This window comes from Phascolarctos cinereus, unplaced genomic scaffold (assembly GCF_003287225.1).
Source record: "Phascolarctos cinereus isolate Bilbo 61053 unplaced genomic scaffold, phaCin_HiC Scaffold_5;HRSCAF=322, whole genome shotgun sequence".
Lineage (NCBI taxonomy): Eukaryota > Metazoa > Chordata > Mammalia > Diprotodontia > Phascolarctidae > Phascolarctos > Phascolarctos cinereus.
In genome coordinates this window covers 416,617,492-416,686,175 of record NW_027555958.1, presented here as the reverse complement: position 1 = coordinate 416,686,175, position 68,684 = coordinate 416,617,492, and the positions used below count along the sequence as shown (strand labels likewise).

The 68,684-nt window shown below is 41.3% G+C and overlaps 2 protein-coding genes across 3 annotated transcripts; one reads left to right on the top strand and one right to left on the bottom strand.

Moving 5' to 3' along the window:
* Nucleotides 1–8,218: 8,218 nt before the first annotated feature.
* On the bottom strand, nt 8,219–9,250 carry LOC110196986 (heterogeneous nuclear ribonucleoprotein H-like). The gene has a single exon (XM_020970504.1). The coding sequence runs from the start codon at nt 9,248–9,250 to the stop codon at nt 8,219–8,221; it is 1,032 nt and encodes a 343-aa protein (XP_020826163.1).
* Nucleotides 9,251–24,412: 15,162 nt separating this feature from the next.
* On the top strand, nt 24,413–44,072 carry METTL13 (methyltransferase 13, eEF1A N-terminus and K55). 2 transcript variants are annotated; one of them, XM_020970499.2, is made up of 8 exons: nt 24,413–24,847; nt 25,826–26,585; nt 31,120–31,319; nt 35,531–35,726; nt 37,951–38,118; nt 40,418–40,630; nt 43,261–43,392; nt 43,713–44,072. In XM_020970499.2, the coding sequence occupies exons 1-8, from the start codon at nt 24,695–24,697 to the stop codon at nt 43,985–43,987; spliced, it is 2,097 nt and encodes a 698-aa protein (XP_020826158.1). In that variant the 5' UTR covers nt 24,413–24,694; the 3' UTR covers nt 43,988–44,072. The 2 variants fall into 2 exon arrangements, with proteins under 2 accessions (XP_020826158.1, XP_020826159.1); XM_020970500.2 differs by lacking the exons at nt 31,120–31,319; nt 35,531–35,726.
* Nucleotides 44,073–68,684: the final 24,612 nt, after the last annotated feature.

Sequence of the window (68,684 nt, the reverse complement as noted above, 5' to 3'; positions counted from 1 at the left end):
TAGGGAAGTAGGTTTCATGTTGGGCTTTGTAGCCATCCAGTCCACCAGCAAGTCCTTGAAGAATAACCTGACAGACACAGCCCAGAGATAGTTGAGATGAGAACTCATTCAGCAGCTGTGCTACATTTGGAAGTGAACTTGGCGTCACCAATCCTACGTAGACATTGCTTTAAATCTGAGCCCACTCTCCCCCAGGGACCATGATGACATAGAGGAGAGTATCTGTCATTCCCCCCTTTCAGGTCCTAGGGAATGGAATATTTGTAACTTCTGTTCTTGCTATGTCTTCTCAGTAAATATACTCTTGTAAAAGCTTCAGAAAGTCTTTGATTGTAATAATATTAACATAGGTTTGCCTTTGGTAATAATGTCAAAGACCAGAGATATTAGTGCTGGAAAGTTTGCATAATCAAGGCATGAATTTAGGGTAAAGATTATGTCTTATGTTGAGTGGAATGACAACAGGGAGCGTGGTTGATGATCAGCATCTACAAACTACCTTGGCCCAGCCCCACACATGATTTTTTTTGCGTAGAATCCCCATAATGGTTTGAGGGCATGTGGGCAGAGAATCAGAGTTTTGACTAGAATTAAAAAGAATTTTCTAACCCCAAATCAGAGAGTTGACTGGTGCAGACACCTTGGGGCTGGGGGTAGCAGGAGGAGGTCTGGAACAATCAGTCCTAGCCTGAGGACCTCTTCTGGCTTCTGCTGATTGCATGACTTGGTTTAGCCATCTTACCTACACAGACTAAAAGAAATTAACTCTACCTTGCAAGAGTAAGGCTTCCTAGCTGCTAGATTCCAAGTAGATTAGCTGAGAAAATACAGAAGCTAGTGACCAACAGAGACACAAAGCAGAGACAATATAATGCCCAGTGGTTAGTGTAGATGTAATGACCAACAGAAATATTATTCAGAGGAGAGCAGAGATACAATGCCTAGTCAGGAGGAGTAGGAAGCACTGTGATGAAAATGTGCCAGATGTGCCTGAGAATATGGGCAGCTATTCAGCATCAAAGATGTGAATTTCCCTAACCATGTATATTTCCTGGTACCACAGATTACTTATACATATATATATGCACACATATATATATCTGCTGTGGACATGTTTCCTCAGAGGTTCCCAAACTTATTTGGCCTACTGTTCCCTTTAAAAAAAAATTACTTAGTGCCACCCCCCCACTCCCAGAAATCTATTTTCTTTAACCCTTTAATGTTTTTTTTAAAATTTGCATTATTTAAAAAATATAATTTTTAAATGATGCATCTTAAATTTAATAATTTATCATAAATTTGTAGGGTTTTTTCTGCATTGAAATTTTGATGACACAATATTGAATCATGTAACATATAGTAGCGTATTGTCATTAAACGCACATATTCCTGCCTGTGCATGCTGGACTTCCCAACAATGCACAACATCCTTGCCTGCCAGCACTTATGTGTTAAGACCTATCAGCAGACTTGACCACTGATCAACTGTAACTTGTATTTTGTGTGTTTATTTGGAAAATAATGTAATAAGTATGATTTTAACTCTATTACACAAAGATGAGGTTTTTCAAAATTTTCTTATCTGTTCGTCTTTCCTTGTGCTTCCATCACCCCCTTATTTTTATTCAGTGCCCCCCAATTGCACCTGAGGTTTCTACTGCTCCCCACCTCCCGGGGGCATTATTGCCCACTTTGGGAACCTATGTGTTTCATGTATGTGTATCCCTGCATATGTGATTCCTATTAATTTGTATTCTCTGCCTGTGTGCACTGGACCCAAGTCTGGAGTAAGGAAGACCTGACTTTGAATCCTGCCTCAGACTCTTAATGTCTAAATCACTTAACTTCAGTTTGCCTCGATTTCCTCAGCTATAAAATGGGCATAATAATAGTACCTGCCTCAGCATTTTTGTAAGGATCAAATGAGATAATTTTTGTAAAGTGCTTAGCACAATGCCTAGCACATAGTAGGTGTTTAATAAAAGCTTGTTTAATTCCTTCCACTCACCCAACTGGTAGTGTTATAATAATCCATGGGAGAAAGTAACACTCTTAAGTACAGGGGTAAGGAATTCTTCAAGATATAGTAAAAGGAACATTGGCTCTGGAGTCAGAGAGAACATTGGTTCATATCTTGTCTTGGATACTTATTACCTGTGTAAACCTTAGGCAAGTTAGATAAGCTTCCCAGGCCTCAGTTTCCTTACATGTAAAATGAAGGGCTTGGATGAGATAGCTTCTGCAGTTCTGTCTAGCTATAGATTAGAGATCCTAAAAATTTAATCTGCTTTGATTTTTTGATAAATTTATTTTGCTTTGAACTAACGTGTATTTTCTGGTTAACTTAGTAAAAGTAAATACGTTGATGGGTGCCTGTGAGCTATGGTTTTGAGTGATGCTGACCTACAGAATATCTTGAACCTGAAGTAGCTTTTTGGGGAGCCCTTATGAGAGTGAAGGCTTAGGTACTATGTTGACATTTATTAGGAATCCTGACAAATTTCTCTAACTTTTTGTGACTTGGAGTTTCCAAGCTCTGTGGATGATATCCATCTTTAGAATAACTTTATAAATACCCACATGCCCATATGCTCCAGAAGATGTGGACAGGGTACATATGTAATCTAGTTCACTCTGATATGTAATATCCTTTTACACCGATTGAATGTTAAATTATTCCAGAGCTGCACCCAAAGATTAGGTGCTCAATAAATATATGTTGACTAGTGAATTCTAATTTGGGGGGGGGCAGGGAACAGCTAGGTGGTACACTGGATACAGTGCCAGGCCTGGAGTCAAGAAGACCTGAGTTTTAAATCTGGCCTCAGATACTCACTTACTAGCTGTGTGACCCTGGACAAGTCACTTACCCTTGTTTACCTCAGTTTCCTCATCTGTAAAATGAGCTAGAAAAAGAAATGACAAATCATTCCAATATCTTTGTCAAGAAAAGCTAAAATGGGATCACAAAGAATCAGACATGATTGAAACAATTGAATGATCAAACTTTTTTTTTAATTTTGTTTTTGAGAAGGGGGAACATTGATGAAAGAAATTTAAAATAAAGGAAATGGGGAGAGGAGATGAAGTGAGAAAGGGAAAACAGGAGAGGGAGAAAAAGAGGAGAGAAAATATATATAACATGAGCATGAGAGAAGGGCATATTCATTTGTTGTTGTTTTTTTTCTCCCCCCCCACCCTCCCCAAGACGGTGCACAATCTGACATAGGCTTTACATTTACATGCCCATTAAACATATTTTCACATTAGTGAAGGAGAAGGGCATAGTCATTCCTTGACTGGAGCTTAGCCTGAATTTTAGCCTTGTTCAATACTTGTTCCATTTCCGTGTCTGGGATATGTGAAAAATCATGAGAATGTGATATAAGGGATAGAGCCTTGGTCTGGGAGTCATGAGGTTGGGCTCTACCAGATGAGCATGTGACCTTGGACTAATTTTCACTTATTGAGAATTCAGAGTTTTCTCATCTGCATAAGAAGTGATTATACTAGATTACCTCCACTTTCCCCTTCATTTCTAAAATTCTGTGAATATAATTTCTGCCCATTATCTTCCAGAGTTACTATAGTGCTTAGTAAAAATGTTTGTTTTTGAAATGTCCCATTAACTCTCACATGAAAAGTTTTAGCTAAGTGTTTGAATGTCAATTTCATTTAAATAATAATTGATATTATTTTCTATATCACTGTTTTATTAGGTTAGAGGATAATTATAGGCTGTTACCATTGTTTTTCTTCTGACAAGACACAACTGAGTATCATTATTTTGGGAGGATGCAAAGGAATATTTGACCTTGCTAAAGGATAAAGGAGAGAGAGGTATTTTGACTTTTTTTTTTAAATCGTGAGCCTCATCAGATAACATAATGGGATAATTCCTAAATAAGATCCAATGCATTAATAATGTGCACTCATCTCACATACCCATTTATACCTTTGTAGTAGCATTTTAACTCAGGATTCTATATTTCTCAGAGGCTCTTGACTTCCCACATCCAAGAAAAGATGAAAGAGTCATTAATAACAATGAGCTCAAGTTCACCACTGAGAAACAAAGTGATGTTTATTGGAAAAGAGCTTTGTGCAACTCAGAAGTCCATTTCAAACAAAATAAATGTAGCTGAAATAAGAAGCTGACAATTGATTTAAAAAACTGCCTCATTTTATTTTTTATTTATTACAGATTTTCATTGGTGCTTCCAACGAGTGAATTCCTAATAAAGAAACTTCTTCAACCAATGTCACTGGCTGGTTTGCAAGTTATAATCTAAAGACGATTGCATCAAGAACTTGGATAAAAGTTTGATGTTCAAGATATATAGAGAATTGCCACAAAATATATAAGAACAAGAGCCATTCTCCAGGAGACAAATGACAGGAACAATTTTCATTTTTAGATAGATTTTTTGGCTATCTTTTATTTTTACATCGCCTACATTTCCTCTTATTTCTCTTCTCACTCCCAGAAAGCCATCTCTTATAATAATTCTTTAAAAAATAGATAATTTTAAGAGAAAAAATATAATCTCTCAACATATTTTTACACCTGCTCCAAATCATTAGTTACAAGAAAAATGAAAATTCCAGCTGAAGTTTTACCCCATACCCATCAAACAGACAGAGAAAATATTTGAACACCCAGTGTTGGAGAGATTCTGGAAATACCAGCACATTCACGTCCTGTTGGTGGGACTGAATGTATCTAACCCTTCTAGAAAATCATTAGAAATTATGTTTAAAAAAAAGTCATTAAAATCTTCATATTTTTTGACCCAGTTATCCCACTACAGGTGTGTCAAGGAGATCAAAAGCACAAATAAAGATATACATATATGTATACGTATATAATATGTATGTGTGTGTGTGTGTACACACACACACACACACACACACACGCCAGCATTTTGTGGTAGCAAAAAAACCCCTGGAAACAAAATGAGTCGATTGGGGAACGAAGGAATAAAATATGGCATGTGTGGATGAAATGGAATATTATTCTGTAAGAAATGAAAAATGTGAGCAATTCAGAGAAATGTGGGAAGACGTGTTTGACCTGATGCAAAGAGCCAGAAGAAAAACAGACACAATTACAATTACGTAAATGAACACAACATTAACAGGAAGCTGAACAGAGATTAATTGCAGTGACTCATCTTGGTACCAGAGAGCAGATGATGACACACCTTTTCCTCTTCTTGGTAGAGTGGTAGAGGGTTACAGGTACAAAATGTTGTATGGGCTATCAAATAGGGCTGCTTTATTAGTCACTTTTTCTTTGTTACAAGGATGGATTCAATGGGAAATAACTGTGAGATTAAAAAAAGTAAAAGCATAAATAATAGTAGTTCATTTCCATTCATTATTTTTATCTAGTAATATATTCAAACCTCCTCAGCTCTACTGTATTTCTTTTGAACCATTAGTAATTTTTTCCTTGCTGTGTCTTCAGTAAAGGTAGTTGGGCCATTTTTCTAGCCATTTTTGAAGGTTACTTCTAAGGCACTTTCCAAAAGGGACTTGATAACTTCCCAGTGTTTTTCCTAGGAAACAGAGAAGGCTTGTAGCTTACTGTTTTTGCAAGACCCTAGCTCAGATACTGGCATTATTAGAATGCCTTAAAGCATGTCATTTTGGCAGTGTCTATACTGTCTGATTTCCCCCATCAATAGTAGGATGATGATAAATTCGTCAACTTCATTGTACAGTGTGATGAGAATGATTTTTTTTAAGTTAGTGCTTTGAATTATTTTGAAAAATGACCCTTCAGAAGCACAAATGTTTTGAGCCTGTTTCCCCTACCATAGTGATGGTAAAAGTAGCCTCTTAAAAATCAATAGGAGGGGACATTTTCTGTCTGTGGGTTTACGATGAGGGTAGAAAAGCAGTCTTCCTACATACATGAAGTTCTGTGTGTGGTCACAGACCATGTGGTCTGTGGTTATGCATTATTTCAACGACAAAGCTGAAAATGGGAGTGTGATGGGGACAGGTCAGAAGGAAGCCAGCATTTTGTACCATAGTATGGTGGTTAGAGTGATGGAATTACAGTCAGAAAGATCTAATTTTGAATCCCACTAATGACATTTACTAGTTGTGTGGCCTTGAACAAGTCTCTTAAACTCTCTGATCTTCAGTTTCTCCATCTGTAAAATGGGCTAAATAATACCTGTAGTATCTATCACAGATCAGAGTTCTGTCTCAAAGGGTTAGGAGGATCACATGAGATCATAAGATGAGAAAAGTGAAGCATTTTGCAAACATGAATGTACCATATAAATTTCAGTTGTCATTATCTTTATTATTTTTAGCCTACATTATAGCTGCTGCTATAGAGCTTTATTTATTGTTTGTTTGTTCTGAACTTCACAGATATCAAGAAAAAAAATCAAACATTTCCTTACACCAAACAGAACAGAAAAAGAGTTATATGGGAAACTGAATTTCTCTTACGTACAGCTTCCTTTTTTAAAGTATACAATTTGACATTACTTTCAAAGCTGAGCCCTTGTCTCTGTTTCCTTCTGAACTTCTGTTCTCTTCTGCACGTTTTTACGTGCTTCAATGACTCTCATTTCTTTGGTTTCCTTTTCTTCTGTCAACACGATCTCAAGCTTTCCACTATCTCTTATGTAGAGTGGGGAAAAAAAAAAACAACAAAAGTCTATTGTTGTAACAAAGTTTAGCCAAGTGAAATAAATATATAGATATCTCATGTCCCAAAAGGTATGTCTCATTCTCCACCCTGAGTGCTCAGTAAGGCGGTGGGCAGTATGCTTCACCATTGGTCCTCTGCAATTAGGTTGTTTATTACGTTGATCAAGATTGTTTAATCTTTCGATGCTGTTTTTCTTTATAATGTTGCCGTCTCTGTATGTGTTTTTCTTGTGGTTCTGCTCACTTCACTTTGCTTCATTCATTTCATACAAGTGTTCCAGATTACTCTGAAATTACCTGGTTTTGTCATTTCTTACAGAACAGTAATGTTCCATTACATTTATACAATATGATTTGTTCAGTCAATTCACATGTGCTGGGTACCCCCTTAGTTTCCAGTTCTTTGCCACCAAGATAAGAAACTACATTTCCTCTTTCTCTGATCTCTTTGGGGTCTAGGCCTAGTAGTGGTTTCAGTGGGTCAAAGGGTATGCTCAATTTGGTGACTTTTTGTATGTGCATAATTCTGAAATGCTTTTCAGAATGAAAAAACATTCTGGTTTTCAAAATGAGTGGGCCAATTTATAGCTCCATCCATCCTGTTCCCCTGAAGCCTTTCCACAAATATTTTCGTTTTTTAAAAAAATCATTTTTGCCAATCTACAAAGTACAAGGGGGAACTTCAGAGCAGACCCTTATTTCTTCATTCTAAAGAAGAAAAAGGAAAAGAAAGAAGGAGGAGGAAGAGAAGGAGAAGAAGAGAGAAGGAAGGAAGAGGAGGAAGAAGAAGAAAAAGAAAAGAAAGGAAAGAAAAAGAAAGAGAAAGAAAGGAAAAAGAAAGAAAAAGGAAGGAAGGAAGACAGAAAGAAAAAGAAAGGAAGATAGAAGGAAAGAAAAAGGAAGACTCCCTTATAAAGCAACTAAATGCACTGCTGGAATTTGTGAAGAAAGAAAACAGGAATTATTCTGTTTATTCCCAAGAAAGTGATACCTAGGAATTTTTGTACCCAGAGTTAGTACCCCCCCCCAAAAAAGGCCTCACCTAAGAGAGTAAGACCAAGGATGGCAGAACTCACTGGAGTCACTTGAGGGAGGAAGATCTCCCACCCAGGAATGCCAGTTTGAGGTTGCAGCTGCGGAGACCTATATAAATGGCCATGGGGAGGAGGGACAGGACAAGGTGAGGGAAACAGCTCTCTAACTATAGCGTACTGTTGTTTCTACTATGCCAGAAGACTGCAAATGCTGTCAGCGCTCTCTAAACTTGGCACCATTAGGAAAGCCCTTCTCTGATTCCCTGGAAGGCATATTACAAACATCTTCCTAAATGTGAACCAGAGGACAGAGCCCATTATCATTTATATAATTCATGATAAGAAGTGAGCCAGAATGTCAACAGGGCCATAGTTTCTTTCAGTCAACTTTATTCACTGTGGTAATTTACTTCCTGGGTGATTTTCTTGAACCACAGGCTATGCTGCCAAAGAATGTTTAAATTTAATTTTGTCTACTTAATGAAAGGTGGAAAACAAAACCAATGCAGTCATCTCCATTTGTCACACATGTTGTCTATGCCCTCGACTTGCATACACATGTTTCCTTTGCTGGAACAATGACTATCCATCACTACTGGATTCACATATCCTCCTCCCAGGCTGTTTTTAAGACCACTGCATATGCTACAACCCATATACAGTTGTTGCCTCTCAAAGGGATCACCTCTGAGCTGGTTTCCCCTGGCTCTTATGACTTTACTGGTGAATGTATCCATTCTTTCCCTGGCAGTAGAATACAAGAAAAGTTCAATGTACCTCTGCTGCATGTAGGTTTTCTCCTTCACCATGGCGGCCACTGCATCCTCATGTGTCACAAAATCAACGTCGGCCTCTCCAGTTGCCTTTCCATCTTGCCCAATTTCAATGTATACTCTCAAGGGGCAGAGTGGTGAAAAGAAATGGTAAATATCATTCACTGTTGCTTTATAAGGCAATCCTCTCATGTGTACCCAGTGGTGGCAAGTTGCATTGTGAAAGATGAAATCTCCATATGTGTTATCAGGCATTCTCCTGGTACTGATGTTGAAATCAATGCCGTGATTATCATTGGATCTGTTCTTGCGATCATAGCTTCCATGTACCCTCTCATAGACTCTAGGTCTCATTGTCTTATCAGAACCTTCTCCCCTTATGGTTTTAAGCCTCAATCCAGGACCTTGCCTATCATAAGGGCCCAGTCTCTGCTTGACCATGAATGCCCGAAAGGGTCCCCAATGAGTGGGCATTTGCATTGAACCATCCTTGAGGTTTTCCACATAGCTAGGCTCTGGTCTTCCCTTGTGTTTCCTTATAGCTATTTCTGCTGCTTCCTGGGAAGCAAATTGCACCAAGGCAGTCCCTGTGCTCTTCCCCTGAAAGTCCACGGGAAGTATTATTCCACTGGGCACTGTTTCCAACCCTGAAAAGAAGTGCCTAATGCTTTCCTTATTACAACCAAAGGGGAGCCCTCGAATACAGAGAAGGCCACTATTAGCAATTAGGGAGCCATCGGGAGTGGCACGATTGAAAACTTGAATCATTTCAACATTATTCCAGGAAAATCCTTCATTGTACCCAGGTCCAATGCATTGACTCTGTTTCTTCATTTCCAGCTGAGGTTTATCATGTGATTTAAGATCTGCAAAGGCCTCACTTACTTAGTCTATATCCTTTTGGAGAGAAGTGAGTCTACACAAGTCTTCTTTGAACTTGGTCTTTGGAGAAGCTGCTTTCAATCCTGTTTGGATGGTCTCTGTATCTTCACCATGTTCCAGTTGCTGCTAAAATGGTCAGGAGCATTTAAACAAAAAGATTTGGGCTGGTGTGGTTAGACGATAAGAAAGTTCTCTTGATAATCTTCATTTACAAATACAGAGACCTACAAGATATCATTGGCATTTGTCATTGGAGTTTTGCTGTAGCAGAAGAATGAATTTTTATATCTTCATATTATTTTTAGATTTTTGTTTTATTCTGAATACTATTTTTTAAGGAAATGAAACACTACACCTTCTACTAACTCCTCAGTTTAAATGCCCAAACAAAACACAGGAAAGCCAAACCTTAGGTCTTGTTTCAATAAACCAAAAGCACTGTGTTTGGGTGCTATGGTTACAAGCAGGATAAGAAGAGTTAGGCTGGAATGATGTCACAAACATATTTTACTGGGTGGACTCATTTCACAACATCCTCCAGAGGAATAAAAGCAAAACATTAACTCCCTTGCTGCCTAACTATCAAGAAATTTGGTTGTTTGCCATGAGTGTTACATTTTATAACACATACTTTTCCCCTCCATCTCTTTCCAGGGCATGTGCCAGTTTGCTTAAGAGTTTCTTTTTTTTGTTTACTTTTTCTTTGTAGTATGATAAACATGGTTAACCATTGTATTGCTGGTATATGTACATCCCTGCTGAAATGCAGTAGAGAGGACCAAAGGAGAGTACCCATGATGGAAGAGGAAGGAAGGAAAGGACAGAAATAGAGATAGGGGGAAAGGGAGGGAGGAAGAAAGACAGAGAAGGAGGGAGGGAGATAATGAGACTTACTACTGTGGTATCTTTTTGTCATATAAGTTCTCTGGCTGGGGGCTCAGAACTGTAAGGAAAAAAAAATTGATTGATTTTAAAAAATAACTTCCAGGGCAGAGAGAGAAGACTTATACCAGGACTACTCAACATTTAGCACAGTGCCTGGCACATAGTAGATACTTTAAAAATGCATCGTTTGATGTATTGATAATTGACTGACCTCTGTAGGAAATGAATGAATCAGAAGTCTGATCAGAGTGAGTTGTGATTAGCTGGGGTAGTATTAGAGGTGGGATCTTCAGCATTTTTCTTCCCATTTTTTCCCTATGTCAGGCTTGAGAGGAAAATGACTCCTTGGGATAAACTGAAGGAATAGTTAGAAAGTCATGCACAAGGGAAGAAGCTAAAGGAGTGGCCGGCTAGGGAGGCATGTTGTTCAGTCATTTCAGACTCTTTGTGACCCTTTGTTGGGATTTTCTTGGCGACGATACTGGAGTAGTTTGCCATTTCCTTCTCCAGCTCATTTTACAGATGAGGAAACTGAAGCAAATGGGGTTAAGTGACTTGCCCAGGATCACACAGTTAGTATCTGAGGCTGAATTTGAACTCAAGCCTTCCTGACTCCCTGCCCAGCCACTGTACCATCTAACTGATCCACCCTAAGAGGAAGTGACAGACAGCTTTAACAGTGCAGCTCTCAAGCACAGTGGTACATTCCACGCCAGTGTAGCGGTTCTATGTTCCTTTCAATACGTCTCCTTCCTCTTACAACGTAGATCACAATCTATCCACGCCTCCCCAGCTGCATAGCTTTGGTTCATGTCATAAATTTGCCACATGAGGTCTTCCCAGCATTCTAGGGGCATTACCTCATTTTCTCTTGACATGATCATGATACCAATCGAGCAGGAGGCTCATGTGGTATCCTGACAGGAGTGAAGCATAACTCTCTTGTCATATGATCCACCTATCGCTTTCAGTCACACATTTCTTCGATGACATCTTTAGTATTGATTTCATCGTCATGTCTTTGTTAGTATGTCGTAGCCTACTATGAGCCTCTCCATCACCCTCGAAAAGCATCATAAAATATTTGGCCCATCAGGCTGCTCCCTTTCCACACATCCAGCCCTCTCACCTCAGAATCGGAAAGCTGGAGGAAGGCATGAACTTGGAGAAAAGTCAAAGATATGTGAAAGAGATATGCTTCATTCTTTAAATAAGAAACATTAGCAACCATGTGAAAAAATGTTCAAATACTTTAATAAAAAAAGAATTCAAATTAAAACGATTCTGACACCTTACAGGCATTCAATTAGCAAAGATGGTCAAAAACAATAAAACCTGGTGCTGAGGGTTGGGGGGCTCATGGAAAAATAGGCATAATATTAGATCGCTGGTAGAGCTGTGAACGGGTGCCAACTTTTTTTTTTTGGCTAGGAAGTGACTTGCCCAGGGTCACACAGCTAGTAAGTGTTATGTGCCTGAGACCGGATTCCTTTTCAGGAAAGCATTGTGGTGTACAAGATGAGCTAGAAAACCATTCATATCTTCACCCAGTGATCCCACTACTAAAACTAGACCCTAAGTAAGAATGTTATTGGCCAAGAGAAAGAAAAAATTAACTTCTTTACAAAAATATTCCTGGCAGCATTATTTGTAAAGAAAAAAAAACAGGAAATCAATCATGTGCCCGATACTTTGGGAATAGCTGAACAAATTTCAGTTTATGCGTGTCATATTAATTTCATGGTTTTTGAATTCAGAAATGTAGAGCTGGAAGGGAGCTTGGAGGTTATCTAGTTCAACTTGCTCATTTTACAGAAAAGGAAAATGAGGACTCAGAGAGAAGAAGTGGTAGATATGCTTTAGAACATATAGGAACAGAGCGACGATTTGATCTCAGATCCTCTGATTGCTGCTCTAGCACCCTTTCCCAGGTACCCATTGCCTCTGATATTGTGACATTAAGACATTACAAATGTGAAGCATGCACGTAAATCTGAAAAGACTTACATAAAATGAAGAAGAGTGAAGGTATACACAATATACATACACACTGATTGCAACAGTTTAACAAGATCTAGAAAATACAAAGGAAGGGGAAAAAACTTAGATTCAAACAGGACAATTGTGTCACTATGTTACTAAAGTTAATATAAACATTTGAAGATAAACCTTAAAGAATGCTCTTCTTCTTGCTTGAACATTTGGACATTGTTTTCATATTGTGTTTTTTGATCATTGCTTTATTTTCTAAAAAAGTTCTGATTCTTATCCGTAAGTTGGTATTGATTAAAAGAGGGGATCTGGTTCTGGTTACCGATGCCCCAGATGGGAAATGGTCTTTCCTTTTGGCAAAATTGCTGCATAGTTCACTAGAGTTAGTTAACTTAATGCTCATGGGTTATTCATTAATATGCAATTATTGAGTTTATGCATGTCATATTAATTTCATGGTTCGAGTTCAGAAATATGCCCAGGTTTAAATTCTGGGATGGCAAACCACATTTTACAAAGGATACTGTTTTCAGCCCATTCAGTTGCTCCAGAAATGCCCCAATCATGCACCTCAAGGGCTCCTTTCTTATGGGCACAGCAATCCTGCAGGGATTGTTCAAGGTTTGCAATGCCTCGGTGATAAATTGTCTCTTAATGATTGAGCATTAAGTACCATAGATAGTTCACAGATGAGGCAAAATAATCATAAAAATTTTGGATGCTATAACCTCTTAGGAAAATATCTAGTGCTACCCTGGCAAGAAAATAATTTTAGAGAAAGATTACATTTAACTTTCATTCATTTGTTGGACTAAAGGGAATTTAGTTCTCAGATTCCATTAACAAACTGACTTTGAAAAAATTTTTTTTAATGTCTTTAAAACCCTTTGGGGTTTTAAGCCAATCAAATGAGTGATTTCATTGTTTTTTATTTTATTTTTGAATCCTAGGCATGTGTGGTGGAAAAAGGATCTTATTTTAGTACTGAGACAAATCACATGTAATAAACTGGGATACCTGAGACGCTTGTAGTTGGACAGCAAGTAATGAGTTTTTCAAAGCAAGTCTGTTGGATGCCAGGATTTAGCGCAAAAACAACTGGGTTGTTTTTTTTTTATTCTCCCCCATCCCCCCAACTTTTTTCGGTAAAGAATATGTGGCTCAAAGGTTTAGAATGAAGTTATGGAGAAAACATTTCAACACCCTGTCTCTAATCCATTCCAATAAGAAGGCTGCAAAAACACATATGAGGTCCAGAGGAAGCATTGCCAACCTTGACATTTGGGGCTCAAGGAGACAGGCCTCTACCTTGGAACCGCTACTGAATCTGACTTTCCAGTTTTTAAAATGTCGCTTTCTGTTGATCTTAGGAGCAAAGCATTTATCATACATGATGGACTGGGACTGGTACCTGTGGTTTCATTGGTAGAAGGACTTCCTTCTAGCAATAGAGGTTGGTTGGTACCTGTTCTGTAACTCCGAGTCTCAGAAAATTGCCTTAGGCACTAAGAAGTTAAGTGATAATAAAAATAATAGCTAGGATTTATATAATGACATAAATTATCTCACTGAATTCTCACAATAATCCTGTGAAGTAGGTGTTATTGTTATTTCCATTTTACAGATGAGGAAACTGAGTCTCTGTCAGGTTAAGTGACTTGTCCAGGGTCACACAGCTAATAAATGTCTGAGGCAGGATTCAACTCGGGTCTTCCTTACTCCAAGTCCAGCATTTTCTCTGCTATTTCACTGAGCTGCCTTCAAGTGACTTGCCTAAGTGGGTAAGAGGCAGCACTTGATCCCAGATCTTCACTCTGTGATAGCTTGCTATCTACTACTCTACTCTGCCACTTAGCTTTATCTTTATGACCACATATGATGTATCCTTTCCTGCCTCCCTCCACCAGCTAAATAAATAGATCTCAACATTTCTGCATCTCATTCACCAATCATGTCAAGATTCTTGAAAACGGCAACAGTGACAGTTTTCAATAAACATTTATTAAGCTCTGTCAGGCACTATGCTAAAGTTCTGGGGATACAAAGAAAAACAAAAGATAGTTCCTACTCTCAAGGAGCTCCTAGTCCAACAGGAGAGAAACATGCAAACAATTACATACAATCTAGATACTGGATAAATTGGAGATAATCAACTGTGGGAAGATATTAGAATTAGGAAAGATTGGGAAAGGCTTCCTGTAGAAGGTGGGAATTGAGGGAAGCCAGGGAAGCCTGGAGATGGAGATCGTGGAATTTACACAAAGGACAGGAGATAGATCAAACTTCAGAATTATGCTAAAATATAATTACATAGATAAAAATGGTCAAATTTAGGTAGTTAATGAGTTGTAAAACAGTTCCCAGGATCATAGATGTAGAGCCAGAAAGGGCCTAAGAGGTGATCAAATTCAATCCCTTCATTTTACAGATGAGAAAACCTCAGCCCAGAGAGGGAAATGACTTGCCCAAAGTCTCACAAGTGGCAGAGTTGGGCTGCAAACCCATGTTCTTTGTCTCCAAATCCATTACATTTTTCACTGTGATATGTCATGCAGTCTCATTAGACTGACTTTAACACACTGCTTGCAGAGTAATTGGCTGTTTGATGGAATGTCCAACCTTAAAAACAACAATCCAACGTCTATGTACTCATAAACTTAGAGAACCATTGATGTACTAATCTTGCATAAAATACGAATGCTCATTCAATCAGACAGGTCAAGTGGGTGAGTAGCTATGAAGTTATGAAATTCCTCTATGGCCAGAAGTTTCCAAATTTTAGCTTGTAAATTGCTTTAACAAGCCACTTCTTAGGGCACTGAGGCATCTTGTCTCGGATGCCTCCCAGTTCTAGGGGTAAAATGGGAGTGTAATAATATTAAGAGCAGACATTAGGCTTCCTTCCCATCATTGTGAAGCACAGGAAAATACTCATTTCTTAACTTCCCAAATGTGAAAAACAAACACATTTGAAAAGCCAAGTTCCAACACTCAACAAACATTTCCAGCACTATGTGAGTCACTGAAATTGTAGCACTAGGAGAAAGTAAAGAATACATGTAATTTCAGAGTTCCTTTTTAACCATTTTCATGTGTCAGCCATGTAGTACTGCCTTATCATGGATAACTACCTCCAGTTATTTACCAAATGCAGGCTGTGACCAGTTTCAACTCAGTTTTGTTATTTCAAATAAAACTCAATTCCATAGAGACATTGGCTTTTAGATGGGGAAAAACTCCACACACAGACAGTTTACAGAAAAAGATACTGCTTATATTCATGATTTCTGTTAAAGGCAATACAATTCTCTTAGCCTCCGAAGTTTCAAACTTTGGAATCATTTTTTTACTCAACTCTCTCATTGATCCCCTATATTCCACCAGTCACTAAGACATGTTGGTTCTTCCTTTGAGAGAGTTTTCATATTTGTTCCTTTCTCTCTCTTATTATTACCCAGAGAGGTGCCTCCAACTTAGGTTAGAGTTCAGGGGTGGGAAACCTGTGGCCTCAAAGCCACATGTGGTCCTCTAGATCCTCAAGTGTGGCCTTTTGACTGAACCCAAACTTCACAGAACAAAGCACCTTAATAAAAGGATTTATTCTGCAAAACTGGACTCAGGCAAAAGGCTGCATCCAAGGACCTAGAAGGCCACATGTGGCTTTGAGGCTGCAGGTTCCCCACCGCTGGTTTAGACTTTCATCTGCTTGTACCTGGATGACTTTAGTAGGCTTTTAATCTCTCTGCTTCCAGTATGGGGAGGAATTCTCATCGTCCAGGAATGAATGAATAAAAAGGCACTTAGGATGTACAAGGCATAGTGCTAAGACCTGGGGATACCAATTAAAAAAACAGATTTCTTGGCCTCAAGGATCATGCATTCTATTATGGGAATATAACATATATAGGAGAGTATTGACCAAGTAAAGGAATTTTGATCTGGGGAGTGACAGGGATGGTGAATTGGCAGCCAGTGGACATGAAGCAATGGTACTATTTAATGGCTTGCTGTGCCCAGAGTAATAGGTGTAAAGTGGGAGTTGGGTTGGAAGAGAATGTGCATATGCCAGAAGACAAATAGAATGATAGCCTCAGTGGATAGCTTGATGTCGTGTGAAAGAGCGTAGGGCTAGGTAGATACAGCAGTACTAACTACAGCACTAACTACATCAGCTATTGTTGATTCAGTTGATTTATTTTTAGTTTGATTATAGGGGTAGGCTTCCTTCTTTAGAAAAAGCTAGTTCTAGCAGCTAAGCCAGACTAACATAAATAGTTTCTTAAGTCTAGGTTACCTACAGATTTAGTGAATAGATAGACTGAGAAGACTTTATGATTTAGTAGCAGAGAATTTAGAAGAATAAAATAACCATAAGATTATAGGGTTTTTGAAAGGGCTGAGTGCCCCTTTCTAGTAGAAAGAGGAGTTGACCAGAGGCTAAGTTCCCCTTTCTGGCAGCTGTAGAAAGGTTAGCCAGAGACTAAGTTAAGCATCCCCCCCCTTTTTTTCCCCTTAAAGCAGAGTTTAAATTAAGTAATATTCTAAAGAACATGGGGGGGAGGTGACTGCTAACCACTGACTGTAAGTTCCTCTTTCTCAGTATGCTTTCTTATTACAAAAGGTACCACCTGGAGGAAAGGATGTCTGGCATAGGATTAAAAAAGTCTGGGAGTAGCTAATAGTCTGGTGACCTGCCCAGGCTAACTGAATTATGTTCAAAACAAATTTCTGTCATTTTTGCAATTCTTTTTTGTTATAGAAACCATCTCTGTAAATCATCCCCTGTCTCTGACTTCTGAGGAGTCAGGTGACCTAGTTTAATATGCAAATGCTAGCCTTGCAAATCAAATCACAGATGGCTGGTAATTTTGTCCTCAGTTTCCTTTTTATTTCAGATAATCAATTTTTTTTTTAGGCAGTTTGGGTTAAGTGACTTGCCCAGGGTCACACAGCTAGTAAGTGTCAAGTGTTTGGTCTGAGACCAGATTTGAACTCAGGTCCTCCTGACATCAGGGCTGGTGCTCTATCCACTGAGCCATCTAGGTGCCCCTCAGATAATCAATTTTTAACATGCCTTGACTTGTGGGTGAATTGGATTTAAATCAGGTAAAGTTGCATGAAGTCGTCAGCTTCACTCTTTCTTCCTGAGACATTGAAGTCCAGTGGCAGGACATAAGTCAAGATAACTGGTGATGGCCCTAGATGCAGTGGATGACCTCGGCATCTTTAACTCCTGGCCAAGCTCTAAGCGCTCCACGGTGCCTGCTTCAGTCACCTTTGGTGGCTTTTGGAAAAAATTGTTCTCCTTTGTCCATTCTGCTAGGGGGGAAGTCTTCACGTGTTTGGGGTAGACATCCCCCTAACTCACCAACAGGTTTGAGGCCTGTAGGTGACCATTAACTTGGCCTATCCCATCTGCTGAGATAGTTTACCAAGGAGTGACTGCTGCTACAGCTCGTTAGAGCCACAGGTGAGAGTTGGGTGAATCAGATGGACACCAAAGGTGGATGAGCAGCCCTGAAAAGGGCTCGGCAGGTCCTCATACCAGAGGTGCTAGTCTTCCTGAGCACCCCATACACCCCTGTGGGAAGAATGGATGAGAACTTAGAGTACATTTACAGTGACGCATAAATGCAGGAATCATGTGTGCCCAAAGAAGTGCCGATCTCTGGTACTCCAGTGTGAGAGATGATCTCTCAGAAGTGAAGCCTCCTCAAAGGGTCAATAGTTCTTGTTAATAAGTCCTTGTATTGCTTTCAAAACCCTCCCTTGCTCAGACCCTGTTTCTAAGCAAGCAAAAATAATTGCCCTACCCCCAACCTGAACTGTTCGCTCTTGCAAAATTTCCCGCCTCTCCTTGTCTCCAGGCAAGTTTGTGAAACTGGTTTTTTGTTCTCTGTTGCTGGGTAGATTTCTAAGAATAGATTGTGCCCTCAAGGCTTGCAACAATGAGCTGAAAGGAAGGGGGTTGGGGAGGGGGAGTTGTGGTTCGGAGTCTATATAATATAATCTTTCTTGCTTGAGCACACCCTTGCACTCTTCCACCAGAGCCATTTTAGGTGGACGGAAAGTGCCTTTTCTTGAGAAAGCTAATAAAGAAATCTTTCTCTTTGCTACATCTGAGTCTCCAGAGTTTATTGGTAAGGGTCTTCACGTCCCACACACCAGGGTCCTGATGTCCTTTCTTTCCACCTGGAGTCCTTACACTGTTCTACTAGGCTCCATTTGCTGGAGTGGCAGGTGAAAGCATGCCACTTGTCCCTAGTATAGGCATAGCAAGCGTACTCCATAAAGCTGCTTCCGAACTGGACTCAGTGAAATTCTAAGATTATATTGATTTTTTAAAGGCTTAGCTATTAAAACCCCTCCAGAGGGTGGCCAAGCCCAGACTCCTGCTCTAATTCAGAGAATAATGTTCATGCTTCACAAAGAAAAGGTATTAACATCTCAACTTCCTTCTCATACTCATTATTTCCTGCCCCTTGTTAGGTGCATTCCAGCCCTTACCAAGGGCACATCACAACTCTATTTTAAGCCATGGTCCAGAAAGCCAAATTTCGATCCAAAACACCATTTTCTTAGCAAGCTGTTGACTTGTCAAATTTGTCTCCTTTTTCTGAAACCCTGATAGTCAATCCAACAACATGAGTGACAAAAAACACCAACCGTATCCTTAAGGTCTTCAGTTTCATTTCTTGGACATCACAATCATCAGTAATGCTCTTTAAGTTCCTTCTGGTGACATCATCCCTCTGTGAAGCAGAAAGTGTGGTTGTCAAGTTTGACACGTGTTGGGAGGCTTTCTGTAAGGTGCTAGATTATAAAGGCAATAAAAGTGATAGGAGTTTAGAAAATGGAGACACATCTTATACCCAGGGTGACCAGAGAGACTGGGGGGATGAAGAAATATTTGAGATGGGCCTTATGATTATAGATTTAGAGCTGATTAGTCTGACTACTGAATGTTTCAAATTGGATGTCCTATAGACATCTCATTCACAACTGATATTACTACAGCCCAGATTTGACCACATCACTCTCCTGATTAAAAAGCTTCAATGTTCTCTATTGCCTCCAGCATCAGATACAAATTCCTGTTTGGCCTTTAAGACGTTTATAATCTTACCCTATTTTACCTTTCTAAATCAATTTCATGTTACATCCCTCTGTGTATCCTCCATTCCAACCAAACTGGCTTACTTTTTGTTCCCTGATATGGTATTTTATCTCTTGCCTCTGGACTTTTTCATTGGCTGTCCATATGCTTAGAATATTAATCCTTCCTCCCCGTCTTTCTGCCTTTTAGAATTTCTAGCCACAGTCAAGGTTGACTTCAGAGATTTCCTACTATACAAGGGCTTTCTGATCCCCCCAGGTGTTAATCCTTCTGCTATCCCCAGCCAAAATCACTCTGTACTGATTTGTATTTATGTGGCATTTTCTTATCTCTGAACATTTTTATCCTCTCCCTTCTCCATAATTGTATTAATTTTTGTTTCTTTATTTCTAGGTCTAGCATAGAATAGTTGCTTAATGAATTCTAGTTGAATTGAACTGGTAGCATATAAACAAAGATTCTGGCAGGCCTCATCTCAATGCATGCATACTGACAAGTTTGGGTTCTAGAGTAAGGGTGGCTATGTCTCCCCGTAGTACTCAGAGAAGGGATAGTGTTTCTCTAAATACTTATGAGTCCCCATGAGTGTGTTTCCCACAATGGTTACAAGTTGGTATATCAATTAGTCACCCAGATTTAACTAGCTTTTGGAAAGGGGTGTTTTCTAAGGTGATGTAGTAAGACAGTTTGTATAAACATTCCCCAAAAGTCTGTGAAATATTCTTCCATTACACTGTGAGCTTCTTGAGAGCAGAAACTGCTTTTTATTTCTTTGTTTTTTGTTCATTTGTTTTGTTTTTGGTGTGTGTTTCTTTTATATACCCAACACTTAGCATATTATAGGTATTTAATAAAAGCTAGTGAGTTAGTTGACTGACTTCTCTGCAAAAGTGGAAAGCATTTGGGGCTGGAAAATATCTATTTTCATTGGCTCAAATGCTTCAAGTGGCTCATGACTCACTAGTAAAGCACTTTACCAACTTCCTCTCAGATATGAGCCACTCAAATCTCTTTCCTTTCTGGCTTTAATGAGTGGAGAGGGAAAACACACACAGATGACACAGGAAGACCAGTGGTACAAAGTGACCAGCTTCTTGAAGATAATGAGATTGTTGGTGATCACTTTATTCCTAGTTCTGAGAAAACAAAACAAAAACAAAAACCTTCAAAATGCAAATTGGATTCCTAAATTGCTTCTTCAAGCTCCCACCCCAAGCAATCTATCATTGTCTTTCAGAGATGGCGATCTCCCAGCCAGTTGAATTTAGCACACAGTTTTCCTTCCCTGTCTCACACTTTGGCAAAACACAAACTAAGGACTGCGCTAAAATTATCTTATTTTTATTGAACCTTGGTTGGAAAAAGTAAATTAGGAGGCAAAACATTTAAATTATCAGCGCAACCTTTAGAAATTGTTACCTTTTGCTTTGGGCAATAACAGAAGTGGAGAAACAGAAACACCATTCTTCCAATAGTTTCTCAGAGAAACTAGAACCCAGTCACACTCTGCTGGAGTCTTTTAGTAAGGAAAGCTCCTAGCCAAGGAAAGGAAAACACTCTAGACTAGGTTAAGGATTGTAAGTTACAGTCATACATCTTCTTATGCCTCACCCCCTTTTCTCCCTTCCCTCTCATCTTCCCTCTTTTCTCCTCACTTTTCCCCTCCAGCTTCTCCCTCTATTCCTGATCCTGAGATAAGAGTGCTTGCTGCTCAGCTGTAGGAAATATGCCACCACGGGGCATTTACATACTTCTGCCTGCTAGGAAGCAATTAGTCCAACCTTGCCAGAAGGGCTTGTTATCTATGCAAGCCACAAGATTTACTGTTGTCCTGAAATCAAATCTAAACGGATAGGATACATTTAAAGCAATTATCATCCATATCAGTCTGAATGTATGCTTTTCAGACAGTAAAATAGATAACAGATTTGTAAAGTATCCTGTATAATGTTAATGAAATATAAGGTGCATGACCTGAGAGGCAGCTATGGAAAGATTAATAAGGATTGCTAGGTATATTTATAGCATGTGATAAATAGGTTAATATATCAAACTATTCAGAACAAACAGACATCACTTTACTGAACAAGAGCAAAGGCTGAAAATAGGTTTTCACCATTGGATTTGCCAAATGTACCTGAAATTGGTTTATGAAAAGGCTAAGATCCAAGAGTAGCATCAAAAGGCCCTCTAAGGTCAACACCCACATCAGTTTAACTGACAGTATGTGTTGATCAAGTGGCTGAGTCCTGGGGATTTGTTTATAGAAATAAAGGTTTATGATGGCAATTAATCACCAGAAATTACTCAAAGGTTATTCTTAAAATGTTCAGACTTGTTGATCAGTAAAGACTGTGCAGGGAAATGGCAGAAACTGTGCAACATATCACTGTAAGTTATGGTTACAGTAAGTGAGAATAAAATAGGATTATTAAATTTAATTTGCATTTTAAAATTTAATTTAATTTGACTTAAATTTAAATTTATTAAATTTTAATTAGGAAAATTAAATTTATTGTTATATAATAAATCTTACAACTTTTTACATCTTTAAAGAAAGTTTTAATGTGCAATTTGTGTTCTTTTTGCTGTATTCTCTCATTTTACATGATTTAACTCACAGCATTTTGGACACATATCCTTTAATTCTTCATCATATATCACATCATGTATTAAGAATACCTTTGACCAAAAGTCCATTCTTCTAAGTCCAACCTTGAGTATAGTCCATGGATGGTTTTCTATTCTTTCCCCTCTTCTTCTACCTTTCCTCCTTCTTCCTTTATTTCCTCTCTCTTTCTTTTGCACTTTTCCTTGTAGTAATATACATTGTTTAAAAGCACAGAATTAAAAATGCAACACAAGAAAGCAATGAAACATGTGTATGGCAGAAAATCCTATACTCAGAAAAGTAACTAAAAGTAGAAAACTAAGTCAATCTAGTTCTATCTGGTCCAGGTCAGATGAAATTTAGTGATGAGTATAGTGTCAGTAGAAGGACAAACACATGACCACTGCTGGCACAAGATTATTGCTAGTTCCAAGTAATCTGCATACCACTGTAAAAGATATATTCAGGGGGCCAGAATTGTACACCATCCTTTACAAACCAACAGATGTCAAATACAGACTCCAAATGCAGGTTGGCACTTTTTCAGCTACTTCATAGTTTTAAAGAGTTGCATAGAGCACTGAGTGGTTATATGACTTGCCCAGAGTCACCCAGTTTGTGTCAGAGGCAGCACTTGAATCCAGGGCCTCTGGTCTCTGATTGCTGCTTTCTGTCTAACCGTTCAATCTGCAGAAAACTTAATATATAAAAAAAGATATCAGGATAGCCACTTGTCCCGAGACCATTTCTATCTGAACTACATTGATAAAGAGAATGAGATGATGATAATGATGTGATGATGATAATTGTAACAAAATCAACAACAATAACAAATGAGAAGCAATGTGGCAAGTGAATAGAGGACCCACTTTAGAGTCAGGAATGACTTGATTCAAGTCCTACTTCTGACACATCCCAGTTGTATGACCATGAGCAAATTACTCGATTTCTTAATGTCCCAACAACTCTCTAAGACTGCATTGATGGAAGAAGTCCCTGCACCGGGAGTTTCCTATGTATGAGAATTATAATCCAAACCCACCTTTCCCCTCCACATATTTATATGGCACTTCTCTGAGGAACTTTCTGTCTCTAATTATTTTTAGGCTCACATGTGTAGAATCTGAAGGGAGGTCATCAAGTCCAAACCGCTTATTTTGCAGATGAGGAAACAGCCCCAGAAAATTGACTGTGACTTGCTCCAGGCCACCTAGATAGTAAAGGACAGAGTTTGAGAGGAAGCATGGTATAGTGTATGTGGGCTTGGAGTCAGGAATACCTGGTCAAATTCTGCCTCAGATACTTAATGGCTGTGTAACCCTGGACAAATGACTTCACTTCTTTGGGACTCAGTTTCCTCCTATGTAAAATGTGAGGGTTGGATTCAATGGCCTGTAAGGTCCATTCCAGCTCTAAATTTATGATCCTATGATCTGGCCTCAGGCCTTGTGACTCTAAGTTCTGCTCTTTTCACCTGTACTGAACATTGACCTCATTAGAGAACTATAAATGAACTGGGTTTTATTTACCAACTTCTGCTGACTTTTCCCTTGCTCCTCACTTTTCTTTACTTCGTGTCTCCATTTTTCTCCCTCTTCCCTTAAGTCCACAAATTACACTCAGTGTGTTACTCAACTAAATTTGTCCTGTATTTGCATAAGGCAGCTAGGTGGCCCAGTGAAAAGAGCACTGGATCTGGAATTAGAAAAATCTGAGTTCAAATTCTACCTCAGACACTTAGCTGTGTGACTAAGGGCAAGTCACTAACTTCTGTCTGCCTTGGTTTCTGTAAAATGGGGATAATAACAGCACCTAAATCCCAGGTTTGTTGTGAGGCTCAGATGAGATAAAATTGTAAAATCTGAAATGAAATAAAAATTGTAAAGCGCTTGGCACTCTACAAATGTTAAGTTATTATAATTATTATTTTCAATTCAATAAACATTAAACTTCTACTATGCACAGGGGATACAAAAAACAGTGCCTGCCCTCAGGGGCTTACAATCTAATGGGGGAGACAACATGCAAACATATGCAAAGCAAGCTATATACAGGATGTATGGGAGATAATTATCAGAGGGAAGGGAATGGAATTAAGAGGGGTTTGGGAAAGTCTCCCCGTAAGATGGGAGATGGGATTTTAGTTGGGACTTGAAGGAAGCCAGGGTTATAAGTGCTGGATATTACTAGCGATCACTACTTTTGGGCGGGCTCCCCATCCCTGGGGGTTCAGGGCTTCCAGAAGCCGACTTACACGCAAGGCCAGCTCTTGTACAAGCCCCGCCCCCAGCCCAGCGGCTGTCAATCACTCACTTAACCAGCCCTCCCTAGACTGCCGCTAGGAGAGGTGAAGCCAATGAGGTGCCGGAAAAGGAAAACGTCTGGCCAATGAGAAGCCAGGATGGTCCGGTTAACAGACCAATCGCGACGCGGCGAACCCGGAAAGAGTTGCAATGTTCTAAAATCGAGTTGTGAGAAAGTGCGGCGAGGCTGGGGGAGGGAGGCTGGGGAACGTGGGTCCCCAGTGGTCGGTGATCCCGCCCTAGTCTGCCGCTCCACGCTGCGCGCGTGCGTGGTCGCTCCGCGTGGAAGGGAGCGTCCGGAGGAGAAAAATACCTCTGGGGAAAGCCAAGTCCCCCAGCCTCGCGCGGTGCCGGGGTCAGGCCGCGGTGCCCACGGAGAACCGCGGACCCTTCTTGTCCACAGAGGTGGCTGGTCCGGGACCATGAATCTGCTGCCCAGAAGCTCCAGGGAATTCGGGTCCGCGGATTACTGGGAGAAGTTCTTTCAGCAGCGGGGGAAGAAAGCCTTCGAGTGGTACGGGAGCTACCTGGACCTGTGCGGGGTGCTGCACAAGTACATCAAGGCCAAGGACAAGGTAAAGGAGGGCCGCCCCTCCCCCCTCTACGCGCGCCCACGTGGCCGCCGGCAGCCCCGCACGCGGAGCCTCGGGTGTCGGGCCTGGGCTCAGCTGTTACTGGGGGGATGGGGTGGGGGCAGGGAACCCGCAGCTTCTCTGCCTACCGCCCGGAGCCTGCGGTGGGGAGGCTCCCCCCCACCCCCCCCCCGTGACCCCAGGCTGGGACTGCCTTGGCATTGCATAGCAGGTGCTAAATAAATGCTCGTTCTCCTTTAGCACAGAGTCTGGTACTAGAAGGTGCTGAATAAATGCATTGTTCTCCCTTTTCCCCCTCAGTATGCAGTAGGCGCACAATAAATGTTTGTTCTCCATGTCTGCCGTATACTCGTTGCTTAATTAATGCCTATTGATTGTCTCCTTTCATTAGATTATGAGCTCCTGGAGAGCAGGGATTGACTGTCTTTTGCCTGTCTTTTGTATCCCTGGCCCTTAACAGAGTGTGACACCTAGTAGGTGCTGAATAAATGCTTGTTCACCTTTTCACCTAGTTCTTTGCACAGTGATGGCACATTGTAGGTGCTTACTTCATTTTACTCAGCAGTGTGATATGATAGAACGTTAGAGTCACATCTGAATTCAAATCTGCACTCAGATGCTTAATAGCTGTGTGACCCTGGACAAGTCACTTAACCTGTGCTTGCCTCAGTTTCCTCATCTGTAAAAATGGGATAACAATAGCGCCTACCTCCCAGCGTTATTGTGAGGATCAAATGAGATTATCTTTCTGTTCTCTGGAAGTAATCTCTAGTTTCTCTAATGTCACAGACAAAATGAAATCCCGATAATTTAAGAACCCTTGTAGATTTTCCCCACCATGATGTTAGCGCAGTTTGTCCCTCTCCTAGTCAACGGTTATTCACCTCCAGCTTGAAAAGCTTTCTCCTTTGCTAGGTCTTCTCTCAGAAGAGCCCTTTTTCCATCCTTTGTCTTTTTTAGGTGCTGGTGGTTGGATGTGGTAACTCAGAGTTGAGTGAACAGCTTTATGATGTGGGCTACCAGGATATTGTGAACATTGACATCAGTGAGGTAGTCATCAAGCAGATGAAAGAACGCAATGCTGGCAGGCGGCCTCAGATGAGTTTCCTGCAGATGGACATGACAAAAATGGAGTTGCCTGATGCCTCCTTTCAGGTGGTGTTGGACAAGGGTACCCTGGATGCCGTCCTGACAGATGAGGAAGAGAAAACCCTGGAAAAGGTGGACAGGATGCTGGCAGAGGTGGGCCGGGTGCTGCAGGTTGGAGGTCGATATCTGTGCATCTCCCTGGCCCAGACTCACATCTTGAAGAAAGTTGTGGGCCACTTCTCCAGGGAAGGGTGGATGGTAAGAGTGCACCAAGTAACCAACAGCCAGAACCAGTCATCAGAGACAGAGCCGCAGTTTTCCCTGCCTGTCTTTGCATTCATCATGACCAAATTCAGGCCAGTTTCTGGCTCTGCCTTTCAGATCCTTGAGCTTTGTGCTCAGGAACAAGGCAAGCCTGTACGGCTGGAGAACACCGAGCGGCTGGCAGAGGCGGTACGGGAACGGCAGCGGTATGCCTGGTTGCGGAGCCAGCTGAGCCGAAAGGCTGGACCTGGGAGTGTGTCCCTGGATTTATGTGATGGGAGCACCGGGGAGCCACGCTACACCCTGCATGTTGTGGACACCCCCACTGTGAAGCTGTCCAGAGACAATCATTTTGCCATTTTCATCAGTGAGTTGAGATCCTTTTCTGCTTTTCCTAATTGGGTTGGTTTTCAAGAAAATGGGGCTTGGTTTGTTGGGGTGTATGTATGTACGTTTACACTAAAGTAGGTCCTAATGAGGGTCAAACATAGAGCTCAGGCCGGATCACAAGGTCCCCTAGGTGCTGTAGTCAGAGGTGTATAACCATCATTGATGTATAGCCTGGTTTCCTTGGCTCAGAGATCTAGAGCTGGGACAAACCTTAAACACCATCTGGTCCATCTGCCTTATTTTACAGATGAGAAAACTAAGGCCTGCAAAGATTGAGTGACTTGTTGAAGGTCATACGAGGAGTAAACATCAGGAGGAAAGTCATTTAACAGAGGGAAAGCTCTAGTCACTTAAATTTTCTTTATTTGTTGTCAAACGAGTGACCCTCCATCCATTCATTCATTCATAGTTTGAGCAGACATTTATTAAGTACTTAATGAAGCAGAGTAAATACTAATAATACCTAGCATTTATATAGCTCTTTAAGGTTTGCAAGGCGCTTGACAGACATCTCATTTTATCAACACTGAGAGATTATTATCCCGATTTTAAAGATGAGGAACTTGAGGCTAAGGGCAGCCAAGTGACTTGCCCAGGGTCACACAGCTAATAAGGGCCTGAAGCTGGGTTGGAAATTAGGTCTTCCTGACCTGAGGCCCAGTGCTCCGTTTATTGCACCACCTGGCTTTCATTCATTCATTGTATTTCTTCAACAATATTTATTGAGTATTTAAGGGAGCTCGATGAATAGAAATAGGAATCCTGCTATGGAGGAAAGAGTGTTGGACATGAAGCAAGAGGGCCTAGATTCAAATCCTGGTTGTGCTGTTTGCTGCCTGGGTGACCTTAAACAAGGTCACTGACTCTCTGGGCCCCACTTCCTCATCAGTGAGATGGAGGCATTGGACAAGATGGCCTCTGAGGTCCTTTCCATCCAAATAGAGATCTTACCCTGGCCTGTTTGCCCCACACTGTGGTGCTCTGGGTAGGTGCAGTATCTCTTCCTTCAGGAAACTTGACCTGAAGGAGGATCAGACCAGTGTGTTAATTGATAGAATAATAATGACTGACATTTACATAGTGCTTTTGGAGGTTTTCAGAGTGTTTTCTTTACAGTAGCCCTGTGAGGTAAGTAGCAGGGTTGGAATTTGAGCCTCAGTTTCCTAACTCTTCATTCTGTGGTCTTTCCATTGTACCATGTTGCCAACAGAGAGGTTCAAACCAGGGTCCTGGGGGGCTAGAGGAGGGACCGTCTCCATCTGGGGATGAATGGGAATGGAATTTGAAGAATAGGTAAGATCTTGACAGGCAGGGGTGGAGGAAGGAAAATTCCAATCAGAAAGACCTCTGGGCTTTTGCTCTTGGTGAGTAATGGAATTTGACTTGAACATGAGGTATGTATAGAGAGATAACAGCAACAGATATTTATCGGGTGCTTACTGTGTTCAGAACATTCTACTAGGTATTGTACTGGTAAGGATGCAAAGTTGTGATAAACTACAGTCCCTGCCCTTATGGGGTTTAGTTTAGTTAGGAGAATAAAAAAAATTACAGTTAGCTTAGATGAACAATATTACGTTATAGCTAAGTGCAAGTTAGAAAACAAAATGTGGGAAATCTGAGGGGTCTGTTAGGGTTCTTATAAATAAAAGGATTTTTTAAATAAAAAGAAGAAAATCAGTAAAATTGATCCGTGCATCAGAAAAATAATTACATAGAGTATTCCACCAGTGGACCTCAGCCTCTGCAAGAGGTAGGGGGAGGTGTTTTCCCATTTCTCTGGGGTCGTGTTTGGCTTTTATAATTTTGGTTTCGATTATTTTGTGGTGGTTCTTTCCACTTACAATGTTGTAGTCATCGTGTATGTTGTTTTCCAGGCTCTGTTTATTTCATTTTGCATTAGGTTGCATAAGTCCTTGTTTCTCTGTATTCTTCATAGCCATTGTTTCTTACAGCATATTAATTAATCTATTAAGTTCATGTACCAGTTTGTTTAGCCATTCCCCAATTGGTGGGCGTCGATTTTGTTTCTAGTTCTTTGTCATCACAGAAAGTTCTACCGTATGTACATACAGGGTGTCTCAAAAGTCTTGGCTTAGTTTAAAAGCTTTCATGGCTTAAAAACTACTCGAAGACTTTGGGGAAACCCTTTTGGGGGGGGGAGGATATCTACACCTAGTAGAATCTTTGAGGTCAGGTGGTGTGAGCATTTTGGTCACTTTATTTTCATCATTCCAAATTGCTTTCCATGGTGGTTATATCAGTTCACATAGTTCTGTCAACAGCGCACCTGTATGCCTGCTCCCCAGTCCCTCCACCACTGATTGTTCCCTTGACATTTTGGCCAGTTTTCTGGGTGTGAAGTAGAACCTCAGAGTTTTTTATTAGTAGCAATTTGGAACGTTCTTTCAAATCGTTGCTTTTGTGGCTTTGTTCTTTTGGTTTTCTTCCTACGTGTTTGGCCACTTCTCCTTTTCTGGATCTTCATCTAGGTCACGTTCTGTTGATTGTGGTTGCTTCCCAAGGTTCTGTCCTGGATTTTCTTCTCTTTTCTCTGGTATCTTACTTGTTGATCTCATTAGTTCCTTTGGGTCCTATTACCACTATGCAGATGGTTCCCAGACCTATATAGCCAGTCTGGTCCTCCCTCTTGAGCTCTAGGCCTTTGTTATAAACTGCCTACTGGGCATTTCAATCTGGATATCCTGTAGGTATCTCAAACTCAACATAGCCAAAATAGAACTCATTGTCTTTCCCCCCAAAATGATCCTTCTTCTAGACTTCCCCCTTAACCTTGGAGGCACCACCATTCTGCCAGTCACCCAAGATCTCAAACTAGGTGTCACCTTTGACTTCTCACTCCCCCTTACCCCATATAACAGTCAGTTACAAAATATTATTGTTTCTTTCTCTATGGTCGCTCTTGGATATGTTCCCATTTCACGCCTCACACCACCTGCTATCAGCTCCTCCAGAACTATTGCAGTAGCCTCTTTATTTTGATCTCTGTGCCTCAAGTCTCTCTCCCTACAATGATCCATCTTCCATGCAGCAACCTAAGTGGTTTTACTAAGGCTTAAGGTTTGACTATATTATGATTCTGTTTAATAAACTCCACTGGCAGTTACCACTAGGATCCAGTATAAATCACTGGCGCTTGGAACTCTTCAATCTGACATCTTCCTATACTTTGTACACATTACTGCCCTCCATGTCCTCCATGGTCCAGCCCTACTGATTTACTTGCTATTTCTCACCAGGATCCTCCATCCCTTTCTATTTGTGGCAGGTGTCCCTCATGCCTGGAATGCTCTCCCTCCTCATCTCTGCCTCTTAGTATTTCTGGCTTCCTTCAAGTCTTCACTCAAATTCTGCCTTTGGCAAGGAGTTTTTTCTAGCCCCCTCAGCTATTAACGCCTTCCCCTTTTAATCAGTCTTCCTTCTACTCTGTTTGTATTTTGTGTATCCTGGTTTATTACAAGCTTTCTCCATCCATTAGGATGTATGCTCCTTGAGGGCAGAGACTCTTAGTTTGGACTTTGATTCCCCAGCACTTAACCCTTATACTAGGAACATAATATGTGCTTAATAAATGCTTATGATCGACTGATTATTACTAATAGCCTGCATTTCTTCTTTTGAAAACTATTTATATCCTTTGACTGTTTATCTATTGGGAAATGGTTTTATGTCATATATATTTTTGTTAGTTACTTATATACCCTGGATATCATAGCTGATACAAAGATTTTTCTTCCTAGTTGACCACTTCCCTTTTTATCCTATTTGCATTAATTTTATTTGTACAAAAACATTTTGATTTCATGTAATTGAAATTATTTGTCTTATCTTTTCTAATTATCTCTGTCACTTGTTTGCTTAAGGCTCTGCTTCTTAGCCATAGCTACAAAAACATCCTGGTCTGGTTCTCTTCCAGTTATTTTATGATATGACCTTTAATTTTCAAGTCATATCCATTTTTAGTTTTCAGTGGTATATCAAAATGTTGGCCTAACTCTGATCTATGACAGATTGCTTTCTGGTTTTCCCAGCAGTTCTTGGTGAATAGGGGATTCTTTCTTCAGTTGGGCTTTAAAAGCTTAGGTGAGCCTTCAGCAAGCAGAAAGAGGGAGGGATGGTATTCCTAACACAGACAGAAGACTGAGTGAATGTGTGCACTTACGAGAGCACAATTTCTGATTAGGTTTAGATAATGGCCCAAGAGTGTGGCAGCTGCATGAATGGTCAAGGCACTGGAGCACCAACTCTACCACCTGGTTGTTTTGACTTGTTCAGTGCATCGCATCCCAGAGAATGATAGCCCCTCTTATTGTGGTGTGGTGTAGAATCGATCTGGGCCCGGTCCAGAAGTGAGGGACAGCGGCAGAGTTTCTTGGGCCCCTTGCTTCCCCAAGGTAGGCTGCATTTTGGGCCGTGTCATTGGAGGTACGTCTTGGCTCTAAGTGTAAACGTTGTCCCTAGTACCCCTAACACCGAGCCTTTTCTTACAGTTCCCCAGGGCCGAGAGACAGAGTGGCTGTTTGGCATGGAGGAAGGTCGGAAGCAGCTGGCAGCCAGTGCGGGCTTCAGGCGACTGATCATAGTGGCCCTGCACAGGGACCAGCACTACCAAGGCATGGACAGCATCCAGGCTGAGCTGTCAGGGAAAGTCATGGAGCTGGCACCTCCAGGGCTGCCAGCCCAGCAGCAGGTAATGTTGCTGCCACAGCCACTGAGGCCCAGGAAGGGACCTTTCCCTTGCCCCTGGGAGATCCTGTTGCCCTCATTGAGAACTCAAATAACTTGTGTTTATATGATGCCTACCACCTGTCTTCTCAGAGGTGATGCTGTGGCAGTGTGACAGGAGAGTGAGAACACAACATGGAATCAGAGGATGTGGGTTCAAATCCAGACTTTATTATTTACTACCTGTGTGACCTTGGGCAAGTCACTTAGGGTCAAGTTACTTTGACTCTCAGTTTCCTCATTTTTCAAATGAAAGGACTGGACTAGATACTCTGAGGCCCTTTCTATCTTCACGTCTATCTATAATCTCATGATCCAATCTGTAGATCAGCCAGGCCCTACATTTTTCATTTTCTATTCTTTTCCTGGCCTTTTTGGGCTATTTTACGACTCAAGGGCACTTCTGCCTGAGGGTGTGGGAAGGGATATAAACAAAACTCAGCTTGGTCATATTTACTGCAGGTTAACATTCTGTACTAGTTGGGAAAAGCTTGACCTTTGTCCACAATTAGGATTTGAGCATTTTTGTTCCATCCTGGTCCATCTTCACTACAAGCAATGAATGAATATACAGGCGAGGATTTTTGTCTCTACGTCACCAGTGGGGAAACTGAGGCATCTTAAAGTTTAGTGTCATAGTGGCAAATCAGAAAGTAGAATCCCGGTATCCAGACTTCCAGTCTGTTTTGTAGACTGTCTTGTTTGACCAAACAACTCATTTGTCTTTCTTGGCCAGACCTTGGGATTAAGGTCTTTTAGTTGCCAATTAGAATTCTTCCTGGGAAGCTCTGGATGTTGTGGTTAGAGTGTAGCCTTTTCTCACTGAATGGGAACACAAAACCAGGGGTCATTTGGTGGGTTATTTTTTTAGCTTGGCAAACATGAATATTTCTGTATGTAAAAAGGAGAAAAAGAGGATTGTAAATGAAACCCTCCATCTCCATTACATACAGCATGCATTTCTTTTCAGAATTATACGTGGAATTCCACATGCTGGTTTCAGAGCTCTCCTGCTTGCCTGTGTCTACCTAACCCTGCGTCTGATCTCTTCTGTTCAGTTCTTTAAAAGCTATGAAAACCCTCTTTTCTTTCTCCCCCCCCACTGCCATTTTTATTTTCTTTTGCTGTCCCCAATCTTCCCACACCCAGGTTAAAAAACAAAATAGCAGCCTTTGTAACGAGTAAGTATACTCAAATAAAACAGATCTTTATTTTGGCTGTAGTTAGAGACATGTCTCATTCTCAATTTTGTGTCTATCACCTCTCTTGTCAGGAGATAGGAAACATGCTTTATTATTAGTCCTCTGAAATAGTGGTTGGCCATGGTGTTGATCAGGTGGTTAAGTCTTTCAAGACTGTACTTGCAGTGTTATTGTTATTATATAAATTGTTTTCCTGATTCTGATCGCTTTGCATTGCATCACTTCAGATTTCTCTGAAGCTGTCCCTTTCGTCGCTCCTTATGGCACAGTATTGTTCCGTTACATTCCTATGCCGTCAATTGTTTGGTTATTTCCCAATTGTTAGACACCCTCTTAGTTGCCAGTTCATTGTCACTACAAAAGGAGTTGCCATAAACATTTTTGTGTATATGGGACCTTTTCCTCCTTCTTTGATCTCTTTGGGTCTAGGCCTGTTTGTTGTCAGCGAGGTTGCATAGTAGGAAGAATACTGGACTTAGAGTTGGGAAGATCATATTCTGTTGTAAATGTTTCATGTCACTTAACCTCTGTCTGCCTCAGTTCCTTCATCTGCAAAATGGGGATAATAGCAGCTACATATCAGGGTTGTTATGAAGATAAAATGAGATAAGATATGTAAAGTACCTTGCAAACCTTAAATCGCTCTATTAGTATTAGCTTTCCAGACTGCTTTCTAGTTTTCCAAAATCCAGATCCAAACTGGATTCCAGTTTTCCTGGAAGTTTTTGTTGAGTACTGAGTCTTTAGCCCAGTAGCTAAAATCTTTAGGTTTATTAAATGCTATGCTACCATGGTCAGTTAATCAGTAAACATTGAGGAAGTGCCTGTAATGTGCCAGGCGCTGTGCTGGCTCTGAGGAGACAAAAGGCAGAAGGCAGTTCCTGATGTCAAGGAACTTCTGGTCAAGTGTGGGCAGACAGCAAGCCACAACTAGGTACAAACAAGCCATGTACAGAGTGAATAGGAAATAACAGAGCAAAAGCAGCAGAGCTGCGTGATTGAGAAAGGGTTCCTGTAGAAGCCGGGATTTTAGCTGGGACTAGAAGGAAGCCAGAAGGTGGAGATGAGGAGAGAGGATTTCGGGCATGGGAAATAGCCTGTGAAAATGCTCTGAGATGAGAGAAGGCATGTATTGTTGGAAGAGCAGCCAGGAGGCCGTTGTCACTGGATCTGGAGTGCAGGGGGGATGGAAGGCGTAAGAAGGCTGGGAATGTGTATCAAGGCTGGGTTATGAGGGGCTTTGAATGCCAGAGGATTTTGTATTTGATGCTGGAGGGGACAGGGACCCACTAGAGTTTTTTGAGGAGGGGTGTGACATGATTGGACCTTTACTTTAACAGAGGTGGGGACCCTGCGGTCTCGAGGCCACATGTAGTCTCTTTCATGAGACTCTGTCTGCAGCTTTTAGTCTCTCCCATCTGAATATACCTTGTATTTACTCCACATATATTGTGTATTACTTACATGTGTGTCATTCCCCTCATTGGAATGTAAGCTCCTTGAGGACGGGGCAGTTACATTTTTTTTTCTTTGTGTCCCCAGCACCTACTATAGTGACTGACACATAAGTAGGTGCTTAATAAATGCTTGCTTGATTCAGTACATCATAATTTGTTCATCCATTTCCCAGTTCTTGGACGTGTGGGTTGCATCCAGGTTTGTTTTTGTTTTTACTACTATATCTAAAGCTGATAGGAGCATTTGTTTAATAGCATCTTTGTGGTGTTGTCCTAATAATGTGATCCTTGAATCAAAGATTATGAAATTTCATATAGTTCTTATCATTTAATGCAGTATTACTTTCCAAGAAAGATCTTATCCAACAAGCAAATGTTAAACATCAACTCTATGAGGGCACTTAGAAGATTGGAGTGCAAAGGCACAGACAATGGCTCCTCTCCATACATTCTACTTGAAAGATCCTAACTGTAAAAAGATAACCCTTCTCTCACTCAAATGGGTCTTTGATCTCCCTGATCTGAGAGTTCCCTTCCATGGTGCAATTTGCAGTCTCTCTGGCTTGCCTATCCTATGCCACACTTGTCTGTGACCTCTTACCGGTTCACCATAGAAGATCCACGCAACGTGCTGGTGGTCTTCCTTGCTTTCTCCTGACATTCTAAGGGTACCTGTGGAGTAGTCTACCCTTCATCCTGTCATCCTTTACTCCTAGCATGGGACCAGCCTGTCAGCTAACTGTATACATGATAAATTGACAAGGGAGGAAGCACTAACAACCAGGGTGGGCATGAGGAGTTTCCTGAGGGGGTCACTTCTGATGAACTTTAAGGAACGTGGATTCTAAGGTTATGGTGTGAAGTTGGGAGTATGTACATTCCAGGCACAGTGGCAGGAGATAGAATGATGAATTCAGAGAATAACAAAATGGGTCAGTGCTGGAAGGGGAGTAATACATGTTAAAAGCCTGAAAAAATCAGCAGGAGTCAGATTGTGAAGGGCTTTAAATAAAGCCAGAGTGAGTTTGTATTTTTCTCCTGAAGGCAAGAAGCAGTCACTTGATTATGGGAAAAAACCCAAAAACTTGTACTTTAGGAAAATTACTTTGGCCAGAGAAATTGGAAGTTGGGAGACCAATAAGGAAGCTTTCACTGTAGTACAGGTGAGAGCTGATGGTACCTTAAGCCAGCAGTAGTGGCTGTGTGAGTAGACAGAAGATTGTACCAGTTCTCATCTCTTCCCTTATTGTAAAAATGTGTTAATAATAATGTTATTTCTCCATGATAATGGTATCTCCAAAAATAATAGTATTTCTTCATAATCCTGCTAACATTGAATTTTACCATTTCAAATTCTCTTTGGCCATTTAATAGTCCTTTACTGTATTTTCTTCTACTCTCTTTCCTCATTCACTATTCTCACATACACATACAAGAAGCAGTTATTGTCTCTGACTTTTTTGGGATAACTTGGTCTTGTGAACCACATTAATTCCTTTACCTGGTTTTACCTTCAGGTGCCTTTCTTGTCTGTTGGTGGGGACATTGGGGTCCGGACCATTCAGCACCGAGACTGTAGTTCCTTGAGTGGTGACTATGTCATTGAGGACGTCCAGGGGGATGACAAGCACTACTTCCGACGTCTAATCTTTCTCAGCAACAGGAATGTGGTGCAGTCAGAAGCCAGGCTGCTGACTGATACACCTCATCGAGGTAGGGGTCCTATGGCCAGGATAGTGGCATGAGGGTGGGCCTAGCATGTCTTTGGGCGTAGGGTGGGTTGGAGACAACTAGAAGTGGGATGGAACAAAAAGTAAAGCTTAAAGGTGGGGCCTGATGGCTCTAGGATTTTCTTCTTGTCAGTGGATCAAGGTGATAAAGGAACCAGGTGTTGGTGTTTGCCCTGACCTTGAATGAGGGACTTCTCAGCCATAATGAAAAGCAGGGATATTAGTTCACACAAAAAAAGATACTGCCTCACATTTTTTTCTGGGCAATTAGTCACTTTATTAATAATGCTAGTATTTTAATGAAATAGGTCAGTGACACTCTTGAATGCTAAAGACAATCAAGGTGGTGGATTCATGGAGTATATGCCCTTGGAAAAGTGAATGTTCCAGAGGGTGGCAGTCTACTCGGATTGTAGTAGTAATGAGAGAGTAAATATTACAGTGAGACTACCTCATGTTTTTTTATTATTATTATTAACTTATTTTGAGTTATCAGCGATCACTTCCATAAGCTTTTGAGTTTTAGATTTTTTGTCCCCCTCCCTCCCTACCTCTCACCCCAAGATGGTGTACAAATTGATACAGGCTATACATATACATTTATACTAAACATATTTCACATTAGTGATGTTGTAAGTAAGAATTAAAACCAATAGGAGGAACCACCAGAAAGAGGAAACAAAACACAACAGAAGAAAAAAAATAGCAAATAGTATGGTTCAATCTATGTTCAAACTCCATAGTTCTTTCTTTGGATGTGGATAGCATTTTCCATCACAAGGCCTTTGGAGATGTCTTACATCCTTGTGTTGCTGAGAAGAGCTAGGTCTATCAGAGTTAGTCATCGCATGGTGTGGCTGTTAACTGTGTGCAACATCCTGCTGGTTCTGCTCACTTCGCTGCTGCAGTTCATTCAAGTCTTTACAGGTTTTTCTGAAATCTGCCTGCTTATCATTTCTGATAGCACGCCTCATGTTTTAAAGAGCTTCTCCTCTTGGCAACTTCAGGTATTTTGTGTGCAGATCATCTCACTGACTACTGTGACTTGTATCCTTTCTCTCCTCTTCCCCTCCATCTACATTTTATTTATTTATTTGTTTGTTTTTCATCTTCATTTTATTGAAAGAGAAACTTAATCTCCAGTTTGCAGAATTGTTGATTTGAAAGGTAACCTATTCCGAAGTTACTCTAACACAGGATATTATTTTACAATATCTAGCCTCCTCTGCCTGAATACTTTATTCAATGAGCAGCTGACTACTTTTCTGAGTTAGTTATTTAGTAGCAGTCCCGGAAATGGAATTTAGTGTCCTGATTTTCTAGTCCAAAAAGTGTTCTTTCTGTTGTATCACACAGTCCTATATCCTGGTCATCCAAGGGGACTATGGGGGGAAAAAGTCTAAGAACTCTTTATAATTGTGTATTTGTGCTCTTGTTCTGATGTAAGTCTGCTTGTAACAAGTCTTGGGCCTTAACCCAGTCCAAATTCAAATATATTTTTCATATCCCCTGTTTAGCTATTTGGCAGCTTCCATAGAAGGGGCCCCTCTCTTTCAATTTTGTTGAAAAGCTCCCCTTCTGGTTCAGTTTCAGGCCTCAGTAGACAATTGTTTTTAAAAAGTCTTAGTTGAAAAACAAAACAACAAAAAGAACTTCTTTCTTTTTAGAACTTTTCAGCTTTTTCTGCCCCAGCCAAGTCACTGCACTCTAAATTGTTTGCATTTCATAATCTCTAAAATGAGATAAATGAGGCTGCTTCCTCCTGACTCACAGAGATGTTGGTAAGGACACATGAAACCTCATGGGAAAGTGATTTGAGGCCTTTGACTGAGTCAAAGTTTACAGAACAAATCCTTTTATTAAGAGGATTTGTTCTGTGAAGTTTGGATTCAGTCAAAGGGCTGCACTTGAGGACCTAGGGGGCCACATGTGGCCTCGAGGCTGCAGGTCCCCCACCCCTGGTCTGTGTACTGTCTACAGGCCTTGGCATTGGCTGTCTCCCATTGTAGGAATGCTGTTCCCTAATGCTTAATTCCCTAGCTTCATTCAAGACTAGGCTCAAATCCCACCTTCTGCAGGAGGCCTTTCCAGGTCTCCCCGCCTGTTAATGCCTTTCTTTGCATCACCACTGGTTGCCTGGCACATATTGAGTGCTTGGTAAAGACTTGTAGACTGACTGACTGACTGTTGCTCCCATCATGCCTTAGCCCAAAAGAAGCGGAAAAAGGATAAGAAGAAACTCCGGCCAGCTGATGCTCTAGAGAATCCTCCTGTGCCTGAGAGTCAGCCCATTGATAAGAGTTTTCTGTGCTGTGAACACCACAAGGCCATGGTTGCTGGGCTTGCCTTGCTGAAAAACCCAGGGATGCTTCCAGGTGAGAGAGAGAATGAATGAATGAAAGAATTTGGGACAGGGAGAGCTGCCTAAAACATTATATTTGTATGGGGAGTGGCCAAGTGAAGTGTCCTTGTGGGTAGAGGAATAGGCTTTTGGGTCAGGAAGCCCTGGATTGAAGGCTTGCTTCTGACATATGCCACTTAACCTCTCAGGGGCCAGGCAACTCTCCAAGAATAAAAGTTACAGAGAAGTTGTTGATTCTCATGAATGGAGGGAGTTTCCACACAGGGAGTTCCCCCAGGCCTTTTGCCCCTAAACGTACAGGTTGCTTCAATTAAATATGTATACACTTGATGAACCAATATGTTGCTATCTGGGCAGTTTTGGCACATACTGAGCAATGAAATGCTTTTTCATTCATTTCTTCATAAAGAAGATTATGATATTAGAATGTTATGTCATCTAGTTTAAGGAACAAATGTTCAGAATTATACCAATAGCTTCTGTGCCTTTTTGAGAATGACGTACGTAGTCTGGTGGACAGCTAGGTAGTTCAGTGGATAGAATAGAGTCCTAGGCCTGGAGTCAGGCAGCCTCCTCTTCTTGAGTTCAAATCTGGCTTCAAACACTGCCTAGCTTTGTGACTCTGGGCAAGTCACTTAACTCTGTTTGCCTCAGTTTCTTCATCTGTAAAAATGAGCTGGAGAAGGAAGTGGCAAACCACTCTAGTATCTAGTATGTGAAATTAAATCGGGTCATGAGGAGGTGGATGAGACTGAGAAAACTACTGAACAACAAAAATATATGGACTGACATAATTGTGTGTGTGTTTCTTTGAACACTATATCCAACTCCTCTTCAGATAAATGAGTGTCTGGATTAGTTTAGCCTCAAATTTATATAACCCTAAAATTGCTACACATACTAGTCGTTTATTTTTGAATTCCTGTCTCTCTTTGTTTACCTTACAAACGTTTTGAGCCCTTGAATATTGCAGAATTTCTCAAGTGAGCTCAATAATTACTCCAAAGAGTTTGGCCTATCTACACAGGAAAAACCAAGTGAATGAAGAATGCTTTTTGTCCAGACCAGGGGTGGGGAACCTGTGCCCTCAAGGCCACATGTGACCCTCTAGGTCCTCAAGTGTGGCCCTTTTATTAAGGAGATTTGTTCTGTGAAGTTTGAATTCAGTCAGAGGGCCACACTTGAGGATCTGAAGGGCTACATGTGACCTCGAGGCCACAGACCAGACTTGAATGGACCAGAGTTGAATGGATAATCCATAGAGCTGGTCTGTCAGTCTTTATACTTTGGGTAGACATTGTGCATGGATAATGAACTAGGCTAGATTTGAGCAGGAGGGAAGGGAGCAGCTTGGATTGCCTTTGGGAAACTGCAGTGCTTTATATGACCCAAGCTTCTTCACGAAGCAGAGGCATTTCTTATAGCACCAATATTCTTCCTGTTATGACTGCAAGCCATGGAATGCCACAGTCTCTGCAGTTTATCAGGGTCTGACCTGCTGGGATCTAAAAGCTTGTTAAAGTAATTAAGGGAAGAATTTGCATGAAAGGTATAGGAGAGTTCCCTAGGCAGTTCTCTTTGGGGGGATTGAGACTTTGGAAAGCCTTCGTGCCCTCTGTGACTTGGGCAGTTCTGCTTCTCCCCTTTGAGAGTGAGCTCAGGGTTGTTCTTCTTTACCAGGTGCATAGTTCTTCTGTCAGTTGCATGGGAAGAATGGTTTAAAGGACCTGACCAGAAAAATGGGTGACTGGAAAATAAGACATAGTGGCATTTGGCCAGAATGAAAGATAAATGGAGGACGGCTCTCAGGATCCCTAGGTATCCACATAAGAAGAATTAGAGGCGAGTCCCCCAAGGACATTGAGGGTACCCTCCTAGGGAGGAGTTTTTGGTAGACTAGAACAAGAATTATCCAGGATGAGAGGGCAAGGGTGGGTTACAATCTGCACTGTTGGTGGTTGTCCACACTCTGATGAGATCACAAATCCATCAAAATGTTAAGGTTTTGACATTTTTGTTTTCCAGTTACTCTTTTAGATATACTTACATTGCTTGCGTATTAGAAATGATTCTGTCACTATAAATCTCTACTTTTAAAAAATCCATCTGTTGAAATTTAGAACAGAAATTATGATCATATAGGCCAAGAAGGCAATAACAGCTCAAGTTCATGTCATGTTTTGTAGCTTACGAAGCGTTTTCCTCATGAAACCTTTTGCGTGATAGATCCCCCAGTCCCCATGTTCCCTAGGGTTGGGCTGAGACTCTCTGTGTAGGGGACAGCAGAGTGACGTTTCATTGTTTCACCTCAGAGGCCTCGCTGTCGTTCCTGGTGGTTGGTTTGGGTGGCGGTAGCCTGCCCCTCTTTATCCATGATCACTTCTTGAAGTCTCATGTGGATGCTGTGGAGATCGACCCTTCCATGCTGGAGGTAGCTACCCGCTGGTTTGGCTTCACCCAAAGTGACCGGATGAAAGTTCACATTGCAGATGGCCTGGACTACATCACCAACCTGGCCAGAGAAGGTATTGGCGTAAGAAAACTTTGAGGGGAGCATGTCTGAGCATTCCAGGACTAGGAGAGACCTTGAGGGTTAACCTTCTAGGAAAAGTGATGTGTCATTCATCCCACACTTGTAGGTCTTTACTTTGACCTGGAAATGAGCCCACCAACCCTAGTGCCCTGAAATCTACATAGCTAGATGAGTAGCCAGATGGATAAGATGTTGCTTGGCAGAGTGACAAAGGGATGGACCAAAGATATAGCAAAACCCCATTAGGTTGATCTCCTGTGAAGTGGAATTTGGAATAGGGGCAGGGTTAAGGTTCACCTTTGCTCTAGCAATGAAAAAAAAAATTCATTGCTGTGATAAAAAAAATATGCATTTGGCATTTCTGTACTCTGTAGTTGCCTGATTGTACTGGATCTCTTGATTGCCTCCCAGGAATCTTGGGGCTTAAAAAAAACAACCTTGAAAAAGGCAAAGAGAGTGTTTGTCCAGGTCACTGGGGTTACGTTCCCACGGGATGAAATGTACCTTTACTTCTTTTGCTTAGTATGGGAGTCCTCAGGTACATGCCACCTCCTTACTACATAAGCCCGTGTTCTCAGACTTCACTGAAGATGCGTTCACTGCTGTCTGATGTCGTCCTTGGCTTCAAATGAGTGGGTCAAGTAAATGGATTGGGTTGGAGGCATGGAGAATCTGTTTAGTACTAAGATGGTTAGGAAATATCTCAGACTTGGTCATCAACTCACTAATCAAGGGTTCATAGGGACTGGGTCTGTGCTTTTTTGGTTTAGTGACCTCCCAGGTAAGGAAGCTCCCCCTGCTAGTGGAGGTCAGCATCTTCTCATAGTGTTGGAGCTTTCGGTCATTCACTTTCCATTAACTTTTCAAGATATCCGCTATACCTGGAACGCTCTCCTCCCTCTGCTCTACCTACTGACCTCCCTGGCTTCAAGTCCCAACTGAAATTCAGCCTTCTACAGGAAGCTTTCCCACCCCCTTTTCATTTTAGTGCCTTCCCTCTGTCAATGATTTCCTGTTTATCCTGTATATACAGTCGATTCTCGACATGTGCATATTTAATTTTCGTGACTTAAAGCATTTGTGTGATTTATTAGTAACCTCATTTTCACTTTCACGTTGGCAACCGTGCACATTTGCAGTGCTGATGTTGCCAAGCGAGTATCCTGCCTTCCCGGCTGTCTGTGCTGCTGGGCTCCTGATGCTCAGAGGTGGTGGAAAGGGAGCTTAGAGATGACAGGTTCCCCCTTTTTACCTTGGGCTTCTTCTGACACTGCCACTCCCGCCCCTCCCCATCCCATCCAGTGTTGTCTCTCCTCTCCCCTGCATCTATGAGTTGTTTCATGGTTACTGTGTTAGGAAAAGTATGTATTATCAGAATTAATGTTTAGTTATAAAGAATTGTTTGCAGAAAAGTGTATTTTCAGCAATATCTAGTGATTAAATATTAGTGGTCTCGGGAACTTGACCTCCCTCCTATTTCCGATAGGCTTAATGTATCAACATTTGCATTTTTGGCTTTCACACTGTTTTCTAGGAATGTTACCCCTATGAAAGTAAATATTTGTTTGCATATTATTTCCCATATTAGATTATAAGCTCCTTGAGGGCACAGACTGTTTTTTGCCTCTTTTTGTGTTCCTAGTGCTTAGCACAGAGCCTGACATATAGTAGGCACTTAATCAGTGTTTATTGATTGATTGGTAACTATTGTTCAAGTAACCAAGTAGGATGTGTTGACTTAGATTTAAGAACATAATCCTACCCAAAGCTTCTTGATTTAAGTTTCCCCTTTCTGGTTGAGCATCTTTACTTAAAGTATAGACAGTTGTTCGTGTCTGCATGATGGTCTATTTCTGGGTGCCTTTCCCCAGTGGTTTCAGTTATGTTGTGGTCACATCATGTCCTACATGTGTTCCTATGAGATGCAACATAGCTAGTGGATAGAGAGATGGATTTGGAGTCTCTTACACCGACTGTGTGAAGCCCTAAGCAAGTTGTATAACATACCTCTCAGTGCCCTCCCCACCACTGTTCCCCAGATAAGTCATTAATACTTTAAGATCAGATATTGATGTACATTGGTTAAGTGAGTGAACTCCTTACCGGTAGTTCCCTTTCGTAGTGAAATGACTCATGATGATAGTTAATGTTATAACATTATATAATAATGCCTTATGGTTTTTAAGGCATTTTCTTATATTATCTCACTTGATAGCAACCCTGTGAGTTGGTGTTCTTCTTTACTATTTTCCAGGTAAGGAAGGTAACTGAGGCAAAAGAACTTAAGTTACTTTAACACTCAGAGGCACATAGTTAGTAAGTTACTATGGATGGATTTGAATTCAGATCTTCCTGTCTCTTAAGTTGAGTGCTTTGTTGACTACACCACCCAGCTGCCTCTAAAAACATAGGCTTATTTTAAAATGTATTCACGTAGTCCATCTGTAGCAGATACCTGTGACACCATCTCTTTCTACACATGACCTTGCACTCTCATTACTTCCTCATCCTTCACCTTCTCCCCAAGCCAGACACAAAGAATATTTGTTATAGGAATTCAGGGAATATTTTATTAGCCAGATATTTTCTGTTAATTGTGGGCCAATCTTTTCTTCTTCCCAGCACAAGCTCGCTATGATGTCATCATGTTTGATGTAGACAGCAAGGACCCAACGGTGGGAATGAGCTGCCCACCTCCAGCCTTTGTGGACCATGCTTTTCTGCAGAACGTCAAAGGGATCTTAACACAAGAAGGTATGGGTAGTGTAGAGGGGGAGCGGAGCTAAAGGAAGGGGCTCTTTTTTCCTCTGATGGAGTGGTTGTTGTTTTGCTTCTTACAATATTCCTTCTAGCCCTTTAGTTCACTAGAGAGGTAACTAGGCCTGGACTCAGGAAGACCTGAATTCAAATCAAGCCTCAGACACTAGCTGCCTCAGTTTCCTCAACTGTAAAATGGGGATAATAATAGCACCGACTTCTCAGGGTTATTGTAAGGATCAGTGTGATACATGTAAAGTGCTTCTATCCCTAGGCTGAAACCCCCCTGCCCACTTTCTCTCTTCTCTACCCTGAAGGTGTCTTCATTCTGAACTTGGTGTGTCGAGACTCAGGGCTGAAGGACTCAGTGCTGGCTGGACTCAAGAAGGTGTTCCCTCTGCTCTACGTACGGCAGATTGAGGGCGAGGTCAATGAGATCCTCTTCTGCCAGCTGCAGCCCGAGCATAAGCTGGCTACCCCTGAGCTCCTGGAGATGGCCCAGGCCTTGGAAAGGACACTTAGGAGACCAGGGAAGGGCTTCGATAGTACATATGTCCTATCGGACATGCTCAAGACTGTGAAGATCGTGTGATGACCGAGGGCAGGGGAATGGAGTGACATAATGGGTCTTTGGGGACAGAAACGAAGAGAAAAATAACAAAAATAATTTGAAAGCCTCTCGCCTCTCTCTCGTCTTCATAGATTTACTCTCTGTTAGCCTCTGCTATGTAATTGTTGGGCTTGCCCTGGGTTTGGGAGAAGAAAAGAGGATCTCTGCCTTCAATATCTCTTGGTATTTGGGTTCTGCCTCCCAGAATTCCCCACTGACCTCTCCTTCCTCCCTGGTTCTCGTCAACCTCATAACAGGCTACAAACCCTGGGTGTTAGGGAAACAGGATTCCAGGACCAGCATTTACTAAGTGCCTTAGAACCATTGAGGCTTAAATGGATCAGTTCCACTTAATGGGTTTTGGGTTCTGTCTGTTAGATCTTTAGGAAAATCTTGTGTCTATTGAATTCAACAAATGTTTCTCAAGTGCCTTACTTTGTGTACAGCACTGAACTGGGCAGTGATGGAGATACAAAGTTTTGATAAGATGTGTCCCCCTGCCCTCATGGAGTTTATGGTCTAGTTGGGCCCAGGGAACTATAGTGCATGCTCTTACTTACATGCATGTCTTTAATGCACATAAAATCTGAGGGGCACATTCAGTGAGAGCTTCATGAGGGAGTGGCCTTTGAACTGGATCTAAAGGAATGTGTAGGAATTTAACTGGCACAGAAGGAAAGGGAAGGGCATTCCAGATGCACAGGACAGCATGAGCAAGGGCATAGAGAGGAGAGAGTACAAGGCCTGCTTAGAGGGGCAAGAGGATAGAGTTTGGCTGGAGCAGGCAGGGATGGTGCCAGATTGTGGAGGGCCGCGAATGCAATGGAGTCATCTTCGATGTCTCATTTGCACTCACCTTAAATATCCAGTATGTTGTCAAATTTGTCTACCTTCTCAGTGTCTTTTGTGGACATCCCCTTTTCTCTAGGCGCATGGCTGCACCCCAGAACAGGCCCTCCTCACCTCTTTCCTGTACTGTGGCAGTCACCTCCTGATTGGTCTCCCTGCCTCATCTCTTGCTACTCCAATCTATCTTCCATTTAATTGCCAAAATGACCTTCCTAAAACACAGGTTTGATCATGTTTCCTGTCCTGCTTAATAAATTCTAGGGATTCCCTCTTACTTCCAGGATAAAATATAAAATATAAAAATATAACATCCTCTTGACATTTAAAGCCCTTTACAACTTGGTCCCTTCCTACTTTTCCAATATTCTTACACTTGACTCTCCTCTATCCACTCTTACCATCTAGCCCAACTGGCGTGTTTGCTATTCGTCACACACAGTACACCCCATCTCCATTCTCTGTGCTGTTTCCGTGGGCAAGCCTATTCCCAGCATGTTCTACTTCCTCACCCCTCACTTTTAGCTTTCCCAGGATCCTTCAAGACTCTACTCAAATCTCACCTTTGGCCAGAGGCCTTTCCCAGTTACCTTTGCTGCTAGTCCTTTCCCTCTGAGGAATACCTTCCATGATTATCCTCTGCATCTTCTATGTACATTGTTAGTTGAATGTTGTCTCCCCTGTTAGAATATGATCTTGAGCCTGGGGACATGTTTTTGCCTTTCTGTGTATTCCCAGTACACTTGCTGACACATAGTAGGTGCTTAATAAATGCTTACTGACTGACCTGGAAGGCAATGGAAGACAATTAGAATTTTTTGAACAGAAGAATGCCATAATGAAGCCTGTGTATCAGGAGGACTAGTTTGGCAAAGTACATGAGATGGATTATGAAGGTGAGGGATTAGGAAAGTATTTATAACAGTCTAAGGCTTTAATGAGAGCCTAAAGAGGTTGGTGATTGTGGGAATAGAAGACGTGACCCAGGCTGGCACTTAAAATACAGCTGTTTCAGTGGGATATCCACATTTCTGGAAGATTGTAGATAATCTGGGCTATTTCTCTTATTAGCCCAGTGCCTAGCACACAGTAGGTGCTTAATAAATGCTTCTTGTTGACTTGACTGTCTGTGGTCTGGCACTGAAGTGGTTTTTTAGAGATGAGAGTCAATACTGTTCTTAGATTTCATTTGGACCAGAACCTTCGAGATCTTCTGACCAGTCCAACCTCATTTTATAAAAGTTCACACAAGCAGAGCTGGCATTTGAATCCGATGTCCTTTTACTCTAAATCTAAGGCTCTTTCCATTGTACCATGTCAGCTTTGGAGCACAAAGAACTGGATCAAATCCTACCTCTTCTGACAGGAGGAGGTTTGTGACCATCACTGCCCTGGGTTTGTCTGAAATAGTAAGTGGACTGGGCTCAGTGGAAGACCTTTGTGAAATGAGTGCAATGGGCTCAATCACCCCTATATTTATGATGCCATGAAGAAGGATACCTAGTCCACAGCCCTTTTTTTACAAATAAGACCCAGAGGGTTTCAGTGTCTTACCTGGCAAGTAAAACAGTTGGGTTCTAAGTTTATTTATTTCATGCTTAGAACCTTCCACATTTTTAACCTTTGTTGTATGGCCTAAATTTCCCCTCTAGTGGTTTAAGGTCATTCCGGGTCGTGTGTTCAGTAGAGGTAACAATTCACGTATGTATAAGAGCTTTTCCATTCCCCAACCCCTTTCCATATATCATTCTTACTTTATCTTATCCCTGTTAGGTTAGAAAAGTAACGTCATAGTTTTACAAAGGATAAAACAGACTTCCGGGGGTGAAATAACTAGCCCAAAGTTAAACACATTGTTAGGTGGCAGAGAAAGAATCTGAACCCAGGGCTTTGGATTCTGAATCCAGACATTTCCACTGTACTGGCAGCTAGGTGGCATAACACATAAACCACTGGGCCTGGGGTTTATGAAGACCTTGGTTCAAATTTGGCTTCAGGCGCTTAATAGCTGTGTGACTCCGGGCAAATCACTTTCACCTGTCTGCCTCAGTTTCCCCATCTGTAAAATGAAGATAATAATAGTACCTACCTCCTAGGGCTGTTGTGAGAGTCGAATGACAATATTTGTAAAACACTAGTACAGTGCGTGGCACGTAGGAGGCACTTAATACATGCTTGTTTCCTTCCTGTACTAGGCTGTCTGGTCACAAGGATAGCCTAGTAATATATTTGTAAGCTGTTAATAGGGTCATTCTCTTGTTTTCTTCAGACTACATCCATCTCCTCCCAATGGAAGCAGTGGGGATCATACAGATAATCAACAATATGTTACTTAGTGTTTTTTTACCTTCTATTTTAAAAAAAATTTTGAGTTCTGAATTCTCTCTCTTCAGCCATTTCCCCACCGATTGAGAAGGCAAGTAATATGGTAATCAATTATGCATTGTGAAATCGTGGACATTTCCATATTAGACATACTGAAAAAAAAGTGAAAACGTTATGCTTCATTCTGCTCTCAGAGTTCATCAGTTCTGTCTCTTGAGGTAGATCGCATTTTTCATCACAAGTCCTTTGGAATATTGATCAGAGTCAGCTAGTGGTTTCAGTTTCTGCCACCAAAACTTTTTGGAGGAAACCAGAGCGGCTAAATAACAGTTTTATTTGAGTTTCTTCAGTCTTGTCTGCCCTCTGGTGGCTGATAGGCATTGATGGTGGGGGTGGAAGAGGGATGGGAAGGCAGTCGTGTCATCTCACAGCCCTCAAATATAAGTCTGGAAGGGACCTCGGAGGGCAGTTGATGCAACTACCTCATTTTGCAGATGACAGAACTGAGGTCTGGCATTGGGGGAGGGAGCTAACTAGGGTCATGTCCTGTAAAATGTCAGAGTTGGGGTTTGTACCCAGATGGGAATCTGGAGCAGTGGTCAGCGGGCTTGCGGAGAGAGTATTGGGATCCTCAGAGTGGGTTATAATTACAGATTACGGCATAGGATGTGTTAGTCTGTGACCTGGTATTTAGCCTTTTGCAGCTACGCATATTAATTACAACAAGTCATAAACCGTATTCATTAAAGAAGGAATCCTGGTATCAGGAAAAGATCATTGGCTTAGGACAACAAAGATCAAGGTCAGGCCATTCAGTAGCTATATGACCTCGGACAAGTAGCTCACCATCTCCAGCCTTCAGTTTCTTCATGGAAGGGCACTGGATTTGGAGTCGGGACTTATTCTACCCACCTACAGACTGGGCAAGTAATTTAATTCCTCTGGGCCTCATTTTCCTCATTTATAAAATGAAGAGTTTAGATCAAGTGATTGCTGTGGTTCCTTCTAGCTAAACCTATGATATGAGAGTGACACAGTGGACAGTGTTGAAGTTGAAGTCAGGAAGACTTGAGTCTGGATCTGTTTTTAGATATTTAATTAGCTGTGGGGTGCTGGGCAGAAGTCATTTATTAACCTCAGCCTCAGTCTCCTCACCTGTAAAATGAATGATAGCGTGCACCTCGGAGCGTTGTTGTGAGAATCAGTTGAGGGTGTGTGTGTGTGTGTGTGTGTGTGCGCTTATACGCACCCATACACATTTATATATATATATATATATATATATATATATATATATATATATATATATATATATTTACATTTATATGTAAGTTACATTCACCATCTCTCTAGTATTCTATCAATCTCCACCATCCCTCCATCTATCCATCTATTATCAGGGAAGGTAGGTGGTGAAGTAGGTAGAGTACTGGGCCTAGGGTCAGGAATACTCATCTTCTTGAGTTCTAATCTGACCTCAGACACTTATTAGCTAATAACCCTGGGAAAGACACTTGACCCTGTTGACCTTGGTTTCCTCATCTGTAAAATGAACTAGAGAAGGAAATGGCAAATCACTTTGGTGTCTCTGCCAAGCAAATTCTAAATGTGGACATGAAGAGTTGGATATGACTGAATAACAACAAAATAAATATAGCACTTTGCAAACCTTACGGTGTTACGTAAATGTTAGCTATTGTCATATAAAGAGTGAGAGGCCCGTGCCAGATGATCTTTAAGAGCTCGGTGCCTCATTTGCATTGTTAATATAAACTTATCCATATTAGTTGTACTTGTGGTTTCTAGAATCACAACATTTCTACCCCACATCATTTCTGCCACATAAGGTAACATCTAATCTCTGCTTGAATTCTTCCAGTGATGGGAAACTCGCCACCTATTGAGGTAAGCTCATTCCACTTTTGGATAGCTTTAATCATTGGGAAGTTTCGTCTTGTATTAAGCTTAAATCCATCTCTCTACAACTTCTCCTGGTCCTGGTTCCTGGTTTTGGCCTCTAGGCCGACAAGACTGTAATGTCTCTTCCAATAAAATAGCTCTTCAAATGCTAGCTCATTCACCTTAAGTTTTTGTGAGGCAGGTAGTGAAAGAATTATCTTCCCTATTTTAGCATAATAGGTATAGTCCTGGACTAGGAGTCAGCAACACCTGAGTTCAAATCCCACCCACAACATTTAATAGCAAATCACTGATCCTCTCTAAGCCTCAGTTTCCTCATCTCTAAAATGGGGCTGATATAAAACTCGTAGACTCTACCACACAAAGTTGTTGTGAGGCTTAAATGAAAGAATGTGTGTAAAGCGTGTTGGAACATTTTGTAAATGTCAGTTTTTGTGATTTTTTTTTTCTAATATGAGGAAAGAAAAGTTCAGAAAAGTTAATTAATTTGCCCAGAGTCACACAACTAGTAAGTAACAGAGAACAATAGCTAGAAGAGACCCCAGTGGTCATGTGGCCCAATGCCCATTTTACAGAGAGAGAAACTGAGTTCTAGCTAGGTGAAGTGATTTCTCTCAGGTCACACAGGTTGGTGTTAGAGCCAAGATTCAAACCCTGGTCTTTTGACTCAAGGTCCAGGGCTATTTTCACATGCTGCAGAAACAGACTTTAATATTTTAGGGAAGAGTGCTGGACTCTTGACTTAGGAGAGACAGATTCAAATCTCATCTCCACACAAACTATGGGAGATCATGGGACAAGCCATGTACCCCCTCTAAGCCTCAGTTTATGTATAAAGTCTCTGGAATCAGAGGACCTGGCTTCACATCTTCCTCTCTGTTGCTGTATGACCTTGGGCAAAATGGTTCGCTTTTCAGTTCCCTTATGTACAAAATGAGGGTATTGGGCCTGTGGTGGCCCTTTCAGCTCTAGACCAATGACTCTATGACCCTCTTTAAACTTAAGACTGGGTGTGTGTGTGTGTGTGTGTGTGTGTGTGTGTGTGTGTGCGTGCGTGCGTGCGCTTAGTGGTGGCGGGTAGGGGAAGGGAGATTACAATCCACTTTGTATAAAGCCGTATTTGTTATTCCCATCTCCAGTTTGGTACCATAATGGTTTATGAACGTTCCACAAGGGGGCGCTGGAAATCATATACTATCCACTGTGGCTTCAACACAACTCCAAATAGCATAATAATAATAATCCACATATTCTAGGATTCAGAGGTGGAAGGGGCCTTAGAAATCATCTAGTTTGATCCTCCCACTTTAGGAATGAGGAAGTGAGGGCCAGAGAGTTAAAGAGACTTCACCAAAGTCATACAGCTTGTTAAAAAAAAATCATGCAGCCAAACTTTGAACCCCAATCCTCTAACCCCAAAGCCACTGCTCCCCCCACATTACATGTCATTTATGTAGTGCTCTAAGAGTTTTCAAAATGGTAGGGTTCTTAGTGTCTTCTTTTTTTGCTCCCTGTCACTTAGGACAGTCACCCTACTCAGTTGCCTATTTTGTACCTTATCTTTTACCCCATTGCAGATTCCCAGGTGAATATCCATTGCACATGCAGTTCTCCCACACTGAAAAAGGATTCTCTGAATAGATGCAGTAGTAATGGGACAAGTAGATGGCTTATATTCTCCCTTCCCCACACTTCCCCTTGCTAGCTGGGAAATTCAAGTGGCTCCTGTGCTCATCTGTTTTTGTTTTTTTTTTTGCATTCAAATCAGTGTAAACTCCCCAGATTATTTTCCTTGGGGAGAGAGGGTCTCTAGTAGCCATAGTGTGGTTACAAGAAATCACCACTAATATTTCCAAAATGTCCCTTCCCTTCCAAAAGACACCGGTGACTTGAAAGATGGTGGATAGAATTAGAACTGAGGGGAGATCATGGCATCTGAGAGGTGGAAGGGACCCCAGAGTCACCTAGTCCAATCCATTTCTGAGGCAGACATTCCTTCTACCACTGGTCATCCAACCTCTGTAGAGATGAGAAACATTACTGTCCAAGGGCAGCCTTCTATTTTTGGATAGTTCTAATTGTTAAGACATTTTTTCTCACTCTGGGACAAAGTCTACTCCCTTTAATTTCCACCCACTGCTCCTGTATCTGTCTTTTGGGGGCCTAAGCAGAACACATTCTATCTAAGAGACAACCCTTCAAATGCTTAAAGTCAGCTCTTGTATCCCAACACATCTTCCCCTTCTCCATGTTAAACACTCCCAGTTTCTTTGACCAACAGTCACATATGCTATGGTTTTGAGCCCGGTTACCACTAAACATAGGGGCAGCTAGGTGACATAGTGGATAGAGTACCATTATGAACTGGAGTAGGGCTTGGGATGTATAATCTGGTACAGTCTAGCTTGGCAGTTTTATGTGAGAACTCACATTTACCTTTTATATCCAGGTTTGTATGAATGGATATGGTCAGGTAGATGGCACAGTGGCTAGAGCCTGGGCTTGGAATCAGAAGACTCATCTCCATGAGCTCAAATCCAGCCTCAGACACTTACTAGCCGCATGACCTTAGGCAAGTCACTTTGCTTCAGTTTCCTCATCTGTAATATGAACTGGAGAAAGAAATGGGAAACCACTTTGGTGTCTCTGCCAAGAAAACCCCAAATGAAGCCATGAAGAGTCAGACACAACTGAGCAACAGCAAAGCCACCGAACATGGTCTGGCTTATCAGTGTCTCTTCTAAACAACAAACATGTCATTTGGAAACAATTATATAAATTAGCACAGGACTAGGGCCTGGGAGAAATTAGGACATTCAGGGAGAAAAAAAAAATTCAAACTGGAAGCAAGTAGGAGTTTTAACAATTGATGATACATACAGTTCCATAAGCCTGGCACTGGGTTAGCACCATCTTCCTTTAGAGAGATACAGTTCCTGCCGAGAGGTAGAACTGAGTACTTCACTGCCAACCACAGAGAGGCAGCATGTTATAATGGACACAACGCGGTGGAGTCAGGAAGATTGGGGTTCTGCTCCCCATTTTCAGATCCTCTATCAGAATGTAAGCTTCTTGAGGGAAGCAACCATCTTTCTTTTTGCTTTGTGTTTGTATCCCTAGTGCTTAGCACAGTGCCTGGCATATAGTTAGTGCTTAATAAATGCATGTTGCCTTGCTTTACCTTCAAAATCTACTTGGGACACTAGCTGCGTGACCCACTTCTTGTGTGTCTGGAGAATGAGGTTAGACTTGCCAGCCTCAAAAGTCTCAGCTCAGAATCTGCGATTGTTATGATGGTGACAGGGAAGGTAAGAGGCTGGTGCTTAAGTGTGGGATATTGCAAAAATTATTTCAGAAAGTCTGATTTGAGATAAGAGATCTGCAATGTGAACTAAAAGGGCTTGAATAGGTTTTTAATTCTGCCATGAGGATTATGTTTCTATACCCTCTACCTTGTAGGTGCCCTGAGATTTCTCTATTCTAAACTGTGGTGCAGAAATCCCAGTATCAGTCCCAGATGCTATCATATCAACCAGCTTGCATATCCTCATCAATTAGTCAATCACCCTTTCTCTTTTGCTTTCATTGTTTTTGATGGGCAGTTGTGATGAAAATACCACCTGTACCTTGGTTATCATCAGTTTCTTTTCCAAGACTTCATAAGCATTGTAAATGCTTCTGGATTCCTCGTGCCCACATGGATCACCAGAAGTGAGCAGTAGTTATACACTTTGATAAATCATTCAATCAATGAGGATTTATTAAGTTCAGGTTTTGTATCAGGCACTTTGCTAGGCGCGAAGGATCCAAACGCAAATGTAGGACAGTGGGAAGCTTTTGCTATTCGGAGGGAATGCAACATCCTCACAGATATGCAAATACAGAATATGCGCACATATACACACATGTGCACACATACAAAGTAAATGCTTTTTTGTTTTTTGGCAGGGCACTAAATTGGGGAATTAGTAAATGCCTTTTGAAAGAGACAGTTCTTGAGCTGAGCCTTGAAGGAAGATAAGAATTCCGAGAAGTGAAAGTGAGGAAGGAAAGCATTGTAGGCATGGGGTAAATATAGACTCTGCAAAGACACCGAGGTGAGAGACAACATGTTGTGTATGGTAAATAGCAGGGAGACCTGTTTGGCTGGAATACAGGCTGTTTGAGAGGGAAGAATGAGTAATCAGCCTAGATGAATAGGCTGCAGCCAGATTGTAAAGGGTTTTAAATGCCAACCAGAGGTGCTTCTAGGATTATAGATATAATAGGACTAGCCAACAGTGGCTCAGTCCTTCATGCATGCTCTCTGCCAACTGCCAACCGACTGGGGAAAAGAGGTTGATGACCCTGCTTCTGGATGTGCATGACGGAGAGGTCTGCCCTCCACTTCAGAACAAGCCCGGGTGTTAAGTGACTGTTTCCTATTGGCTTACTATGTGACAACTGAAAAAACCTTTTAATTGACTGCTTTGCAAGAACTGATGAGTATACTTACAAAAATCTTCAACAGAAGGACTTTGACCTCTCTCCCTGTTGGCCTTTAAGTAAGGAAAAAGAAAAAAATGCTGTGGATCCCAGGGTGGAGAAGGGTCCTGTATTTTACCAGGTTGACATAAATCCATGAACATGTGGTACTCCTGCTTTGCTCTTCCTGTTCTACTTATTCTTCCCTAATTCTACATGAGTGAGTATTAGGGATGTAATGAAATTACCTGTGTGCTTCAGAATAGTAAAAGAGCCACTAGACGTTTAGAAACTAACATCCATAGCAGAGTCTGCCTGCAGCCAAACCTGGTAATAGACCTGAGGAGTGAGATGCCTGACCAGGTCCAGCAGTGAATTGACCTGGATGCTGAGACACCATACCCTGCAAGCAAGAGAAAAACTTGTCTGTCAGCTGTGAATTGGGTGTGAGAAATGTTACTTTAAGCTTGAGCCCACTTTGTCCAAGGACAGAGATGTAGAGGGAAGGAAGAGTGTGTCCTTGCTTGGGGGAATATTTTCCTGCTTTGGGTCTTGTTATATCTTCTCAGTAAATGTCCCTTTGTAAAAGAAATTGATATTATTTGGTTAGGAGTGATATTGAGGAGATATCAATTGGTCAAAATGTATTGAGATGCTAATCACTAGTTAGATAATATAAAGATGTTAATTGGTCACTTGATATTGGAAAGAATACACTGGATGGGGGTTTAAGAGCAATAGCATTAGAAGAGTGCTCCAGTGCCTTGGGGGTTTCCCCCAGCACTCTCAGGGAGAAGCAGCTGAACTCTAGGGACCTGACCTGTGAGTGCTGGTTCGATTTGGCATAACGACTCCTTGGAGCGAATATGGGATACACTGATTTAGAGCTGGAAGGGACCTTAGAAGTCAACTAATCCCAATTTCTTACTCACCCTTTACCCCTCCCTGCCATTTTACACATAAGTAACTGTGACCCAAAGAGGATAGTAAGTTGCTCATGGTTAACTGAGGTAACAGATGTCAGAGCCAAGACTTGAAGTGAGGTCACTGCACTGTGCTGTGTCTCACCCTCTGAGCAATGGCGGCATGGACATAGGGTGGAATGGGCACTGAAGTTTCTTGAGCAGGAAAGTGACATAGAGCAAGAGGAGAAAGTTGGCTCATTAAACTTTGGTTCAGTTGTGAACTGGGATAGGGCCTGGGATGTATACTCTGGAACAACCTAGCTTGGTTATTTTATGGAATATGGGGAAAGTATTTGCTGAAAGCATTGCTTAAAGAAAACGTATGCCACATCTAGCTATGGTTCTCTGCCAAATCCCAGTCAATCCAGAGCTCCACTTTTTTCTCGCCCTTAAAGAACTAGGACTAGAAGAATTTTTTTTTAATATTATGACTACTATGAAATCAGATTCAATAGCACCATCTTGAAATATAGGAGAATTATAGGAATCTGAGGTTGAAAGTCACCTGAGGGATCATCTAATTTCTTATTTTGTACAGTGAGGGAATTAGACTATTGAAAGTCTCTTCCATTTCTAAATTTTATGATAATATGATTTTAGTCCAAAATTCTCTTTTTACTAATAAGGAAATTGAGATCCAGGGAGGTGAAATGATTTGACCGAGGTCACGGAAATGAAGACCTCCTCCCCCAGTATAGTGGTGGAAAAGTTGGGGCTAAGAGTAATAACATATTTCTCTAGGGGAGTTGAACTTCGATTAAACCTCCCCATCCTAGAAAGTACTGAATATAATCACAAGGTATTAACTAGGTATTAAACTAACTGTAAAGATTCCTTGATCCCTTTAGGGCTTACTGTGCATTTTAGTAAAGTTTTGTTTTTGGTTTTTTGCTAGGCAATGGGGTTAAGTGACTTGCCCAAGGTCATATGGCTAGTAAGTGTTATGTGTCTGAGGCCGGATTTGAACTCAGATTCTTCTGACTCCAGGGCCCGTGCTCTATCCACTGTGCCACCTAGCTGCCCCTTCTGTGCATTTTAGTAAATGTCTGTGCTAAGAACAGATTATATCTACTGGATGATAGTAAATAGGAAACATGCTGGTGGGGACTCATGAACTACATAAGTATGAGTGGTCACCCACAGGATATTCTAGAAGCTGAGGTAGTTGTCCCTCTGGGGATGCAACCTGCAAATCTGTGAATAGGAGCTAGGGAGTATTTTTATAGCACTATAAGGTTTACAAAGCACTTCATTTACAACCACCTTGTGAAATTGGTTTTATATTATTAGCCCATTGTGCAGACAGGGAAACTGAAAATCAGAGACTTGCCTATGGTGACACGGCTAAGAAGTGTCAAAGCCAGGCCTGGAATTTATGTCTCGAGTCCCAAACACTACACCATGCTACCTCTTCAGCAATTGCTTTATATGACTGTCATCATTTATCTGCTCTTAGTTTAAGAGTGCTTTTTTTTTTTTTTTTGCTTTTTGGTGAAGCAGTCAGGGTTAAGTGACTTGCCCGGGGTCACACAGCTAGTAAATGTCAAGTGTCTGAGGCTGGATTTGAATTCAGATCCTCCTGACTCCAAGGCTGGAACTCTATCCACTGTGCCACCTAGCTCCCCTTTTTAACAGTACTTTTTAAAAATTACCATTATCTTTTTACTTTTACTAGAGTGAGAGCTCCCTGAGGGCAATGAGTCTCAATCATTGTAAATGGATGAATAAATTAAAAATATACTTAAATGCTTACTATGCACAAAACACTATGCTAAGTGCTGGGAACACAGATAACAAAATCAGGCAGTCCGTGCTCTCAAGGAGTTCACATTTTAATGGGGAAGCCACAGATAAAGGAGGTTTCAGCTGCAAATCAGATGGAAAAAGTTGCATGATCCTTAGGTTGCTGTGGGAAAGCAGATGGGAATGCTTTTTTCTTCACTCTCATTTCCACTGGTAAAATCATGTCACTTTCTTTCTCCCCCCCCCATTTTTTGAAAGGAAGATTTGTTTAACAAGTTTTCACTTTGTGGTGGGTTTTTTTTTGTGTCACTTTTGGAAGTTGAGCCATTTGATGGTGCCCGAGGACTTTGGTGACCATATAGTCTTCTCCAGGGTTATCTGTGGCTGTAGCCACTGCAGGTTACGTCTCCACGGGGTCTGCTGCCAAGGATGTTTTCTGAGGGCACTGAGTTGGAAGCCTTGCTACTCCCAAGGCTCTTGGGTTCAGAGTCCTGGGCTGTCCCCACCAGGGTCTGAGGGAACATGGTGGTCAAAGTGGTGGTGATGGTTGACTTGCCTGGCACATGCTGTCTCCTCTCTCTCCCTCAGGGTGCCTTGCTGGGTCAGTCAAGCTGGACTTGCTTACCCTGTGTGTGTGGCAGTTGGTAGGGATGGCTGGCACTTAATAGGAGGCACTTGATGGTTCCTTTTTGAATCGGTGAATATAAGTGTGCTCCATTAGTACAGCTACTATTGTCATATCTAATATCATTTGTTGTTGTTTAGTCATATCCAACTCTTCCTGTTCCCTTTTTGCAAACAGAGTTAAGTGACTTGTTCAGGGTCACACGGCTAATAAGTGTCTGAGGCAAGATTTGAACTCAGGAACGTGAGTCTTCCTGACTTGGAGCCCAGTGGTCTATCCACTGCACCCCCTAGCTGCTCTTATGTTATTTGTACTCAAAGGTCTAAGGGTTAGGCTTACTGGGACTTTCTCTGTGACCTTTCTGGGAACTTTCCTGTAACCCAGATACCAATGTAGACAAAAGTACCAATTTAAATACTATGAATTGTGCCATTTAAATTCTTCTGAGACCACCACTTCCTTTGCATAAAGGATGAATATTTTGGATTGCCTAAGGACCTGAGTCTCCCATGTGACAATTAGCAATTCTAGTAAGATACCAGGAGAGATGAGTGTTGCATCTTGTCCTGAGGTCTCCTGGTTAAGTTTGGTTATTCTGAGGCTGGGCTTCTGAAAGCCTGATGATGTCTTTATGCTAAGGGCCTACTCTTGTGGCACAATGGAGCCTTAGAACAGAAAGCTGAGCTGGAGTGACTCACTAGCTGAGAATGGCTTGGGTCTGGGTCATCTACCCAGCAGCCAGGGCAACCAAGTAAGAGTCTCTTTGTCTGCATTTACTCTGGCCATGACATCAATGGCCAATCAGGAAAAATTTCCTTTCCTAGCTTGGTCTGTCCACTGATACATACACAGAAATCCTGACACCAGGGTCAAGATTGAGTAGTATTTTAGAAGCTCTCTGATCTATGACTTATTTGAAGGGGAGTATGGCGGGTGAAGGAATGGGAAGTGTTGGGAAATGTTGCCTTAGCTTTGAAGAATCAATTAATCAACAAACATTTATTAATAACCTGTCTTTTGTCAGGGACTATGTTCAGTGTTGATGATATGAAGACGCAAATTAAATCATCCCTGTCCTCAGAAAGCCTACTTTCTATTGAGAGAAACAATATTTACTTAAGTAAATCTATGCAAAGTAAACAAAAGTTGTTTTTTTTTTTTAGGTGGGGAGGGGAAACACTAGCAGTTGAATGAAGAAACTACAGGAGGTTTCCTGTAGAAGCTGGCACCTAAGGGAAGGAAAGTAGGGATTCTAAAAGGTGGGAGGAGGTCATTCTTGGGAGACAGGATTGCCAGCAGAAAAGCATGGAGATGGGGCAGGTAGGTGGTGAAGTTAATAGACCACCAGTCCTGGAGTCAGGAGGACCTGAGTTCAAATGTGGTCTCAGACCAGACACTTGACATTTACTAGCTGTGTGACCCTGGGTAAGTCATGTAAGCCCAATTGTCTTGCCAAAAAAAAAAAAGAAAGAAAAGAGAAAAGCATGGGGATGGGAGAAGAAGAGCAGTTTGACTGGATGGTAGAGTACTTGCTGGAGTGTACTGTAAAACAAGACTCTAAGGGTGGCTTGGAGCCAGCTGTTTAAGGGATTTAAATGCCAAACAGAGAATACCGAAGGTTCCAGGAAGTCAGTGGAATTTACTGAATTGAAAAAAGACACAATCAGCCTGGGGCTCTAGGAAAAGCCCTTTGGAAGCTTTGTGGGCACTGTAACATAGGGTAAGAGTTGGAAAGGTCTTTAGGGGTTATCTAGCTCAGCCTCCCCATTTTAGAGATAAAAATACTGGAGCCTAGAGTGGTTGTGATTTGTAAGTTATCAGAGGCAGGATTCAAACCCAGGTCATCTGGTGACAAACCCAGCCTCAGGTGTTCCCATTACATGAAAAGCCTAAGACATGGTAACTGACATATCTTTAGAATCACTGATTTTTAGAGATGGAGAGGGCCTGAGAAAAATCTATCTAACTGTCTAACTAAAAATCTAACTATCTAAAATCCAATCTAACACCCCGCATTGCCTACATAAGGGGAAACTGACTCGCCCACCATCAAACAGCTGGTTACTGAAAATTCTGGGATCACAACCCAGGTTTCCTAGTTCTTCCCTCTACACTGCACTGTCCCTTTCCTTTGGGGGTGGAAAGGCTGTGTAGGGAACCTGGTATCTCTCCAGGGCCTTTAAAAATATCATTGTGGGTTGAGGTTAAGCCCACACAAGGTCTTTGTTCCTCCAATAGGGCTGTAAGAAAGCCCCAGCAGGCTTCAAGAAAGCTTCAGAAAGATGATGGAAGAGCAGGCCAAGGAACAGTAGTAATAGATTTCTTAAGAAAGGCTGAAGTGATCTGCCAGTCAGGTGGATGAGTCTGGCTGGTACTTACCTCTGGATAAAACGAATGGACTGTAGGTTGGTAAGATTGTGGTCTTCAAGGACTTTTCATTCTCCTCACTTAAAGCTCTTAAACCACTAGGATTTTTCCAGGGACACAAATGGATAGATGAAATGATCAGAAGGGTCACTGCTGAGCATATTTGCTTTGCCCGTAGAGGCTACATAGTCAATTTTGAGGCAATTTCAAGTTAACTATTGAGGACAGCAAAAGAAACATTTTTGTCACTGCCCCAGATTGTCTGGCAGAGACACCTGGGGGATGGGGAGCCTGGGAAAGCCAGGACTCAGAGGAAATGGGGAAAGAAATGTCAATTAATCAGTTAGCAAGCATTTATTAAGCATCTGCAATACGTCAGGTTGTATGCTAGGTTCTAGAATCAGTCACTGGTTACACCTTCTGGGTGCTCTATGACCCCTGAGTTCTGATCTTAGAAAATGATTCCAGAACTTTAGGGTAATTTTCCTTTATAATTAAAGGGAGGGGGAAGAAATTTATATAACTTTATTATATATTTAAAAGGAATAGCAAGTTGTACATAATAGATTTATAGTTTTATATGTAATTATCTTTTTATTATACTGTTATGGAAATGCCTGTTTTATCCCATAAATTAAAAAAAATAAAAAATTTAAAAATTATTCTAATTTTTCTAATTAGTTTCTAATTAATATTCTAATCTATTCATACTTTTGACTTTTTTTTTTAATGGAGAAAAGGGAGACCAAATCCACACAGGGATGCTACCATTACTAATAATAACCTACATTTCTATAGTGCTTTAAGGTTTGCAAAACATTTTACACTCCTTACTGAATCTGAGGGTGATAAGTTAACAAACTGAGCTGCCGCATGGGATGAAGGTCAGTCCTTAGCCTTGAAGGGCCCACGGCTGGCTTTCCTCCCTCTGCCTGGCTCTCTCAGATACTGCGGTTGCAGAGCTGCCAATCTCCCGCAATTTGAAAGAAGAAAAAGGCTGACTCCGCAGTTCAGTCTCAGGGATAGTGTCCTATGGTGCTCAGAGAACACAAAGCTATAAAGGCTGGGAGAAAGAGAATATGATCTTCTCTTTTAGAGCCAGAGTAGACTAGATGACCTTGGGAGGTAGAGAGTTCCACGCTGGAGGTCATCAAGCAGAAGCTGGATGATCATTTATTATGTTGCAATGAGAATTCTTTTTTGGGTATGGGTTTGACTAGGTTGTCACTGAAATCCTCTTTGATTCTAATATTCCATGAATCTATTAATATAAAAATAGCTTGTGTTTCTGTAGTACTTAGGTTTACAAAATCCTGTCAACAGCCCTGCAAGACAGGTGATGCGAGTATTATTGTACCCATTTTACAGATGTGGAAATGAGGCTCCCAAAGGCTAAAGCAACTTGCACAAGGTCCCATGGCTATTAAAGTGATATAGCTAGGACTCAAACCCAGGTCCTTTGGTTCCCAGTCAAGGTCCATTTCCATTACGTCACACCGATTCTCATAATCAAAATATTTGGTTCACAGGGTCTGCTGGAAAAATGTCTGTTCTAGAAGTCAGGGTACTTGGGGTTCTAGATCAGGGACTCTGTTCCTAATCCAGCTTTCTGACCTGGAGAAAATCCCATAACCTCTCTGTACCTCAGGTTTCTCCCATGTGAAATGATATGTAGGTGGCATTTTGAAAACCTAAACTGAATTTATCATTCTTATGGCTGCTGTTGGTATGTGTTTTCATTAGATTTTCAAAACCATTAATAGGGTATACGCTTCCTCCTCAGGGCCACCCTATTGGATGCACTTGGGATGCCTGCCCAGAAGAGACGATTATGCTGAGTGATTGGCTGGTAGCCGAGGACACTTGTGTTTTGTCATATTAGGAGCTACATTATTAGACGAACCTTCTCTCTCTGTGGAGTTCTAGGTGTGGATGCACTGCTCAGTTTCCTGGGAACTTATCTCTTGAGATCATGCCTTAGGAAGATCAGTTAAAGAAATGAATGTCTAATGTAGAGGACAGCAAACAACGCTCTTTCTCCACCTCCCTACCACTACCCCATTGGAGATCTTAAAGTGATAGATGGATGATCATTCACTGGGGAAAAACCACAAGAAAGAAAAAAACAGAAAAAGTGAAAATAGTATGCTTCGATCTGCATTCAGACTCCATAGTTCTTTCTCTGGATGTAAGACTGAGTAATTTCTTTTTTTTTTTTTTTTTGCTTTTAGGCAATTGGGGTTAAGTGACTTGCCCAGGGTCACACAGCTAGTAAGTGTCAAGTGTTTGGTCTGAGGCCGGATTTGAACTCAGGTCCTCCTGACTTTAGCGCCGGTGCTCTATCCACTGCGCCACCTAGCTGCCCCAAGACTGAGTAATTTCTACAGTTCTTCACAGCTTTATTTAGAACTGGTGCAGAGGTTCTAAATAACTTATATTATTCTCTACAGTCTTCCCTTCCTTTGAACTGACCCAAACTCTTAACTCTGACTTAGAAAAGACTCTTAATCTTACAATATTGCCTAAACCAAATTAACCTCCTGGGTGTTCTGTGGACTGGCAATGATTTGGGGGCCACACCCATAAACTGACCTTCTTTGCCCACGCCAATCCATGAATAATGATTTATCTGGACTAGACTCCCAAGCCCTGGGACTAGATTGTAGTAAGTGTGGTTATGGGCATGGTAGAGAAACATCTTGCCATGGGATGTCCCTTCCAACCATGGCTTCTGAAATGCCCGGAAAGGTTCCTGGGCCAGGGGATGCTGCTGGGGATTTGTAGGGTAAGTAGGCAGGTTATTCCTGCAGCTTACCAGGGTGGCAAGAGATAGCTTGCTATTTTTAGGATGGGAGAGAGGATAAATCTGCTTGTTTCCCCCCTAATTCCTTGTGTAACAGGAGACTGCCCAATGGGAGCCTAGTCATTCAAGTATGCCTGCTATGCTCTGCCTACATGGAGGTTAATGAGCCTAGTTTTGGCAATGAATAATGGAGGAGGGCCGTGCTCTCCTCTTCAGAGCATGCCAAGTATTGTGATCCTTTCCTATTTGTTTGCTATTGGATAATGGGAAGCTTTTTAATTGGTTGCTGAGCCAGAATTAAGTATACACATATAAGGCATGGACAGGCCAAATAGCATTCTCTTACTTTTTGAAGTTTGAGGAAGAAATGGCATAACTTTCTGGTGGGGAGAGAGAGCTTGGACCCAAATCTCCCTCTATTTTCATTTTGTTTATTCTATCCCCACCCTAGGTGAAGGAGTATAGGAGACAGCATGACCTTGTGAGCTTTGAAAGGTTGGAAGAGCTACCACCAGAAAGTCTAGTGATGGGATTTTCTGATAGAGTTTATTAGCCACTTGTTAGCTAGCTGCTTAGCACATTAGCTTAGCTGAATAAGAATCTAGACCAGCCCTGAGGGGCTACCTGCACAAGCCAGTTCAGCAGTGAATAATCTGGCAGCTGAAACACTGTGTCCTACAAGGTCCATTGGCTGTGCCACAGCTGACGGTGAGCATGACGGGGCAAAGATTTAGCAGCTACCACTTTAAGTTTGAATCTATTCTCCCTAGAATGGAGGTAGCAGAAGGGACAGTATGACTTGGTTCAGGATGGAGCATTGTTGTACTTCGGTTCTTACTATATTTTTTCAGTAAATATTCCTCTATAAAAAGCTAATTGATATCAATTGAATATTGATGATATCAAGGAGATATCAAGTGATTAAAAATGGTACTGGGGGGGATACTAACTTGTATTGGCAAATGATATTGGGGCCAGTAATTACTGGCTATCAGTATTGAGGATAAGGCAACTAAAATCAGATTGGGAACTTGAGTTGAGAGTATTGGAAAGATTTTGTCAAGTCTTCAGGGGTAGGTACCATTAGAACATGGGGGAAGATGTAACCAGCTGTGTTCTGGGGACCCAACCTGCCAATACACATTTGGGTTGAGAAAGTCAGTCAGGCAATAAGCGTTTATTAAGTATCAACTATGTGCCGTGTTAAGCACTGGGGATACAAAGAAAGGCAAAAGCCGGTCCCCTGACCTCAAGGAACTCATAGTTGAATGGAGGAAAGACAACATGCAAACAACTATATAGAAATAAAATACACCCAGAAGAAAGGCTTTTTTTTTTTAAGGTGTGGTATTTTAGCTGGGACTTGAAGGAAGTCAGGAGGCAGAGATGAGGAAGGAGAGAATTCCAGGCATTGAGGACAGCCAGTGAAAATGCAGAGTTGTGCCTTTTGTGAGGAACAGCAAGGAGGTCAGTGTTATTGGATGATAGAGCACCTAAGGGTGAGTAAAATGTAAGAAGATGAAAAGGTAGGAGGGAGAGCAGATTATAAAGGGCTCTTAACACCAAAGAGAAGATTTTATATTTAATCCCGAAGGCAACAGAAAGGACTGGAGTTTATTGATTAGGCAATGACAGGGTCAGACCTGCACCTTAGGAAGATCAATTTCACAGCTGAGTGGAGGATGGAGCGGGATGAGGAAAGAGTTGCAGCAAAGAGGACCAACCAGCAGATTATTGTAGTTGTTCAGTCCTGAAGTGATGAAGGCCTTAATCAGAGTGGAAGCAGTGTCTTAGGTGAGAAGGGGGTATATATAAGAAATGTTAAGAAGGTAAAATCAGAGGAAATGGCAACAGATTGGATAAGGTGGGTGAGAATGAGGAACTGAAGGTGACATCTAAAAAGAAAAAGAAAAAAGAAGGGGGCAGCTAGGTGGCACAGTGGACAGAGCTCTGGCCTTGGAATCAGGAGGAACTGAGTTCAAATCCAGCCTCAGAAAACTGACACAAGCTGTGTGACCCTGGGCAAATCACTTAACCCCAATTGCCTCACCAAAAAAAAAAAGGTGACATCTAGGTTGTGAGCCTGTATGATTAATAGTGGTACTCTCATTAGAAATGAGGAAATTCAGAAGAGGAGGGGATTTGGGGGAAAGATAATTAGTTCAGTTTTGGACATATTGGGTTCAATATATCCAAGTTCAAGATGTCTGATTGTTAGTCGGACATACAAGGCTGGAGGTCATTAGAGAGGTCAGGGCTGGATAAGTATACTTGAGAATCGTTAGCAAGAAGATGATAATTGAATCCATGGGAACTGAGGAGCTCACCAAGTGAGATAGGGCCCAGGTCAGAACCCTGGGGACACCCATCATTGTCAGGCAGGAGATCCAGCAAAGAGGACAAAGAAGGAGCGGTCAGATAGGTTGGGGAAGAACCAGGAGAGAGGAGTATCATGGAAACCTCAAGGAAGAGAGAGCAAGGGAAAGGAGGGTGTTTGTTAGTGTCAAAGACTGCAAACGATAAGAAGACTGAGAAAAGGCCATCATATTCGGCAACTAAGAGGTGACTGGTAATTTTGGAGAGAGCAGTTTCAGTTAAATAATGAGATTGGAAGTCAGACTAAAAAGAGTTAAGAAAAGAGTGAGAAGAAAGGAAGTGGATGCATAGATTGTAGACATTCTTCTCAAGGAGTTTAGCCACAGAAGAGAGAAGAGATATATGGGATAAAAGCTAGTGCAGATGGCTAGATCAAGTGAGGGGTTTTTAAAAAAATTATTTTATTCTGAATTTAAGAAATAATACAAACATTTCTATAACATATTGGAATAGAAAAAAGATGATTGTACACTAAACTACAAATCTATTATGTACAACTTGCTATTCCTTTTAAATATATAATAAAGTTATCATGTAACTTTCTTTTTTTCCCTTTTTTTCTCCCCTCCTTTATCACTCATATAAAGGCAACAAGAAATATTTCATGAGGCATTTAGTTATCTCTTACTGTAGTTCTCAAGACAAATATTTGCAAAAATACCACAACAAAAATAATTTCAGCTTATGTACCATCATTTATTTTAGAGCATGAAGAGCAAGAACTCTATGAAAAGCTCAATAAGACCTTCCAAATTAAATCAATATACTGTATACTTTTGTAAAGCTGTATGGGGGTGTGTGTCCCTTTTAGGAGTAGATAGTTTTTATAACTGAAAACAGCAGAAACAAGGACAGTTGTAAGAAAAACACTGAGAAAGCAGCCCACAGAAAAGGTGCTTATTGGGAGTAAAAAATGACCACAGAGTTTGATTTCCAAGCATCTAATTTGCATATGGTGGACATGAGGATTTTGAAGTTAACTTCTGAAGAAACCCTAATGAACTGGAAGCTGGAGTTCAAATGTATATTGCCTAATGATGGCTTAGCTGGCAGAAATGTGGATTTTGGTTTATCATGATAAATAGAAATGAGGTATCTCACTGAACAGATCTTGCTTTGGGTTTTTTTCTTTTTCTTTTGGGTGAGGCAGTCTGGGGTTAAGTGGCTTGCCCAGGGTCACACAGCTAGCACACCATGCTTTGGACAGGTAGGGTAGTTTAGAGGGCTGGAAGCCCTGGGAGCAGACTTTAGAGCTGAGATCGTTGGATGAACTCACTTGGAGAACTAACCTTTTTCACTGCTGTCATCTGTTGCTTGCTTAATTGATAGAAGAGACATGGGAAAGCACTGCAGATCCTTGGCTTGGGGCTTCTTGGTTAAAAAAATTAAAAAAAAAACCACAAAAAAGCATGGCACTACCTTGACAGCCCAGAAGAGAAGAGGTCTAAGAGCAGCAGTCCTGGAGAAACAGTTGTGCCAAGCAGTGACTTGTGAAGCTGGTTCCTGGGGAAAACAAAAGACATCAAGGCCTGAAGTGCAGACTTGTGAGTTGCCCCAGGGTACGTGTTGGCCAAGCATGTTTTCCTGCTATGGTTTTGTAAGTTTTCGGCCACTCTACCCCACAGACGCTGTGTGCATCAGTAGGAGACAATGTCCATAGCTTAGGAGTGGAATGTTGTGTTACTCTGGCTTTGGCATTCTGTTCAGTACATTCTTCTGAATAAGAGTTAATGGAGTTCAGCTGGCTGATTGGTTAAATGGGAAGCATTAGTAACGAGAATAGAGTAGAAACTTACCAAGGTTATCCCTAGAACCTTGAGAATTACTCGTACTCATCTGGGAACCCCCAAATAGTTAGGGATCAAGTATAGCTTGGATGAAGAAGCCAACTCAGAGAAAAAGACAATTATTTGAATTATTCTTCCAGCAATCTCTGGTTTTATGCCCATGGGCAAGTTGTAAAAACTTGCTCTCAGTTTCCCTGTTTTACAAGTGCGGATGACTGCCTATGATACCTACTTCACAAGGTGGTTGTGAGAGTCAAGTGAGATGACAGATGAGCTTTGTAAATCCTAAAGCACCATCAAATGCCAGCTATTGGTGTTTTTGATGCTATTTTATCATTCTTATCTTTTTTTTTTTTGGATGGGATTCAGAAAGAGTCCTGGCATAACTTACTACTTTGCTAATCTTTTTTATATTTATATTTACTTTATTTATAATATATATAAACAATATATAAATATTAATTTGTATTTATATATTTTATATTTAGTATGCTATAGATTATTTGTATGGGTGGATAAACTAAATGCTCTTTGTAGTTAAATAAAAGTATTATTGTTGTTATTTGTCCGGGTTGAGCAGACTGAGAGCGTCATGCTTCAGGGAACAGGAGTATAAAGAAGAACTTATACAAAAGAGAAATTTAGCTAAGGAATATTATCCCAAGCACAGTAAGATATCACAATAATAATATTATAACATAATAATTATTAATATATAATAATACCTTTGGAAGAAAACTCCCATTTTTGATTATCCTGATGTAATCAATAGCTGAGAACTGTTCAATTCAAGGGAGGGGTAAGAGCCACTTCCCTGTGTTTCTACAGCTCTCAGAAAAAGGCTAATAGCAACGCCTTCGCCTGGCCTGGCTCGTGTTTCCTATGACTCCTTCAATAACTCATTCCCAGAAGAAGCCGAGATGTTTCAATTAATCAAGTATTTATTGAGCTCAGCACTGTGGGGACCCATCCTATAGATATCTTTAGTCCCTTGTTGCCCCTCCCTTCAAAGGGTTCATGATCTAGTTAGTTGAGTCGAGACTAGCGCACCCAGAGCAATTAAAGTACAAGACTGGCAGACGGTTTGTAAAATTCCCCAAGCTTTAGGGATCGGTTACATAAAGGGAACCGGTGCTCTATTTTGCTGGGAGCGTGTGTTCCTAACTTTCTCTGTATATGCTCTCTCCACACAGAGAGAAATAGGCAATATCAAAACAAATCCTGGCCTTGAAATCATTGAGATCCTGAGATCCGGCCTCTGATGCTTACTAGCTGTGTGACCATGGGTGAGCCTCAATCTCCTCATCTGTGATATGGGTCTAATAGCACTGACTTGCCAGGACTCTATTAAAGCTCAAATGAAATAGGTATGAAAAGCACTTTGCAAACTTTAAGCTATTTTTAATTTAAAACTGCACTGAGTATTTTGGGACACTACACAAATGTCTGATGTTATCAGATTTTCTTAGAATAACAGATGCCAGGATGGAGCAATAGAGTTCTGGATAAAGAGTCTGGATTAAGATTTGGGTCCTACTTCTGCCCCTGTTTACTCAGATTATTCTAAGTATCTGCCCCCAAAACCTTGGATACATCCCCCTCTCTGGACCTCAGTTTCCTCAATCTGTTACATGAAAGGTCTCTTCCAGCTTTGAGTGCTAAGATTTTACAACTAAACTGGAGTTTTTTGTTTGAGGGTTGCCCCAAGGATACCACTGTCTCTTCAGAGATATAGGTATTGAGTATTTTAAGTCTAGCCTCCTCTTTCTGGATTAAAATTTAGTGGAAGAACATAAGCAAAATTTCCTCCAAATCCCAAAGGTCTTCTGGTACGTGACTTTGCTTCTGCCTTCATGCTGATTGTTAATTCATTGTGACAGTTCAGAGGAACAAGATAGAACCAAAGTAGAAAAGAAGGTTTGGGGGAAAAATATGGTGAAAGGGAGCCTTGTTTCTACAGGAAGGGCTCCTAGATTATTTAGAAAAGATCCATGGCCCTCGTAAATCCACCTTCTCCTTTCTCTCAAGTTTCAGAAGACAGATGCTTTCTGGCATTAACGGGTATTAAAGCCTTGTATCTATATATCAGATTATGCCATACTATGAAATGATGTTATTACTGAGGATCCCAGCCCCTAGAACAACTACTCTGGTGGAGTAAGGATAGCTTTCTCATGAGTATCAGGCAAGAGAATTAACTTCACTTTACAAAGATAACAGAGCCAGGCCCAAGACAAAACTATAGTACAGGCATAACTCATTTTATTGCAATTCACCTTATTGAGCTTTGCAGATATTTTGGTTTTTACAAGTTGAAGGTTTGTGACAACTCTATGGGCGCCATTTTTCCAATGTGTGTGCTCACATTTTGTCTCTATCTCACATTTTGGTAATTCTCACAATATTTCAAACTTTTTCATTATTATTATGTCTATTATGGTGATCTGTGATCAGTGAT

What these genes read in the sequence shown, in the direction of transcription:
- LOC110196986 (XM_020970504.1), bottom strand. Translation starts at nt 9,250, where the DNA reads ATGATTCAAGTTTTCAATCGTGCCACTCCCGATGGCTCCCTAATTGCT.
- METTL13 (XM_020970499.2), top strand. Translation starts at nt 24,695, where the DNA reads ATGAATCTGCTGCCCAGAAGCTCCAGGGAATTCGGGTCCGCGGATTAC. An exon ending in ACATCAAGGCCAAGGACAAG is followed by an intron (nt 24,848 to 25,825) that starts GTAAAGGAGGGC and finishes TGTCTTTTTTAG; the next exon opens with GTGCTGGTGGTTGGATGTGG. An exon ending in CACCAACCTGGCCAGAGAAG is followed by an intron (nt 40,631 to 43,260) that starts GTATTGGCGTAA and finishes TCTTCTTCCCAG; the next exon opens with CACAAGCTCGCTATGATGTC.